The 60,948-nt window shown below is 33.6% G+C and overlaps 2 protein-coding genes across 5 annotated transcripts in view; both read left to right on the top strand.

Annotated features, from left to right (window-relative positions):
- The first annotated feature begins 2,459 nt into the window (after window positions 1-2,459).
- LOC105322065 (uncharacterized) lies at window positions 2,460-35,022 on the top strand. Of its 4 annotated transcripts, none has more exons than XM_034467376.2 (20): window positions 2,460-2,619; window positions 4,999-5,175; window positions 7,001-7,108; window positions 10,242-10,361; window positions 16,887-16,967; window positions 17,083-17,628; window positions 17,714-17,971; window positions 18,057-18,168; window positions 18,407-19,547; window positions 20,526-21,690; window positions 22,904-24,285; window positions 24,590-25,265; window positions 25,342-25,458; window positions 25,544-25,863; window positions 26,010-26,117; window positions 26,394-26,547; window positions 27,296-27,473; window positions 29,946-32,749; window positions 33,025-33,546; window positions 34,266-35,022. In XM_034467376.2, the coding sequence occupies exons 1-20, from the start codon at window positions 2,568-2,570 to the stop codon at window positions 34,532-34,534; spliced, it is 10,290 nt and encodes a 3,429-aa protein (XP_034323267.1). In that variant the 5' UTR covers window positions 2,460-2,567; the 3' UTR covers window positions 34,535-35,022. The 4 variants fall into 4 exon arrangements, with proteins under 4 accessions (XP_034323267.1, XP_034323265.1, XP_034323266.1 ...); XM_034467374.2 differs by lacking the exons at window positions 2,460-2,619; window positions 4,999-5,175; window positions 7,001-7,108; window positions 10,242-10,361 and adding exons at window positions 12,738-12,949; window positions 14,621-14,791; window positions 15,078-15,185; window positions 16,291-16,410; XM_034467375.2 differs by lacking the exons at window positions 2,460-2,619; window positions 4,999-5,175; window positions 7,001-7,108; window positions 10,242-10,361 and adding exons at window positions 13,454-13,587; window positions 14,621-14,791; window positions 15,078-15,185; window positions 16,291-16,410.
- A 6,648-nt stretch (window positions 35,023-41,670) lies between these two features.
- Window positions 41,671-60,948, top strand: part of LOC105322068 (uncharacterized) — a 20,801-nt gene continuing 1,523 nt past the window's right edge. The window contains exons 1-19 of the mRNA XM_034467380.2: window positions 41,671-42,001; window positions 44,691-44,833; window positions 44,949-45,063; window positions 45,554-45,667; window positions 46,276-46,365; window positions 46,703-47,248; window positions 47,551-47,808; window positions 47,897-48,008; window positions 48,887-50,027; window positions 50,143-51,304; window positions 51,625-53,006; window positions 53,100-53,775; window positions 53,863-53,979; window positions 54,058-54,377; window positions 54,733-54,840; window positions 56,451-56,604; window positions 56,759-56,936; window positions 57,824-60,627; window positions 60,781-60,948. The exon at window positions 60,781-60,948 is cut by the window's right edge and continues 354 nt beyond it. Of these exons, the coding sequence (XP_034323271.2) occupies window positions 41,932-42,001; window positions 44,691-44,833; window positions 44,949-45,063; window positions 45,554-45,667; window positions 46,276-46,365; window positions 46,703-47,248; window positions 47,551-47,808; window positions 47,897-48,008; window positions 48,887-50,027; window positions 50,143-51,304; window positions 51,625-53,006; window positions 53,100-53,775; window positions 53,863-53,979; window positions 54,058-54,377; window positions 54,733-54,840; window positions 56,451-56,604; window positions 56,759-56,936; window positions 57,824-60,627; window positions 60,781-60,948 (9,658 nt within the window). The 5' untranslated portion in view covers window positions 41,671-41,931. The remainder of the gene's footprint in view (window positions 42,002-44,690; window positions 44,834-44,948; window positions 45,064-45,553; window positions 45,668-46,275; window positions 46,366-46,702; window positions 47,249-47,550; window positions 47,809-47,896; window positions 48,009-48,886; window positions 50,028-50,142; window positions 51,305-51,624; window positions 53,007-53,099; window positions 53,776-53,862; window positions 53,980-54,057; window positions 54,378-54,732; window positions 54,841-56,450; window positions 56,605-56,758; window positions 56,937-57,823; window positions 60,628-60,780) is intronic.

Here is a 60,948-nt window from a genome sequence, read left to right as displayed (position 1 = left end):
CGGGGGGGGGGGGGGTCCCGACCCCCCCCTGGAAAATGAAAATTTATTAAATTTACATAGTAAAATTATCGCGAAAATATGCCTCGGACCCCCCCTGGCAAACACAATTATCCTTCGGACCCCCCCCCCCCCTGGAAAAATTTTCTGGATCCGCGCATGTGCCTACACCATTTTACTCGGACCTACTCTACGCGGTCTTCTGCATATGGTAGTAACAGTCATATACATACTGTTTCTTCCATTTTCATATCGGTAACAAAACGCTAGAAAGGGGAAGATGGACAATGTATTCAAATGAAATAAAAAACGTCCTCCACCGTTTTTACTTGTTTAACGAACGTCGCATTACTGTGGAATCATTAGATTTCGTGGTGGCTCAATTTTTGTGGAATTCGTGGTTGCCTCTCATCCACGAATTAACATTCTCCACGAATTATTGAATATGGGTTATAAAGTCATATATCCTTTTGTAGGTATAATATAATACACGAAATTACGTCCCCACTAACCTGTAAAACTTGAGCAATCAACGAAAATTGGCCCCCACGAAATTAATGATTCCACAGTATTCGAATATTATCCGGTAAATCTAGAAGCGCTCTTGAATGAAATAACCAGTATCGAAGTAAACCAAATATTACGGATACTATCGGATTGTAACCAAGTTAAAAACGTAAAGAAATAAATTTAACAAACAACAAGCTTTGGACTGTCCACGTGTTGATATTCACTACCAAAACATCATGTAATGTCATTGGTCAATGCGTTTCTGGGTTCTGTGTTTGATATGCAAATTAGCATTTACATCCATGAAATCGAACAACCAATCGGTGAATAATATAATAATCTGCATACAAAATTTTAGCACGGATCGACAAGCAAACTGGCACGCTGTTAGTAAAACGATAATAGCATTGTGACGTATGCCTGTCATTCATCCGTGCACGGCTCTTTGAAATCAACACGGTTTGTCTAGCTACGCAATCGATGTTTATTTCGCTTGAAACCACAGTCATTTTTTACTTGTTTTGATGCAAGAAATAGATATAGTTACATCCTACCGAAAGTCCAAGGCCTTGTCAAAATGGTTCTGTATTGTATTTGACCTGATGTTTTTGCTTTATTGACCTAGTTGGCTGGAAAAAAGCATCCTCAAGCTATTTAACGCAGTTAATTGTTTGCATCGGCAAAACCCCCACTGAATGGAAACAGGACTATTAATCCCCATGTACAAAGGGGGAGGCCAACCAGCGCATGCTTGCAAGAGTTACAGACCAGTGGGTTTGCTGCCATGCATCTTCAAGATTTTTGAAAAAAATAATAAAATAAAATAAAATAAATAAAATAATACTGTCACGCATAACAGAGCATATCTTACATTATGCATATTTTCCAAATTCTCAACAACAAGGCTTTCAGAAAAATCTCGGTTGCTAAACTGCATCCTTTGATCAGCAAGAAACAACATTTCATAATCTTTAACAGAACACTATACAGACACATATTCCATTGACCTTGATCTTTGCATATGTGCAGAACTGAGCGGGCTTTCCGAACACGATTTATACATGACTCTACTCCATTCACTTTTCAACTTTTATTAGCGGGTTATGTAATTTTTTTCTGCAATGGTCGCTATACCTTCATGACCCGCATGAATCACCAAAGAAAGCAGTTTATTGTTTATATTAACATCTTTTTAAAAACTAATTAATAAATTGATTACGAAAAGTAAGTAAAATTCACTATATTACTGTTAATGTACATAATTACGTTAGCTAAAAGAAATATCCAAATCGTCTCCTGTGAGACTTTGAATATGACATCATGATGATTTCGTGCAGTCCGTTATTTTTCCTAGGTCACTGTTGGTTTCGACCAATCGATAAACAGGACGTGTCAATATCAGTAAGTAAGTTTCAGCCGCTGTAGATTTCGATCAATCGATAAACGGGGCGTGTAGATTTCAGTCTGGCTGTTTCAATAGAGCTATGAATTAACTATAAGTTTCCGTAAGAAATAGAGGAAATAATACTTGGTAGATGTAAATATTTATTAATAATAGTAAATATTAGTTGATTTATATGAATATGTAACTGAAAATGATGATAAAAATTAACATTGGTACAATATACCATTAACATATATTTTAAACTAAATATGGTAATGTACTTTTGTGAATTTAGTGGATACCCCTTACGGACGAAGAACAGAAATTCATAAAATGGCATTCACGTATTAAAATTGTTGCCCAGTACTCCATTTGGATTCTTGAGAAAGCGTTCTTTTCAATCAGCTAAAAGTTCTGTTCTATTTTTTACTTCAGGTAAACAAGATTTCAATGTAGATAGAGAAGAATGAAAAGAACAACGAGAAATTACCTCGTGAAAGACATTTACACTCGACTTAATTTATGGCACGTAAGTTTACATTTAAGAGAGGCCTAAAACAAGTCTAGATCTATCAGGAAGTGAAATTGAACCAATACATATCTTCAATATAATTGAAGAATTTGTTGCGTATGTGACAAGAAGCAAAATGTTCGTTCTGAGAGTGTAAGTCCAAAGATGAAATCACTACGACATCCGTATGGAATCATCATTTTAGCATTTCTTAGAGGTGAGATTCTGAAATTTTATCAAGACTTATCCCTATGTCTGTTAAACTGTTATTTTTTGTTTTGTTTCATAAATAAAGCGCGTTCAATTATTGCTCACAAATACAAATCGGAATTGTTTTTTGATTGTTCGATAAACATGATCTGTATTCTCAGCTTTCAGCTGTACTTAAATGTGAATCTGCTTTGTGAATGTGCATATGATTCACTTTTAAATTTCAAAAGAAATTTCATTGGGCACTCTAAGCCAAGATTCGTTGAACATAAGATTAGCATTTCTGTACCTATATTTTACCCCGGAGGACTGGGAAAATAGTGAGACTTTTCCCGAAAGGCTGGCTATATAGTCCGAGGACTGGCTTAATATTAAGACTTAATTTCCCCCGAGGACTGGATATATTGTGAGACTTTCCCCCGAGGACTGGATATATTGTGAGACTTTCCCCCGAGGACTGGCTATATTGTGAGACTTTCCCCCGAGGACTGGCTATATAGTGAGACTTTCCCCCGAGGACTGACTATATAGTGAGACTTTCCCCCGAGGACTGGCTATATTGTGAGACTTTCCCCCGAGGACTGGATATATAGTGAGACTTTCCCCCGAGGACTGGATATATAGTGAGACTTTCCCCCGAGGACTGGATATATTGTGAGACTTTCCCCCGAGGACTGGCTATATTGTGAGACTTTCCCCCGAGGACTGGCTATATAGTGAGACTTTCCCCCGAGGACTGGATATATTGTGAGACTTTCCCCCGAGGACTGGATATATTGTGAGACTTTCCCCCGAGGACTGGCTATATAGTGAGACTTTCCCCCGAGGACTGGCTATATAGTGAGACTTTCCCCCGAGGACTGACTATATAGTGAGACTTTCCCCCGAGGACTGGCTATATTGTGAGACTTTCCCCCGAAGACTGGATATATAGTGAGACTTTCCCCCGAGGACTGGCTATATAGTGAGACTTTCCCCCGAGGACTGGATATATTGTGAGACTTTCCCCCGAGGACTGGCTATATAGTGAGACTTTCCCCCGAGGACTGGATATATTGTGAGACTTTCCCTCGAGGACTGGCTTTATTGGGAAACTTTCCCCCGAGGACTGAATTTATGGGGAAACTTTCCCCCGGATGACTGGCTTTATAAGGAGTATCCACAGGGATAAGGTTTACTAAATTGTGTGCACATACATGTATAGATGAAGAATCAGTAAATAGCCATTCTTTTTTCCTTTATCAGTTTATAAGCGAGACTTTCCCTATCAAGTTTATTTTCTAGAAATGTCTTGCTCGTGAAAACATTTCTTTTTCTGTACAGTGACCTAGTATATTAACAAGATAAAATAATGTGCTGTAATGTCTAAATAATTTATTGACTTTAGTATTATTGCCCGCTCCAGGTATATATAAGTAAACTCCACCAAAAATGACCATTTATTGTAATGTCAAGAAGGTATTAATTTGTGTAAGAAAGCTTTGAGAACAATACATTCCATTGCTGCGTACATCAAATGATTTACTATGCATTACTGCATGTATTCTGTTCAAGCTATTTCTATTTTCTAGACAATACTTGTAACTTGAACTGTTTTGTTGAGCAAGATCTTTTTTTAAAATTTGTATGAAAAAAGATGCTCCTAAAAAAATCCTTTTGAAATAATAAAACAATAATAAACCATTCATTCTAGTGCGTGCGTTTGCATGCGTGCTTGTATCAACGTGTATCAACGGATATGATTACTACTATATTGTTAATGTCGTGTAGACACGTTTTGAAAAAAAAGGGCCAAAAATTGTCAGGTAATTTATTGAATACAGATCTGTTTTAGGGATACATAGTTCTTAAAACACTACCATTTTTATTGCCTAATTGAGTTAAAAAACGTGACAGGCGTGCAGTCCGATTTTAAAAAATACACACATGTATTGTACATTGTCGATTTAAATAAAACCCAAACCACACACGGAGGTTGATGGTCAGAGAGAAAGGTGCCTATTTAAATAACCTTCCTAGGGAAGTGTCTTATTACAAAAACAGCCTACCTGTGTAAAGTCACCAAACAAGGCCGTGAAAAAATTGAATTGCCACCAAACTTGCTCATGGTGGTTTTCGTAAAGGAGGGGGGAGGGGCCTCTATAATAATGTAATATTGAAAACTATATCACAATGTGATAGATACACGCATATTGCTTAGTTAAATAAATACTCTGTTTGATAGTTATATTTTTATCCAGTAAGAGAATGGGAAAATTAACGACTGTAAACACTGCCGCTGCGTATACTTCCTTGATTTTTTGTATATGATTTTTTGCAAGACGTCGTACATACTCTTTGAGCACGCCTGCTTTTTTGTACGCTCTGATTTCCCTTTGAATTGCAGTTGTGATTGGTGTAACATTCTCCTGTGACTATGGCTGGTTGCTGTACCGATCCAGATGCTACTGGAGGTCCGTGGGGGAAATCTCAGGTAGCAATGCTAGAGGGGCTTGTAGGCTGCGTGGAGCTTTCCTCGCATCTGTAAAGGATTCCGGTGTTCAAGCTTTCCTGCAAAGCAGGGGTACGGTGAATTTTAATATTTTTGCAATGCAGTCAAATATATTGACATGTTTATTGTTACACACCAATAATGATCAAGTAGGATAAAAATAGATTTTAAGACATGTTGATATCCTCAAGATATTACTTTTTTATGAAAAAACTGTAAACTGGCTATAACGTTTAAGTTGTCGAGTGTAATCAATGCATTATACTTTTAAGAATACAATATAACAGTTTACAGTCTAAATAATAACTTACCTTTGGGATTATATGAGAAGAATTAACAAATTCTCCTTCTTATGACTTTTCCTTTGGGCATGGGTGTCTGCCAGCACTTAGAAATAATGTAATTTCTTTCCTTCATTCTACAAAAAGCCCAATTATAGCCTAAGGTGTAGAGGGCTTGTACACATAATCTGGGTTTCGCGGAATCCTTTGAGCATTCTGAATAGAAATAGAATCCAATGTACTGGAGGAATTAAAGTTATACTTCTGTTAAAACTATTTCCGAGTGTGTTGTCTACCATGGTTGCAGCTGACTCCAGAGGACACTAGAAAGTCTGGTCCTGAACTTTTCTATGGTATGTGCTTCTGTAACTTGCTCTGCTAGACGATTCCAGTCCCTTGCCGATCGCGGGAAGAAGGAATTTATGTAAACCTCTTTACTGGCGCGCTGCTGTCCGAGTCCGTGACTCCGTCTAGTTCGTTTGTTTCCGGGTGCGAAATAGTTCTCTGAGTTTATGTCCACAAGCTGGTTTCTAATCTTATAGCATAGGACTAGTACGTGAATGGTTCTCCTATGCTGGAGGGAATCCAATTCAAGTTGGTGCAGTAGTCTAATTACAATCCTGGGATAAGTATCACGATAGTATCACGATAGTTGTTGTATCCGAACCTGGCAGCTCTTCGTTGTACATGCTTAACTTGTCTGGTGAGAGTGGCTTGGTGGAGGTCCCACAAGGACGAAGTATACCGAATCGCTGGTCTGATCAGGGTACAGTATGCTCTTGCCTTTGCCGATGGTGTGCGTTGGCTAAGAAAGCCTAGCTTCCTTGTAGCTTTGCTTATGGTGGCATGGATGTGGTTTCTCCACTGAAGAACCTGGGAGATGGTAACATCGCATAACTGTGCACACCATATTGCTCCAGCTTCAGAAGCAGTCGTTGTTGGGGCACATTTTACAAACGTTTCAATTTATCACGAAGAAACTTTAATTACAGCACTGGGATTTTCTTTGTTTTTTTGTAACAATGCCATAAAACAACAAATTGTTCTTTCTTGACCTTTGCTCATAATATGCAAGCTAATTTTCAACTACTTCTAGTTTGTTTTCAAACTCATTAATTTTTTTACAGCCCCCCCCCCCCTGCCCTTTGTTCGACTCAAGTTCTGTAAATCTGTTATTTTAATTAAGTGAAGGTTTTTTTGTATCTCCATAAACTCGCCTTTGATGTCGCGAATCTTGAAAATATGTTGCTACTGTTGACATTCTCTGGATGATAGTATTCTCAAACTTCTCAAACAAAGACGCCATTATTTTTTTCAAGTCCGAATTTGCTCCTCGACATCGGGCGGGCTGTTTTTCCCCCAAGAATTAGTCCAGCGGTGCCTCCACTTCGCTGCTGCATTGCTTTGCTTCCCCTTAAGTCGACATGGTACGACTTTGTGACAGCTTTCCGTAGTTTTATTACGGGATTATAGTTGGAAAGAAGCAAAGCTGAGTCCCCTCTTTAAAAACTGCGTGCCTTGAGGCACATCACCAACAGCGGAAGTCCAAAAGTAGTTTTTTGTAAGTGAATGACTGTAGTTTTCTTCCAGTGTTTTAATGGTGCGTTTGCTTGTAGTGATGAGCGCTGGGGACGCCTGGATCGGAGGGACAGACGAGAGACACGAAGGAACTTGGATGTGGCTATTCGGCGATGATCCTTTTACATACAATAATTGGAATTCAGGTAAACCAAAAGAGATTTTTATTAGTTTCACAGTGTCATAAGTACAGTCAAGTACAAATATCAAGGGAAATAAAGTTCACAGGTTGTAAGTAATCGAATACTTTGCGTATCTTATAATCAAATATCTATAGCGAAAGAACTCTCTATCCATGTCCTCAAGATCTCCATAAAAGCAAACTTCATTTTTTTGACTAGTAATAAGCAATGGTGTCAATGTTTTAGATTAGTTTAGATTATTTCATTTTATTTCATTTTATTCAGGTAAATATATCACAGAATGCCATGATTACACACATCAAATACATCAAATAAAAAACAGACATTATCAGAATCAATTTGTCCAATATTGTTATCATATAGAATACATAACATACAAATGATAATTATTACCTAAGGATAGCACATAAAAGCCTTGTTAAAAAGCTTAAATTTAATGTGGTTAGGTTAACAACAAAAGTACAATACAAATTTACATAATGGAATTTAGGCATGATACTGAAAAGGAATATAACATAATGCTTTGAAAAATGACATGTTTCTTAATTATTTTTATATCTGAAAAGTAATAATAATAAATAAGTTAAAAATGTATTTGGACAAGCAGTCATATAGTATCTCTTGCATTAGTAGACTAGAAAGATTTTACGGCTTTCTCAAATTTTGTTTAGAATTAATTTTCTTGACCTCCAAAGGCAATGCATTCCAGTCGTTGATAGCATTGTATAAAAAGCATTAAGACTCTTTACTTTTTATCTTAGGTATAAGAAAATTCTTACTTGTTGTACTTCTTGTAATATTGTAATTCAATACAAGATGATCATTAAGATATGCTGGTGCATTGCCATGGTATATATTAAAACATGGTTGAGTTTTAATTGGACAATTCTACTATCTTCAACTCTTAACATACTTAAATAATCTAAGATGCTACAAGAGACACTGTCTCTGGGACCCAGGTTTAACGAATCTTGCAACTTTGTTCTGGGTAACTTGCAATCTATGCTTAAGTTGTTTGTTTATTCCACAATGCCAAGAAGAACAAGCATAGTAAAAAAAAAAAACATTGTATCAAGGCAGAGCATAGATTCTTTATGGACTGTGTAGTAAGACAAAAAGCATTTCTGTATAAAAATTTAAGTCTACCGTTTACTTTTTGAACAATGCTTAAAACAATATTTTCAAATGAGAGAAACTTGTCAGTACAGATTCCTAAGTATTTGACACTGTCAGAACCGTTAATAACATTGACCATTATACAGAATTTTAAAATCTGTAACATTTCTTAGTTTTCTTGGTGGACCAAATAAAATAGATTCCGTCTTGCCAAGATTAAGTTACAATGTGTTGTCCACTAACCATGAAGAACACTTTTCAAGAACACTGCCCAGTTTTTGTGCAATAATATCAGGATCTCTGTGTGCATAAAAAATAGCACTATCGTTAGCATACACAATAAGTTTACAGTACTCATCAACACTGGCGGCCATATCGTTTATATTTATGAAAAGTAAAAGAGGTCCTAAAATACTACCTTGGGGAACACCACAATTAATCAGACGAAAATCAGAGGAAATATTATTGACAGAAAGTTGTTGTTGTCTACATGACAGATAAGATTTAAACCATTCAGTGGATAAACACCTAAAAGTTCTAGTTTGTCACATAAAATTGTATGGTCAACAGTATCAAAAGCTTTTTGTTAATCTAACATTACCATGCCTGTAAAAAGCCCTTTAGAAGTATTATGATTACTTCTAATAAAATCTAACATGTGTATTGAACAAGTAATCCACATATATATCTTCAGCTACCTCTTGATTATAAGGGCCCCGCATAGATTTGCGGGTGCCCTATAGTAATCACTCTGTTCGTCCGTCCTTCTGTCTGTCCGTCTGTCACTCTTCCGTCCACAAATTTTCTGTTTTTTTTCTAATAACTTTTTTTACGGTTGCCCAATCAAGTTCAAATTTGGTATGGTAGTTCAGTAGGCAGAAATACATATTTTGATGCTACGTTTGGTTCTCTATGTCTTCTGGTTTGGAGCTGAGGTGGTGGGGTACATTCCTTAACTATGCATAAGAATGAATGGGCAAAGAGAGATAACTGCTGAGAATGTTACCATTGTATACTTGGAAGGCTGTGCAATATTTGTCTGTTGGGATTAATTAACCTTTCACAGGAAGAAAATCCTAAGCTTTATCTTTATCTGTCACATTGAGATTAATTACTGCACTGCCTGTCTCTGCAAATGAACTTTGTTTTGAAGTTAAGGTCAATTTTGAATGATGTGTAGTATTGTGTCAGTCTTTGAAATATGGATTTAAAATATAATATTCATACTTTATTTAAAATACCATACACAATGATTTATGATAATTTTATTGAATTCTAAAATCAAGATATATAGGGTATTAAGATATCCTTTTTCACTATTTTATTTTTTAATTATTTATTTTATTTTTTTCTGCCTTAATGCTGTTAATTTTAACAGGTAATCAGATAATAACCCCATTCTGTCATTTTTGAAAAAAAAAAATCTTATTGTAAATTTAGAAGAAAAGGATGAGAGAGCAGAACTTATCTCTATCTGTCATATGAAGATTAATGAACACCTTTGTCTGCAACTGATGTTTGTTTTGAAGTTGAGGTCAACCCTGGGTGATACAATGTATTTGCATTCACTGAAGGATTGCATTTTATAAAACACCTCTTTAAATTTTTTTAAATACACATTTAATTTAGTTTTTTTTATAAGACATGAGGTTATCCCTGTTTTATGCAGATACAAGGTTACTATTTAGAGTTTTTGGACATTTAGGAATTATCTTGAAATTTTAAAAATACAGTTGTTACTTATAATTTTCATATTTTTTTTACCACCTTATATATATTGCAGTTCTTTACATCTTATGCCGGGCATTTATTTTTCATCATTGTTAATATAAAGAGGATGGAATTCAAAGATTTTTTCACTTCTCTTTATTAATTGTCATAGCGGGGCCCTTCCTGACTGGTCAGTTTTCTAGTTCTTTTTAGAATTAAAGATGCATTGATGATCAGAACAATATTTTACCACATAGTGTCCCTTCAAAAGTGAATAATGACTTCACCTAAATATTTTACTTTTAAACAGGTGAACCTAACAATAAAAACAGCAATGAAGACTGTTTGCAATTCTACCACGACAAGGGGAACAAATGGAATGATCTACCATGCGACCACAAAATAAATGGATACATTTGCATGAAGGGAGGTCTGTATGTTTTTCTTAAACAAAACATTCTCAATGAATGAATCCATATGATATTACAGGATTATTAAATCTTTAAATAAAAAGAACATAATGAAACAAATTGTTTTAAATTTAATAGAACGCAGGTAAATGATACTTTATACCAGAACACGTATCACACTATTTTTCGGTAAAGAGTGATGTTTAAAGTTGTAAAATAAAATTGTACGTCCGTCAGCCCGCTCATGTTTTTATTCGGTCATTTGGTAATGCAGAATTTTACTGAATTAGGAAAGTTTATGAGTATGATTAGATATCTTAAGAGACAGTTCTTACGTGGAGAAAAAAAATTCTGACTGGCACAGAGTCTGTTAAAGATGCAGCAGAATTTGGCCGACCTATTACTGTAGCAGGCAAGGCAAATGTCTCAAAAGCCAGACAAATAATTTAAAAATGACGGCAGATACACGATTTGTGACATTGCCAAAGCTAATAACATATCTCGAATCGTGTATCTGCATTTCATTTTGAAACATATTTTAAAATAAGCAAGATTTCTGCCAGATGGATACCGCATATATTGGCAGATGACCAAATACGGGTACGAGTACAACCCGCTAAGCAATTGGTGGAAATGTTTTCTACATTCAATCAAGGACAATTTGCAAACATTGTTACTGATGACGAAACGTGGAAGTAACGCTAAAAAGCTGAAAGAATATCATAAATTACGCCCTAGCAGGATATAGGCATGTTCGTGATAATGCTCCGTCACATACATCTAAGCTTGTGAAGCAATTTTTAAAGTCGGAGAAGATTACCGTTTTGTCACACCACATTCTGCAGGTCTAGCACCATGCAACTTTTTTCCTTTTTCCAAAACTTCAGAAGTTCTTATCTAGGCGTTGTTACACGTCCCAACGCCCTCGGCTTGGGCATTAGTCACTTCCTTAGAGGCCTACCTAAGTCAGCGTACTGTGACGCATTTCAAAAATGGACTCAGCGATTGAAATTATGTATTTCAAACCGCGAGGAATACTTTGAAAGGATATAATGTTCATTTCACTTTTTGAGTCAAATACTTTTAAGATATCGTACATTACACATTACATATTGGAAAACCGCCGTTTGTTGCTGCTTTAAACACAGGGGATTGTTAAAGTGGCACGGTGACTCAAGATGGATGTTTTACTTTTGATTATGGCAACGGAAATAAAAAGAGCTACACAAGATTTCATCGTACGGAAGGTTTTCCGCATCATAAGTCATCACCAATTAATTTACAGGTCATTCAAACTCATCCGGAAATAGCACATGAAAACAAACCGAGTTGTTTTGGACATTGGTTAAGTGTCAAAAGATTGCGATTTCTGTCTAAAAATAGTAACAAGGGGATTGATATTTGCTGAATCATGGGTTTGTGCGTCACCATGTCCCTTAAAGCTTCTTAAAGCTGACTGACCACTAAGTGGACATAAACATTTAATGTGTTCCATCAGGAATCGTGAGCATCAACTTGTTTTGTAATTTAAGTAAAATTGACCAATTAGACTAAGAGGATACGTAAATTATTTAAAATAAGTCTGCCCGTAAATTATGTTGTCACAATTTCTATTTAAGTGAACAATTAAATATTTGTAAATCATTTCATCAACAAAATCTACGAAATTGGCATTCAGCGAATATTGATGTCACCACAGGTTACCTAATAATTTCAAGTTTTATTTAATCGAGAAGCACAAGATTATCTGGATTTGTTTTATTCCTATTATATATTATTACTTATTAGGTTTGTTACTGACTGTTTAAAGAAATTTGTGGGGTCGGTAAAGTCCATAGAAGGCGAGGCGGAGCCGAGCCTTCTATGGACTTTACCGACCCCACAAATTTCTTTAAACAGTCAGTAACAAACCTAATAAGTGTTTTGTTTTGTCGAGGACCTAAAGTTTGATATGTAAACAAACGTTTGTGTAGAAAATCAGTTCAAATAACGTTACGTCCGCCATGTTGCGCTATAAATTTTGACGCTTGCCTTTTAAAGAAATTTGTAAGGCAGCCACGTGACGCGTTTCATCCAATGACGTCGCGACATTCTAGTCCGAGGCAAAACAAAAGGAAATATGACGCTGCTAATCTATCCAGGGGCTTTGAAACAGTCTCATTAAAAAAAAAATATGTATATATATATATATATATATATATATATATATATATATATATATATATGTTAATATATATATATATATATATATATATATATATATATATTATATATATATATAATTCTTTGGTTGCCATAAAAAAAATAATGGTCTATGGTCCACTTTATATCTCTTTTGCACCCAGTTTTAATCAGCCTTGCTTGTGTTGCATACGTAGAACACATAGAATACATGTATTCTGCAATGACATTGGATCAGAGACGCAATGGTATTTTGAAATGTAACGGTAGAGCATGTACATATAATGAAAAATTCATTTTCTATGACGTGAAACTTTTCTCCAAACCGTCGTGGTGGGCGTCTCCACTTGACCCAGAGAATAGATGTCATATTGGAATTGGAAAGAAGGTGATGAAACTCTCACAAAAAGGAACTTTCACACATCAGGTAGGATATCAAATTTATTTTTATCTCTCAGTCGTATATGTTCTAAGTTTTGCAGTTGAAAAATCCTTAGTTCATTATCTTGAGATAAATGTTAATCATTATTTCTGCCTATCTGAAGTAACCGCTTCAAGTATAATTCCAGCGTAACGGTTACAATGTCATATACATATTGTCGATACAAAATTTACAATATGACAACATTATGAAGCGACTTAATACAAATGAATGCATGCAACAATTTTAGTTAACCATTCCCCAATTCCAACAGTTGTTTAATGATTTCTACTGTACTAATGAATAAATTGTACCAAAAATATAAATGGTTTTCACAATAAAACACCAAACAGAATACAGTATGCAACAAAGTGGTTAGAATTTTAAATCAACATTAAATAAAAAGATAATACTTTGCGGTTTACTTTGCCTTGTTCGATATATCAATTGAGATCTCTCAATTTGATTATATGAATAAAAACAATTGCTCTGATTGCATCAGAGTTTTAAATTGCACAGGGAAGTAAATTTACACGGAATTCAAAAAGCCTTTGGAAATACCGAGACCTTATCAACAACAAGAATGGCTGCAAGGACGTTTCATATAATTGCTTTTGGAATTTTCTCATTCCTTCAAATGACCGGTAAGAATAAAAATATCAAGATGTGTTAATTAAGACATCAACAGTGTGCAAAGTAAGGTTTGCACTATCAACTTTCCCACCCACCCAATCTGTTGAATTATTGAGTTACTTTAATATGTATTAAAACAATTGAAAAGAAGGGTTTTGTTAAAAAAACCTAGAAAGAATATTTGAATTTTACATCTTAAATATTTAGATTTTTCTTTTCTTAACTATATTTTATGGATAGATAAATTATTCCTAGTTTTTTTTAAGGTAGATCAGTTCCTAAGTCTTTCAGGTTTCAAAATGAAATTTTCTGATTCAAATGAAAGAAAAGAAAGTACATGTTGTCATGATGTTGTCATATTGTAAATTTTGTAACCTCACCCACCCAGTATTTTAAAAATTACAATGTGAAACTAGCGTCGCAAAATCTAAAACGAAAGCTGTTTAAATCTTTTTTAGAGAATTTTTAATTGGATGCAGACAAACCATTGGTTGTCTTATTCAATATTCTAAAAAAACTTTAAACAAAGCTATGGTCAAAGCATTAAACGCATACATAAAAGATGACTGCCGCTTCTCATGGCTCGTATCAGTATTGAGGTTTTTATTCTTTTTAATAGCAGATGATATAAGGAGTGTGAAAATAAAATTTAAGGTGATATTTTCGGTCGGGGCGTGATCAAATCTATCATAAAGCCCTTCCGGCTATTTTGAATTTGATCACGCTCCGACCAAAATTATTATAACCTCATAATATTAAAAGAACGATTCCTTAGTTTTTAAATGTTTCGACAATTCAGACGATAGACAGGATATTGAACATGTTTAAATACTAGCTCTTCCACTGTCTGTCTTGTTAATACTAAAAAAACACATTTCGAAAATGCAAACAAAACAAATTCATATTTTGTTTTAAAAATTTCGTGCACATGTATCTTTGCAGGATAGATGTGTAAATATATTGATGCTATAAACCCAATATATCCTGTAAAATGCTTATCCGTTCATAATTTTTATCTATATCGGTTTTCATTTTTTGTTACAGGTGTGTTTTGCAACCGATGCGAAAGCGGTTGGATGTATTATAACAACAGATGCTACACGATGTATCAAAAGTTTTACAATTTTAACAAAAGTCGAACTTACTGTAAAATTAAAGGCGGCGCTCTCGCTAGTATACCAGATGATTATGTTCAGACATTTTTACAGACTAACGGTAATTTACTGGGCAATAGGCATATTTGTATTTATAGTACTATTTTCTCTGTATAAATGGTTTGATATTTTATTATCATAAACATATATTCCTTATTCAGACTTTACCAAAATAATTGTTTCCATAAAGTTATCAATATTTTACCATTAATACTATACTTATTTTATCGTTTGCATCTGCTCCCGTTATAAATGTAGAAACAATCCTGAAATGATAAGGAATACGTTTTTAATTCCTTTGACCTTGTAAACGTGAAAGAATTTATTTAGTGTTGTACATTGTATAGTAATGGCAGGCGGTGACGCGTGGATAGGGGGATCGGACGGTGACGTTGAGGGATCGTGGGTATGGATGGATTCGGAAGATGGATTTAATATCAGGAAATGGTCACCAGGTAAGAAACCGGAACGTTATTACACATTTCACGTAGTTTCCAATCGATTATTTATACCATTTCATTGTGGAGAAATGTATAGAGAGAAATTATATTGTAGATCATTCAAATAAAACTGTAAGAAGGCTCGATTTAAAAAAGGAGAGTCCTCGAAAGTGCGTTATGAGCAGTAGGAAATTTTAGATAATTCGTATTCATATTTGAAACTTTTACATCTTTAAAAAATTACGTACGGTTCTTTAATACCCAGTATCACTGCGGTGAATATAAATTCTTAGTCCCCACAACTAAAAACACATTTTTTTTATCCGCGGCAAAGTTTTGCTCGATAATCTTCATTTTAACTAAAAGTTAAATCAAGCAAACAGAGTCAGACTCCCAACACTAACGTTTCGCTGAATCTACTTTTGAATAAACAGAACAGTCAGAAAACTGTTTGATGGTTGACGTCTTTTTCTATGATTGACAGAAAGCAGCTTAACATTGAAATAGGTGTTTTATTTTAAAATTTTAATCAATACAACATCACATTTTTGAAAGTTTGTTGAGGTTAACTCGTTACCTCACAGATCTGCAATGTTGTTAATCGCCAAAAGATCTTAAATGGTCTTTAACCTTATTAAGTTTATCTTCTTGTAATTGTAATGCTAAAACAATGTTGTAATTCATTTTAAATAAACGCTATTTATGTAAAGAAATACACACTTAAATCTAAAATAGAAGTACATAGCTTTGTATTTTATACACACACTAGTTCAACATGTAATGAGCGTATTTTCAATGATTTTAAGTAGCTTTAAAAGTTTATGGCAGGTAAACGATGTTTCTAGCATAATTGTTTGATGATGAACATAAATAAGCAATCTTAGCTAAGCATAAATCTAAATATTATTAAACAGGCTTGAGAAAAGACGATTTTTTTATCCCTAGATCTGATTTGTTACGTCGCTCTATGCATTCGGCATCTGATGACATTACACTCAAGAACTTTCCTGACACCTCGTGTCAACTTTTCTGTGATATCACCTTCAAAGCCATGTAACATGATTACGTATAATATACACTGTAGTGCTTTCTTTGCCTGATGAAATCATTTTGATTGTAGGTGAACCCAATAACAATAATAACGAAGACTGCTTGGCTTTATTGCATAAACAGGGAAATGATAATTGGAATGACCAAGGGTGCGATAAGACACAGTATGGTTTTATCTGCATGAAACCAGGTAGTTTTTCTTCTATAATGAGATAAATTTGGATAAGTATATAAATAGCGTAATAGGTTTTAAGTTTATCTTAAATCAAAGTCGTTTGGAAATTCAGAGAGAGAGAGAGAGAGAGAGAGAGAGAGAAAAGAGAGAGACAGAGAGATATTAAATGTTTTAAGTTTATCTATTTTTAATTTTTATTTTCAGATTAAATATGCAGAGATTAGGAACACACAAAAGAATTTGTTTTGTTATATAATACATATTTATGAAGCATTGTATATGTAGATTTTTAAATAAAATCAATTCAACTTTTTGTTTTTGATTAAAATTGTAGAATATGTAAAGGACGTAGTTAAAACTTGCCTTTAATTGCCATTTATTTGACAATGCCAACTCTAAAAACAATTTGAATCACAGAGCGTAGGTATTGCTATGTCAAATCATCGAGACTCACTTTATTTTAAATTAACATTCGCTTTTCTCTTCTGTAGCCGACATCAGACCTTCCCTTTCCTCTAGCTGTGCATGCAGTGGATTAAACTGCGTAATAGGATCAGTAGTCGACCAAAGAAGTATGAATCAATAAACAATTAAGATTCCAAAGTATTTATGAATAAGTATGTGTTCAATGTAAAATTACTTTTGACTTTTACTTTTAATTATTAATAGCTCATGCTATGATTTCAGAATGCACAAAAACGGATATCCTTTTTCTTATTGATGACTCTGCTAGTGTCTTCAATGCTGGTTTCACCTACGCAAAGAGTGTTGCTAAAAAACTGGTAGATTGCTTAACGATTGGTCAAAATGAAACTAGAGTTGCATTAATGACTTTCGGTTCAACTGTTTCCACACGATTTAACTTCGGTTCACACACTGACCAAGCGACTGTAAAGTCAGCCATCGCTGGAACTCAATTCAGAGGTGAAGGTAGAACGGATATTGCTAATGCTCTAAACGAAGCTCGAAATATGATGGGTTCAAATCCGACAGATACACTCGACATTGTTATAGTTCTCACCGATGGAAAATCAAATACTGCTGTATATAGTGCATCTGCTGCAATTCATACAGCTAATGTGTACGTCTTTGCAATGGGAATAGGAAATGACGAAGACTCGCCCAATCTTCAAACAATTGCAAGAAACCCGAATGCTGATTACCATGTGGTATCCAATGACTACTTTGATCTACATGCTAAAGTTTCAAAACTTATGACAGGTCTTTGTATAGGTAAGGACTAATCGAACTGATAGTCCTTTGGGCATAAATTTAACAAACACAGATAATTTAAAATAGTTTTTTTTACTTCTAATAGGTTATACTGTGCCTGAATTTGTTACCTGTGAAATGGAAATTAGAGACAGCAATGGAGAAAAAGCACAGTCTCCAACCATTGGATCGTCCCAATGCCTTAACCAACAAGATTTTTACGGAAAATATCAACCAGAACATATTGACACTCATTTAATGATTTCCGCCAAATACACAAAGTATAGTCCAAGCGCTTCTCATTCAGACTTTCATTTTGGTGTACTTACTGCTGGAGTTGAAATACTTAAACGAACAAAAACAGGTAATAAGTTTTAAAACTACATACTTTATTTCACTTTCTTTAACAACTGTATAAAGTAATTTTGTTGGTTTTATGTTTAAATTAGGTTTGGATGTTAACATACAGTATAGTCCTGTAAGAGTAACATCTAAATACGAACCTCATATAACAAAGGATGTTAAGCTGACGAATTCCGTAATACTTTTGGACAGTGAAAGGTATTTCTTTTTAATAAATATGAATTCGCAAGGTAGTCTGTTTCTTCTCGGCGTTAAAGGAATTACGATATATTAACTGTAGATGAATGTTTACATGTCCTTTGACTGCTATATTAATTGCATTTCGAAATAATGTGTATTTTGATTAATGATTAATTGATAAATTATGTGTTACCTTACCGGTAAATGAATTATTTTGAGCTAGTGTTCTTAAGAAAATTTGTATTCTTGTTTGAAGGCTTTGTTTGAAATACGACGCATATGCTGGTGGATACATTACTTTCGAGTCAAAGTCTTATCACTATGGAACAACAACGGCCCAGAGGACCCTTTGTTACTTCTATGACGACCAAGCTCCACGTCATTGTTCAGACTTTGGGACATGCACCTATTCTCCACTTCAACTTGCTGTCGAAATAACCAATGCTTCCACTTTATTTGTGTCTTTTCCAGGTTGGGAAGATGTCGATATTGCTGGAACAACTTCAATATTTGCTTCAGGGATAAGTCATTTGGAAATAACTCTTCATGAAATGGAATATAGCAATGGTACCCTAAACATGAAACATAACTCGAAAATCCCTAAAACTGTTTGCCACAACTGCAGTAACACTGTTATAGATATTCCACATACAAATGACCCTATTCTCTATGGCGTTGCAGTAGAAGTAGTGGACATCGCTCTTAACCCAAGACAGGCTCGAAGGTTTGTTCTCTATGACGCATCATCAAAAATAAAAGTACACAAAAATTATGTTTTGCAGGTAATATCAGCATCTGCAAAAACAAATTTTCTTTGGCAAACTAACCACGGCATCTTGTGCTATAACTGGACCAACAGATATTATAATGACAAATTTGTGCATTATAATCCGCTAAGTCCCATTGCCACTGGCGTACACAACCATTTTACTGGGGTGTACGAACAGACAACGGGAAAATTTCCAGTGACGGGAACATTAAATATTCACGGCATTACCAGTTTTCGTTATACGATACAAAAAGATCTGGTAGATATAATTAGTGACCAGTTAACACCAAATTTTCCCGAGGAAAATATTTGTGTTCCAATATCTGGTGTTAGCGATGGAAATACAATTACATTTAAAATCAGCGCCAATGATATTATAGGTCATCAAATAGAAGAAACCGTTGTTCATCACATTGATTCCTCCCCCCCGGAAATGAGCGATGCGTGGCTAGTACGTGACGGTACAAAAGAAATATTTGTTCATAACATGAAGGACCTATCTGCTATGACATTACAATTCAAGGCATTTGATGTTCACAGTGGGTTGGTCAGTGTGCATTGGTCCATACGAAATGAAGAAGACCATTCTGTATTTGGAAATGGGGCTCTTGGTGTTTACTCCATCGCGGTAAGTATCTACTTTTAATATTTTGTACGATAACGAACAGTCTGTCATGAAAGAGGCTTTATGGTGAACAAAGGACTGCGAACGATAGCATTGTCTAGCCGCCTAACTAAAAGTCATTTTTTGAAAGTTGTCTAATTAAAGTTAATTTTTATGATAATGTAAACATTTATGTATATTTTCATTTAATATAAATGATTTGGTCAAACAAAGAGAGATAACTTTGTATTTTGGGTTAAAATAGCTCATTTCATAATAGAAAATTACGGAAAACGGAAATTCCGTTTTGAGGGGTTTTAATTATTGTTATTTAGCATATTTTTACCGAAGGGTTTGTTGTTTCCCGCGGGGGGGGGGGGGGGGGGGCGGGCATATGTCTACAGACCGCAATACATTCCAAAAAAAGAATTTTGCCTTGTAAATTTTTGAAAACTAATTAACAGATATAAATTAATATGAAATTTTATTTTAATATAAATCGTAAATATGTTATTATTAAGTTTTTATGCACATATTGGCCGCTTAATAATATTTACCTCACTCAGAGAGACCGATTTCAATGATTTTTTTTAGACCCCGTGTTAGCAAAACTTTTGTTTAAAAATGAATAATTTGATTACAAATTTTATTTTGATATAAATTGATTAGGATTGATTATACTTTTTAGAAGAAAACTAAGTTTTTGAATATCTGACATGATTTCAGAAATATTTGGATGTAAAATGTAGGCGAGAAACGGGCGGTTGCGTTCGCAGTTCTTTTATATAATCATCAGATCTGCTTTAAGTTTAAAATATTTTTGGATGAACTATCATTAAGTAAAAAAACTAAATGTTTTAGCTAAGAATTTGAACATGTTCTTATATCTTTATATAGAACTTTTCGTCAAAAAGTTATAGCCTAAAAATGTCAACACCCATCCAGTCCTCAAATTATAACTTATTTAGTTCAAATTCTAATGGCAAGTGTTTTCTTTTTAAGAACTGCTCCATTGAACTTAACTGCTATTGTCCCTCGGTAGGAGAATGCCAGTTGATGAATTACACTCTTGTCATGAATTCCCTGGTTGTAAATGACACGCATATTGGAGATCATCATAGAAAATACGTAATCGAGTTAGAGGTAGTTAATCATGCTGCACTACGAACTACAGAAAGCGTTACCATTCTTGTTGACGAGTCAGCCCCAGAAACGGGCGTTGTTCGAGAAGGGAGTCAAGGTTCCTCTGATATCGATTACATTTCCGAACCAAACATTACCATTAATTGGGACGGATTTATAGACCATGAGAGTGGTATAAAATTTTATCGACTAGGACTTTCTAATTCATGTTTGAGTTTAGAAGAGTTATGGCATCCCAGTAGTTCTAACTTTGAGTATTACGACACGGAAGATCTGAGTATAAATGTATTAATAACATTTCAGAAAAAAATGTATTCTTCAGTAATTGCTTTTAACAATGCCATGGAACCTTCTAACGTAGGATGCAGCGATGGTTTCCTTGTGGACATAACTCCACCAGTTATTTCAAACCTTTCTGTTCGAAATTTAAAGACAATCCCTTCAATTGGTTGTATAAATAATTCCTTTTGGTATGTGAGCGAAGATTTAAGGCGCACACGAGTTACCTGCAATAAAACATGTTTTTTAAATCAAAGCACTCCACTGCTTCATGCACTACCGGAAACTCGAATGAAAAGTGTTCCTGGCGACATATGTGTGTTGCCTTCTTTAAGGAATGAGTATCTCTATCTTGGAAACGATTTTCTGGATATTTCTTGGAATATTAGTGATGCTGAGAGTCAGATTGAAGATGTTTTCGTTGGAATTGGTTCCTCAACTTCTTCTGTCGTATCTCCTGACGTTTCTGGCTATACCAAAACTCACCACAATGCGTTCTATCGTCTTAGGCATCCTGGATTAGCAGGAAGTAGCATTGTCTTTCTTTTCGTAAAAGCAGTTAACAAAGCGAGCAAAGAGACAGTGATGTCAGTAGGTCCAGTCATAATTGATGAAACTCCACCTTTGTGTATCAACAAACCTACCACAGAGCTAGCAAATGGTTTAGTCGTAGCATCTTGGTCTACTGATGACTTTGAAGACAATGAACAAATCGGAATCATTCGGAAAATATACTACAGACTTGGTAAAACACCAAAATAACTCATTTGTTTCTCACTTGTTGTAAATCAGTTGATCTATCTCTAGCCAGTCTATCTATTCTCATCGTCTCGTAAAGACTATGATACGAAAGTCGTGTCAAAGCAAATGGATTGGCTATCTAATCCAAGTAAAAACTAAATCAATTGCATGTAAAATTATCATTTCGTATCGTAGGCAAATGCATCTGCTATCTAAAACAAGTCAGTGAACTATGAAGGAAAGGGTAGCAAAAAAATACCCACCGAAAGTAATCACAATAATTCTTACGATACTCAACAGTTATCAAATTCGTTATAATTTTGATGGCAGTAAAACTGAGAAAAAAAATGGACAGTGAAGTTGATTTTACAGTAGTAATAATTTACTCTTACTAAAATTCCTTCATTTTCTCAAGGGCTATAACGCTTTTCACTCTGATAACATATAATCTCTAGCATTATTTAAGTAAACTATTTAAGGAAACCGAATCACTAAGTTTTTTTGTAATTCATTTCCTTCGTTCCTACGAATTGTTTGCCGATTCTAGCTGATATGTTTGTGACACAAATTTTATGAAAAACATGATCAACGAGTCACAAACTCTTGTATTCACGAATAAGTGAATTAAATTCAGTCGTTCTATTACAACAACCAATTTTTTGCTAATTCAAAGAAAAATAGAAAACGCGGATTTGGTAAGCAAACGGCCACCATTAAAGTTAATATAACAATACCTATATATCAAAAAGTCAAACGTCAAATGAGGTTGTCACGATCAAGTTGATTACGCTTTGTATGAACATGTTTCATTTCATTCTTAAGACAAATTGACGGCAGTTTGATAAGTTGTACATGTAAATTAATATAAAAACTATAGTATTTAAGAATAATACTTTATACAGGTAAATATTCGTCCCCGTTTTATTTTGGCTCATTCGCCCTCGTTGTCAGCGGTCAAATTTAAGACTGGGGGAATTCCAATGTTCCAAGCTATTTTTATTTAGTACACAAGCTAGTCTGTGGGCGATTTAAGACGGGGCAAAACCGTTTGCAAGTGTAGAAGGGCTAAAATAACAAGGCGCGAAAAGAACCCTTTATACAGTAATTCAAATAATTTTATAATCAACGAATGATTTTAATATCGTGTGTGAATAGTAAAAGTATGAAATCATCAAAATAAAAAATGCATTTGCTAACAAATCTCATTCTTTTTCCAGTTTCCAAAGATTCAAAAGTTATGACCGATTTTAAGGAATGGACAAATCGTAGTTTTTGTTCCATTGGACGCTATTGCATCACATTCCCTGTAATTGAAATTCAACACTTAGATAAGGGAAGTGGGCGTGTTTATGAAATTGAGTTTCACGCATTTAACAATGCAGGACATGTCTGCCATATCCGCTCTAATGAGTTTAGTCTTCCATCTCAATATCTTCCAACTCGAGGAACGGTGTATGATGTTGAAAATATCCCAAGTACACACGATGAGAATGTAGAGGATATAGATGTTTCTTTAACATTAGACTCCTATTGTGTATATTCAAGAGGCATACAACACATAGAATCTCTCACCTATGAGATAGGGGTTGGATTGAATCAGGAATCTGATGATGTTATATCGCTGCATTCTGTAAACGGGTCCTTTTCCAACAAAGGCGTGTTCATTTGTGAAAACACGTCAATCTTACAACCATATCAAAAATACTTTGTCTTATTGAAAGCGTCTAGTTCAGGAGGAAGTATTACTTTATCAAGTGATGGCTTTGTTAAAATAAACAAAAACGATTTCGACCATTTCATCAACATTTATGATGGCCCTGGGTGTACCTCTACAAATTTGGTCTCGCAAGAAAATCTTGTTCTAAATGGCACGAATTTTATCCTAAGCACATCACTACCTCTGGTTGTTGGATCAGTCTACACAGCATTTGTCGATGTATCAGACGACAGTTTTACAATCAATGAGGAAGAGGATTCAATTATTTCAAAATCTTACAATTCTTTCACATTTATGCCACGTAGTCATATGCCAGTGTTTACTATTTCTGTCAGTTTGACAGACTTAAAATCTAACGTTGTAGACTTATTCAGATGTGAGGAAGACGTGGATGTACAAGATAAGTTCACAGATATTGGTGCCAAATTGCTTATAAATTCAACTTTGGAACATCATATAAGCCATTACGAACTATCGTTATTGTCATGTGGAAATTCAATGAACGGAGTATGCAAATCAGTTATTACAAAACGCGTTGGAAAACAAAAACATTACGTGTTCACGGAAGTGCATAATATTCTAACAGAGGGATATTACAAAATTTTACTTCGTGTATGCTTCCGGAGAAAATGTATTCTTGGCAGATATTCAGACGGCTTCTACCTTGAATCGAATGACCCAGAGTTTGGATACTTTTCAGCTGAGCTCGATTCAAAAAGCGAAGAATGTGTTGATATTCAATTGCACTTTCAAAAGTTCCACTGTTCATATCCTTTGGATACCTTTGCAAAATTTTATAGATGGGCGATATTCACCGATGGGGACACAGATGGATCGATACAATTAACTGACTACAAAATACATGTCAACAACACAGGAGAAGTATTATTCCATTTTATTTCTGTTGAAACTACTGTGGTTTCATTAATATTCAAAGGTATCAATTTTCGTGGATGAAGTAAAAATCACAGTTTCAAGGATAGGTAAATTCGTGGCCAATGACCCTATCAATACAAAATGTTAATAGAAATTGCATTTCGATTAACATTTAATTTCATGGATCAACTAAACAACGAAATCCACGAAAATTGGTATTCAGCGAATATTGATGAAACCACAGTAATTGTTTTTTTTCCTCACTTTTATCAAAGTTCAGTTAAAATTACAAATCACTTTGTATTTTCAGATAAGATCCTGTACAAGCATTCCTGTTCATCCACATCGAGTCATGCGAGCCTGTTTGGAAGGTTACTGTAGGTCAGGAAGAGTATCTAAGACGTGTACTCCCATCAATGTTTTACAGAATCCGAACGTTTATAACAAGGGAGTTGTCTATGACCTAGATGCCCGGTCGGAATTTTTTTCAGTATTAGATATGTACAAATACACCAGAAATATCGGAAATAAACTAAAGGATCTCCATGCCAATGAAATTAATTATGTAGCACATTTTTTCAAGCCTGGCGCTTTTGTTGTCGGTTTGGGAAAAACGGAAAATGTTTGGAGCATTACCAAATCTGACCAAGTTCCTTTGCATTGTGAGAATGACGACAAGTGTTTAGTTTCAAAGAGAGAAACGGGTGGCTTAGTAGAAATTTCATCCAAATTACCCATGGAATATAACACATTATATTACATTTGTGTCAACATCACAGCTGATCGTAGTATGAGTAGATGCAGCAATGGCTTCATAATTGATCAGGATCTACCCTCAAAGGGAGAAGTTTATGTGAAAACAAAGAAGAATGGATTCATGACTGATAAAAACCGAATTGATATACACTGGCATGGGTTTACAGACAATAACCCTTTTATGAAATTGGGATATCCATCCAGTATTCAATTCTTCGAAATAGGAATAGGTAATATTTTTTAAATAAGTAAGCAAAATAGAATTTTCTGTTTGGTTTTCAATACAAGGTCATTTTTTCTATTTAGGCACAAAAAGGGAAAATGACGACGTATCGGTCTTTGAGAGTGTTGGATTGACATCGGCAGTATCATTGTTCAATTTATCGCTAATAGGAGGAACATCCTATTACTTCTCTATCAAAGGTTAGTGTATGTTTAGAAACTGGGTAATGAAATGTGTCTACTGAAGATACATTTATCAATTAAAATAATTTATTCTATTCCGTAGCTCATGACCATGCTGGCAATTTTATTGTTGGATCCACTAAACCCTATATCTTTGATGATACTCCACCAACCCTCGGAGATGTATACGTTGGTCATTACCTTAATCATAAATCCTATGTAAATCCGAGTACTCTTCTCGTAAACTGTATTGGCTCTTATGATTATGAAAGTGGACTTGAAAAGTTTGAGATAGGTGTTGGTAGCACAACTGAATCAGCGGATGTATATCCGTTGTTTGAACATCACTATACGAATACACCAATCAGAGTACCTGCACAAGAAACTTTATTTGACGGTCATGTGTATCACATCATAGTTCGGGTAAGGGGTTTTAGTTCAGATCGATTTATGGTGGTATAATGCTAGTTTCGTTAGCTCTTAAATATCCTTATTTTAAAAGAAATCATTCAGATATTAAAAATGTCTCGCTTAGAATTTTATATTTAAACGTTTCATTTTCTATTCAGGTTTGGAACTTTGCTGGTCTATATACGTCAGGTTTTTCTTACCCGTATGTCTTCGATAGTTCCCCTCCAGATGAAGGCATTGTGCGAGATGGACCTGCTGTTAGACAAGTATTCTAAAAATCTCATGTTATATGATTTTAAAATTATTTGTTTGAACGCTTAAACACTTTCTGACATCTATTTTAAAAAATGAAATTAACATTTTAAAATGACTGCAAGATATTTTCTAATGATAAAAAGAAACAGGTTCAGTCAAAAGTTTTAAGTTTATCATTTCATAATCATATTCAAAGTTAGAAAAATGAAGAAAAAAACTTTTCAAGTTATTGACACATAAACTAAAAAAAGTGGTTTTTTTAATATTGATTATCCCTTTGGAATCAGAATGACGAAGACTACACTACTGAGTCCACTATAAGCGTCCATTGGACCGAGTTTGTAGACAAGCATTCGCCCATAGACTTCTACAGAATTGGTCTTGGCTCCGGAGTAAAATTAACAGACATACATAGTTTTATTCTAATTGGAAAGAAGCGAGGTAAGTCAAAAAACAAAAACAAAACAACAAAAACAAAGAACTATATATGATATGAGTTAAATTTAGCCCCATAACTTGCCATTTTTTAAAGTGTTTCGGGTACAATAAAATGTTGTGTTATTGTTTAGAAGAGTTGATATAAAATATATTTGTCACCTATTTATTTGATTTATTTGCACTCACTGGCAGTATATGACGTCAGAAGTGACGTTTTTTCTATAATTAAGTCAAAATCAGTCAAAAATTGACATTTTTCTTATCTTTTTACGAATGGGAAATGTAGAGCGCATGCTTGAACAAGAAACATTTTTCTGTCAGTGTTTAGTCTTGGCTAGATACATCTCTGATTAAAATATTTTGTTTGTTCAAGGATGCGCTCAATGTTTTCTGAAAGAAAAACTGCTTGAACACAAGCTGTTTTATGCTAAAAATGCAAAAAGGGCGGGAAAAGGTTGTCTTTACGATGTCATATTTCTAAATTGTGGGCACTTGAATTAAAATGAAATTATGTAGAAACATCACATATATATCTGTACAAAGAAAACAAAGAATTACAGTAAAATGATAATGTTCATTTTAGGGGGCCATTTTAGGCCCATTTCATATATATAGTCCTTTCTTCAAAACATCTCTGAAGAAGGGTCGGTATGATAAATAATTATCTCAGTACAATAGTCTATGATGAATCATAAGTATTCTTTCAGTGTATGTTTTATGTACTTGATATCACACAATGTGTATATTTTAGAGTGGACATGGACATTACCTCTTATCCCAGGAAAACGATATTTCTCGACCGTGGAGAGTTGTAACATGGCTGGATTGTGTAGCCAGTCTTCTTCCAATGGAATCGTCATTGACCCTTCTCCCCCTGCTCCAGGCTCTGTTTCTATTGGAGCTGAAAATGTCAAATACATCCCACAAAGGTTAAGTAATATCTATTTGAATATATCTAGGATCGTGTTTTTGTTAGGAATTATTGATTTAAAGAAAATAAATATTAAATTTCATAGTAACAATATGTGTTTTAAACAATGAAAAATTTAGTTACATTTTAAGTTTAAATGAAAATTTTGAATAATTAATTCAAATATAATAAAATTAAGACATTGATGGGCGTAAAAAAACGTACCCTATATTATCAAGGATAGAAAAATTTACAGTTAATTAAAGGGTACCTGCAGTGCCGGTCAATTTTTTATATAATGGAGATCTATGTGTAAAAACATCATCCTGAAAATTTTACAGCGATCGCATAAGTAGTTTTCGAGATATTTGGGGAAAACCCGATTTCACACCTGAACGAGTTTTGAATCAAGCCGATTTGGCGCGAGATGAACTGTGACGTCACGGGGTCAACGCCGCTGTATGAGAAAAAGGAATATCGTATGAAAACCCTTCGTTTTCTTGCATTGTTTTATCGATATATGAACAATTTTTTCTGTTATTTTATTTCCTTATCAACCCTGGATGACTAATTATACTGTCGTTTGAGTTTAACCCGTATTTTATCGAACAAAAATGCCGAATTCGGACAATTGTTTGCTTCATGAATTTCGTCAAATGTGTAACACATTTTACATATAAATGCACACCATATGTAGCAAAATGACAATTAATCAAAGCATTATTGTTATAAGAAACATATTTTGTTAATATTGTCATTCTTTCGAATGATTTCTCAGTGACATTATTAACTGATTAATAATATTGATAATACATAATGATATTTCGTAAAAGGTAACTCTGGGTCTATTCCTCGTATAAGGCATAACATTACAAATGATGTCGCCCGATTATTCAATAATATTGATATCGGACCAATAACAATCAAAATAGTATGCATTCTTTAACAAACAAACACGGGATTATAAACGGATCAAGGCGAAAGTCCAAGATGGCTGCATGCATGATTATGTCTGTCTCGTATTCTTTTAAAAATACGATAATGGAATTTAATTTTACATTTATTTACATCCTTTGTCAAAATGTTCCAGTTTATTTAGATTTCATAATGATTCGTTGTCAGTATTACAATTTAAGCTATACGGAGTTATAAAGCGTTTAATTGCTGACCATAGCGCTCGAAAGAAAGTTGCACTTTATTAAATAAGAAATTATAAATCCAAAATAATTACTTGATCACATAAAAAAGGCTTCAATTGCAGAATTGTAAATTTTTGTCATTATTTAAGTGATAAGATAAGTAACAATAAGGCATTTTCTTCGAACATTAGTTTTACTATTTAATAGTATCATGCATGATTCTTTATTCACTGATTGACGGACTATACACATGTTTTAGCTGACGAATGCTTGATTTTACACAGTCTAATTTATTTTTCTGTTTTTATCTTTAACAATTGAGAAGCTAATTATACACAAATCAATTTACCAGTCTAGAGGTGTGAAACCCTCTCTTTGTTCACCAGACTCGTGTACCTTGTGTATACATACCCCAGATACACGTGTATCTGGAGCAGTGCCTTCGTTAGTTTACCTGTTTATCTGTGTCATTATCTCGGATCACTCGTGTGTGAAAGGATATTATGTAATCAATAAAATGAATAATGAACATAAATTTGCCCATGTAAGCGTTTTAAGATATCGTATTCATCGGTAAAAAGGCGACGAGAATAACAAATTTTAACATCCTTTAAAAAGAAATCTGATTGTAATAAAATAATAACGGATCTACAATACTTAAATTAACAAGATACGTCAAAACATCAGACCTATATCAATCATTTTGGATGAAAATCGAATTTAATTTGTATAGCTTTGTAAGGAAATTTCCCTCGTGTTGACCCCGTCACGTCACTTCCGCTGAAGCCTCGTTATCGCCTAATTCTGTTTTCTCTTGATTAGATTTCCCAAAGCAGGTAAAAATAGCCACTTTGAAGAGGCGTAACTCCGTTATTTTTGCACCGATTTCGATGCGGTTTTTTGCATTAAATTTTGGTAAATAAACTCTTTAACATATGTTTCACATCGGCTGGGCTGCAGGTACCCTTTAAGTTTAAAATATTCTTAAGAGTTGAAGGAAAATTATATTATGGGGTATAAATTTACCTTGTTTGTGTCTTATGTACAATGCTTATTTAATTTTGCTTTGATCAAAATTGTATACATGAACTTTCACTTCTTTTATTTAAATGAAGATTTTCCGCCAGATAAAAAAAAATAAACAAACATTGACGTTTCCACAGTTTCTTATATTGCATGAATATGTAAATGATAAGTTGATTTTATCATGTAAACGTTGTTGAATAATAACAGAAGAGCATTGAAAATACTAAATTTCGTGAAAGTTTAGTTTAAAAACATCAAATTTTACGGAAATATTGACTTACGTATTATCCACTCATAGTGTCATGACACATGTATTACTATTATAGGTCATTTCTGTCTCTAGAGTGGGGAAATTTTGCCGATGTTCAATCTGGTATTGTGCATTACGAGATTTGTGTCGGAACAAGTAAACTAAATTGCAACATATTCCAGTGGAAAAATGTCCGCTTACAACAGTCTACCTTATTACTGAACTTATCTTTACCAACTAACAAAGACTTGTATGCCGTCGTAAAAGCCACGAATAGAGTTGGTCTTTCAACTCGTCAATCATCTCATAGTTTTAGAGTAGATGATACTCCACCTAAAGTTACCAAATCACCGAGATTTATAAGCAGTGAGGAAGCTCCTTCAATATATGATTCATCGGTTATACACGTGGAGTGGGGATTTGATGATAAAGAAAGCCCAATTAAGATGACTCTGCTTTCTCTTAAGCTTCAAGGCGGGGCTCATACTGAATTAGATAACATTATTGTAAAGAGTAATGGTACATTTGTAAAGTCACTAAGTTCAAAGGAGTGGTTAAAAGACGGTGACAGTTATTATATTGCCGTGACGTCCTGTAACATGGCCGAATTGTGCGAGTCGATCAAAAGTGAACCCGTTGTGTTTGATGGAACACCGCCAATACATGGACATGTGCATGGTGATGGTACATGGTCTAATATTGACTCTGCTCTAACACTAAAGTGGGAAAACTTTCGTGATCCTGAATCTGGTATAAAATCGTATTTTATAACTATTGGAAAAACACACAGTGACATGGAATTCAGCAGAGGAATAGTGAATATATTACACGGTGGCGATGAAAATTCAACACAAACTGGTGTCTTTAATATCACTGGATTGATAACAAATGGAGACAAAATAATTTTTTCTATATGGGCAAGAAATAATGCCAACTTAAATGGAACAATGAGAAGATTAACATTTATTGCAGTTTCAAACAACAAAAACAACACAAGTGGTAATCTTGTTATTGAGAAGCATTCTTGTAGTGTATCATATTGTACGAAAGAATGCACGTGCGCAATTCTTGGCGGAAAATGTCTTCATATTCGAAACACACTTGGATGCACGCAGACAAACAATACATATATGCTGAATAATTCTTCGATTAGATTGCGTATTTTTGGACATCATTCAGATAAATGGACTTCTTCAACTCGTTGTTTAGGTATTGAGTGGCAATCAGAAAATATAAATGTATTGAGGTATGAATGGAGCATAGGTATAAAAAACATGCCTTATGGCTATGGAATATTTAAAACCACCACAGAGCAAGTTTGGCAAGATGTGAGTTTACAAAATCGGGTTGTTCATTGCTTACCGTGGAAACGACAACTTGTACATGAACGAGAATATGTTGCGTACCTTAAGACTTGGGTTTCAGAAACGGAATATATTCTAGCACAATCTAAACCAATTATTATTGACACAACACCACCAGGTATACGAAGGGGAAAGTTCATCATGGATTCAGACACGATTTGTACACATGACAAAGAATTCATCAAAACAAAAAACATTACCACATGTTGGAAAAGCGTTTTTTCTGACGCACAAAGTGGAGTCAAAGAGTACAGAATAATGATTGGTGTATCCCCTGGGGGACATGAAATCTCTGGAATTCAAAGTGTAGGACTGGCAACAAATTTTTCTTGGAATTTTCCTGATTTAGAGCCAGGAGTAAGATATTATTCTTCGGTTGAAGCTGTTAATTTCGTTGGTCAGTCCACTAAACTTACTTCAGACGGTATCACCATTGACTCTTCCCCTCCGGACGCTGGAATTGTGTTTACAACTAATTTTTTTCATGATGACAGATGGCTAAAGGAAGCGTCAACGATAAGTGCCTCTTGGGAAGGATTTTCTGATTTCGAATCATCTATAGATCGTTACATTCTTTCAGTCATAGATGCTGACCAAAATGTTATTGTACAAGATCTGAATGTAGGGTTTTTAAACAAATACACTATAACAGATCTTTCTCTCGTCCATGGAATGAGCTACTTCATAAATGTGAGAGCAGTTGATAAGGCGGGTTACAGTAGTGACATTTCTAGGTCCGAACCCATCACTTTAGACAAAACCATGCCGGAAGGATTGAAATGCAATAAGTTTTCAGAAGTTTCAATTGTAACAACAAAACTATTAACAAATGAAAAACAAGTGATTAAAGATGTGTTTCGTTTGATTAACTCTACAATGTATAAAATTGTTATTGATGGAGATGTAGATATCAAAACTCAAAATGTGGAAATCGACATTAATGGAAATCTTTATGACGTGGCTTTAAACGAACACTCGTCTGAAATATCATTTATGCCTCAAACATTAACATCTGACATAGGTGTCTTCGTTAGTTCCCCACAAAACCAGAATGTATCGGTAAGAATTACTCTGTACACATGTGAGATTTTGGAGATTGATGATTCTAAGGCATTAGTTGTGCGACAAATCTCTCCAAACTTTTTGACAATTGCTGCAAATATTATCGATAAAGAAAGTGGAATACGAAATGTAGAAATGTATTTTGGAACTCACTTAAGGGGACGGCAGCTAAAAACAATCAAAGCAACGTCTCCATTTACAATTCACAAAGTGTTAATGCCGATTTCTCACAGAACAACTTTGCACATATCCGTAATGGCAGAAAACAATGCAGGATTAGGAAAATATTTTTACTCTAATTCCATTGTATGGGATCATACACCCCCAAAGATACACATCGAGAATGTTTCTATCAGTTATATTGAAAAAAACGGCGATACTTTGTCGTCAATAACCATTGATTTGACTCTGGAAGAAAACGAAAGTGAAGTTGCTTACTGTCAATGTGCTTTTGGTAAGATGCTAATGAAGTCTTTAAGATATAAGCCAAAATGCATCCTTTGCACAAAAAAAAAGAAAAATATCAATAGTTACAGAATATCAAAAAACGATAAAAATTGATCGGGACATTATACACGTGTAATTTATAAACTGCTAACTAGGGAAATATAATCTTTTGTAATATTCTCTGAATTTTGATAATATTTCCTTTTATAATATTATTTCTTCTCCACGATATCTTGCTTTAGATATTATACATGTACTGTGAAATTCTGATTTTTTAAATAGGTAACGTGGTTGGCTCACAAAATATTCAAAGTTGGAAAACGTCTAGGAATTTGTATTCTTGTCAGTCGACGTTAAATATTTCACATGGGTCAAACGTATTCCCTTCGGTGCAATGTTTTAACAAAGTTGGTCTGCAAACGGAAGTAAACAGGAAATCACCGCTGGTTGTCTCATTTGATTCACCTCGCCCAGTGTCTGATGAAGTGCAGTTTGTTGTAAACAGTGCCACAGTTCAAAACTCAGTCAACATCCAACGGGTTTCCACGTCCCTTTATTTCCACTGGCAGGCATTTAGGGACACTTCCGGAATGGCGACGTACAAAGTTTGTATAAAGTCCGACAACTTGATAGTTTACGATTGGCATAGTATTGGAACGCACAATTACTTCTCAGCCGACGAAATATTGCTCACCACGATGAAGAACTATACGGTGCTTGTATCAGGGACTAACGTTGGAGGGAGAACAAGTGATCCGATAAATGGTTCAATATCTGTTGTAGATATTATTCCTATACAAACCGGTAAGAAATTATGCTGTCCTATAAATATGCATCTGTGCCAAAAAGATAAAAACCCAAAACAACCGAATGTGTAGCTTCTTGAGCTTAGTGGCTTATGAACTCTTTTTGTCGTTATCCATTATCTGTCAACATTGCCATTTTAATTTTTATTATTTTTTTATCCTTATCTGAACGAATATATTTAGTACAATTTGGTGCGGGATATGCTTGGAAACGAAATGTGAACTTGGTCAAATGAATTCAACATACTGTGGAGATAATATAGTAATAGCAATTTTTTAATGGTAAAGTTCAAAGTCATGTAAGGTTAGAATACTGCGCTATAGAAAAAAACCCCTTAAAAGATTAGTTGTAAATTCAGGTTTGTTTAATCATAACCCCCAGGGTTCAGCTTAGCCAAAACAGAGTATCACGTTCTAGATTTAAAATATAATAATATCTTCCTATTAAAGGATAAAAACGTTAAATTATATATATTGGAAAAACACTGCACCATTAGCCACTTCAATACAGTTAAAAGAAATATTCATAGCAATATGATACGTATACACAATCTAATAATGAAATGTTGGAAAAGTTTCTCAAAATTCGATAATTCCAGGAAGCATGGTTAATTTTTTTTTTCTCTCTAAGACGAGGAACGTGGATTTATAAATGATGCAAAATTCGAATTTCTTATACGATTCCTTATATTGGTTTATGTTTGATATTTTTTCTAGGAAACTCTTGTGTTGCTTATGCTGAAAAGGATGGGAAAATATTGGTATCTTGGACAGATGTATTCAACTTAAATTTTGAAATGGACCCTACTTTTGTAGTTTACATTGGATCCGACGTAGGATTTGCAGATCTTCTTCATCATTTTAAAACGAGGAACACTGATTATTGGTTATCGTCTGAAACCAGACTCTTATATGTCGTTATAACTGCAAAGTATGTCACAGGATCAGAGTCTATCTATCGAGAGTTGATCAAGGTCGAAAATTAGACATGTTTTATATTTGACTCGTATTAATCGACCGATCTGACGTTAGTGTGTTCATTATAATTGTTCATCAGGTTTGAGTTAATATCGCGTACGCTTTGTATAACGATAAACTATCATTAAGGTTTGTTTTAATTTGTGGTACAAAAATATCTTGGTTACAATTATCAATGATCAATAGGTAAAAGTCTTTCAAAAATGCAATCTATTGCTTAAAACATTTTTCTTATTAGTTACAGGATGATTTCAATACAATCTTAATAATAATAAATCCCTTGCAATAAAGAAGACCTTGTCACTTACGCAAAATTATATTTTTGGTAAATTTCGTTAAAAAATTGCTAATAAAAATCGATTTTGTATGACTAATTATCTTCTCTGGTCTTTTATTATTTACTTCTGTAGGAAAATCGTTGCAGGCCAGGAGTAAAATGTCACATTTCTTTGTTAACAATCGTTTAGCTATCCTAAAATAAAACTATCTTTCAAAACTTCACTGTGTTCTTCTTTGATTGTTGATGGATAAAACTGCAGAAAATTAAATAATAAGAAATAAATTCAAATGCTTCGAAATTTAAACCCATATAAACTGGGTTGGAACAGTTTATACGTTTTAAGTCACCGCGTCTACACATACAAACTTGGTTAAGAGATTTTTGTTACGTTATTCTTTGTTCCTTTTGTTTTTTTATACAAATAAAATACTTCTAAATATGAAAACAATTCAATAAGTCACTAAGTCTTGTAGATTTCCATTTTTAAAAGTAATGGATAAAAAAAATGTCCAGTCTCTGTCCATATTTAGAAATAATGGACAGAGACAGGTAAAACTGTTAACTTAGTGGATGGCTACAGATAAGTTGGAAACAACAATAAAGGCATCACATTTGCAAATAAAGAAACATATTTAACGTTTAACACCTTGAGAAAGAAATAGGTATTAGCATGATACAGCGGAGAAACACTCATCCTTGATCATCCGGACTACATTTTCCTGAAAAAAAAATCATAAAACAAAACCTTGACCGTCAACCTCCTTTAATCCCCTAATATTTTACATATGAGCCGGTCAATCTCAATCGGTTAATCTTTTCATTATATGATTTTTTGAAACATATCAAAATGTGGCACAGCATTCCTAATCCAGAATGCCATTTAGAATAGTGTCAATATACATGTATGCAGTACCTCTTACATCCTTTAATATTGTGTTGAATAGGTAATTCTCTCTCCAAAAGAGAATGAGATGGTGTTGCTTAGCAGAAAAGTGAATATATATATATATATATATATATATATATATATATATATATATATATATATATATATAAAGCACTGAATAGATTCAACAACACTAGGCATCTTTACGTGTCGGATCTAATATATAGATACTAAGACAGTAATCTGAATATATAAAGCACTAAACATGGCAAACGACACGAATAATTTATATTGTCAATTTTTTAGGACAACCAGTCCCTTTTGTCTATAGGACACAAGAAATAAATTACATGGGTAAAAACAACGAAAATAAAATTTAGCACAACAACTAATACTACTTAATAAACTACAAAATGATCAACTACTCTCCTAACTGTCACCGTCTTTTTAACTATGCATGAATGATAATGAAATCGCAATTGAAAACATGAATTTACATTTTTTTTGTCGCCGTTTCGTCATTCCTGGACTCCAGTGTCACTAAACATGCTGTCTCCAAAAACAACGCAAGCACAGCGATTTTTCAAGAAAAAACTAGATGGCAATCCCGTAAAATGCATATTCTGCTCAATTGCAAATTGAGTGCGTTTTACCTTCAAAATGATAATCTGTTTAAAATTCAAACGTAACATCATGTGAATTAGTATGTTTTTGACGTTGGTGCATTTTGACGTGTCTTGTGACGTGCAAACCTGGTTATACAAAGGACTATTTATGACATGGGCCTAAAATGGCCCCTAAAATGAACATCATCATTTTACTTTAATTCTTTGTTTTCTTTCAGATATATATGTGATGTTTTTACATAATGTTCATTTTGATTTAACTGCCCACAGTGAAGAAATATGACATCGTAAAGACAATATTTTCCCGCCATTTTTGCATTTTTATCATAAAACAGCTTGTTTTCAAGCAGTTTTTCTTTCAGAAAAGATAGAGTGCATGCTTGAACAAACAAAATATTTTAATCAGAGATGTATCCAGCCAAGGCTAATAAGTGACAAACAATTTTCTTGTTCAAGAATGTGCTCTATATTTCCCATTCATAAAAAGATAGGAAAAATGTCAATTCTTGGCTGATTTTGATTGATTTATAGAAATAGCGTCACTTCTGACGTCATATTCTGCCAGTGAGTGCAAATAAATAAAATAAATAGGTGAAAAATAATTTTACATCAACTCTTCTTAAATATAACATAACATTTTATTGTACCAGAAACACTTGAAAAATGTCGAATTATTGGGACCAATTGCAAATTTAAATCATATCATATATAGTTCTTTATTTAATTTTTTTATCCAATCAAATGCCGCGTTAAAGCCAAAATTTAGTTATATGTCGTTAAATATATAGTGAAATAAAATCAAACACGATTAAACAATCTATATCTATATCAAACTATTAACGAAGGTTTTAGTGACTTTATAAAATGTTTTTTCTTTTTCCCTTCGTTCATTTGGGTTGTTGGTATAAAGTTTATAAAACGGAAAAGCTGAAAATTGTCCGTGCCACAAATATCAAGATGTTTACTAAGTTATTATTTTCTCTACTCGGGTTAATTGAAGTGTTGTGTGTGTATACGAATACGGGTGCGAAGAGTTGTTCCAGTTTCTCCTATTTAAAATTTGTTGCATACGCTACACGTAATGTTGTTTATAACATTTGTAGAGGCACAAGACATGTTCGCATTAAAAATAAAGTCCTTGTTCCCAGACTCAAACGAATTCCCGAATACAACTAACTTTAGTCAATAAACTTATGATTCATTTTATGCCGTATTTGATATAAATATACATGTAGCAAGTATTACACAAAGAACGTGAACGCATCATGTGTTTCTAATAAAAGTCCATTTCGCATTCAAATTTTCTACTTTACATTTATTCGAGCCCATACTATACCCATAATTAATTGTTTAGAGAGTTGTTACCTCGACAAATTTTATCAAGTTTTACGACAATCATCTAATGAAAATCAATGAGTTTAAATGGGCACATAAGTAAACATTCAAATTAAAAATCAGTTTATTATTCCTTCAAAATTTGTCAGGATGTTTCACTTTCAATATATGTCATAAGACTATAAATCTCTTTTTTGTACTATCCATTAAATCGGCCGAGCAGTTTTAAAATTGAATGCATGCCTAAGATTTTTTCAATCATAAATGTTTGATAGGTTTATACGTACGAATTATTTTTAAAAATAAAGATAACTTCGACTGCAGAGGGTAATTTGTTTGAATATCCGTAATTTGAAAAAAATCATACACGTTGTATTTTACCTGTATATTTCTGATCCAAAACATGTATTATTTCTTATATATGACAATATCTCAATTTTTTTTCAATACATGGCAATGTTTAAATATGCACTCTTTAGTGTTTTAAAGGAATATGCTTTATTAACAATTTGTGATCCTCATGGTACTTTTAAAATCGTTCTTTGAAAACTTCTGGGAACAGACCCTTGTTTTTGTGATCATGTTATCTCATACATTAATTATGATATCCTAAGAAATTAAAATCCGACTTACGTGGAGTAAGATACCCTACACACTTCTGTAAAATGCAATCAATACCGTTCCTAAACTGAAAAGCACTACCTTTATAACTGTAAAACAAACATTTTATTATGCGCTAAGAGCATCTGAATTGCTTGTATCAGCACAATTTGAACTCTAATTATAATAACTTACCAAAACAGAATTTTTATTACTAGTACATTTTTAAAGGGATGATTTAGTTATGAAGATAATCCATGTTCCAAAGGACTTCCTGATAACTTACACGTAGAATAAAGTTCTGGCTCTATGAATTGAAATGAAATATGAGGTATCCTCGTTTCTATTCTATTAATTAACAGTAAGAAAACTAATTTCGTATCCTCGAATTCATGGCATTTTTGAATAATATAAGGTTTTAATTATGATTACAATAATGTATAGTTATCATTGAATAAGCATGAACTCCTTTTTAATATCATGGCACGTGATAAAAATAATCAAAAGATTTTTTCCTTGTCCTGAACATGTCCCTGCAACTTTTTTCGAATTCGGTAAACACTGTTCCAACAAAAACCCAAGGCCGTAACTAGACCTATTATTTTAGTGAGGCGAGGGGTCTGGGGACCGCCTAGGTCCGGATCCCAGCGGGTCCAGGGCAGCGCCCTGGTGGGGAGACCAAGGGGGCTCAGCCCCCCTCCCCCCGGGAAGCTCCTGGGTTTTCGCAAAAATAAAGATTTTCTGAGTTTATTTTTCAAATTGTTTTTTACGTGATGTTCGATAACCAGTTATAAAAATTTTACATGATGTATAATTTTTATTACTGGTTATCGAACTGTAGCTGACCAATTTTTCTATGTCCAGTTTCATCAAACCTCTTGAGAATATAAAAAATACGATCAGTATTTTACACCTGGAGAAAAACTAAACGCCTAGGCTAAAGGCCAAGTTCAATTACGCAATATGTTAGACCTAATTGACACAATGACATATGTATTAAGTATAACATGTTGATCTATCTAGGTATCCGTTGACTCATTGGTATCATTAATATCAACACCAACCTTTTTCTGGAACAGAATCACTTGACTTTTTACAAGATCCTGTTTTCAACCACAGATCCATATGTTCATTACGTCATTATACAGTATGCATAAATGACGAAATGATCAAACACACCAACAGTGGAGTGTTCGATTTCCGGAAATGGGAACTAATGCTTGAAATAATTCATTAATTAAAAGTACAAATTAAAAAAAAAATGAAACTTCAAAGGCCTTTTAACATACTAAAAAGAAATAAATCTCAAAATTTTCAGTGAGGCATTTGCCTCACTTGCCTCAATGGTAGTTACGGCCTTGAAACCAATATTACTGTTATGTCTTTTTTGAAGTTTTTACATGTTAATTAGCTGGTTAGTATGTAGTTTGTATGTTTAAATGAATATCGTCAAATTAATTAGTTTCCTTTGTATTAGAACTATATATGAAAGTCTTTTGATATACATTGATGTACATTTGATATACATTGATGTACATTCTTATATATGCTGGTTAATCTACATGTAGCTCAGTTTTGCTTACGATCTCAACACTCGCTATTAAATGCATTGACTTATTCATATTTAATCAATCTGTCAACAGAAAAAAATATTACGTTATTTTTTTCATTAGGCATCAATTGCAGGACAGAACACATTGAGTGAAATAATATGAATATAAACACAAACAAAAGAATAAAAGCAAACAAAAATTATAACATGCACACCAACTTATAAATGATAACTCTAAATTTAAAGATTTTCCAATATGTGATTATATTATACCCAAGCAAGAGCATGGACATAATACTAAGCATGTACATGTACATACTTTTATTTATGAGACAGAAGAAGGGGAAAAGAAAAAAACTGATGAAGCAATGGTTGCTTTGCGGCATAGCTGTTTATCAGGGTTTGCTTATTTAAAAGATTAATTATTTAAAAAAAACCATCATACATTATTTTAACAAACAGTTGGGGATAGAGTCTGTCTCTCGAATTTTTCAAATTAACAGTTCTTCAAAAGTAAATATTGTTTCACAAGAATGCCTATATCAAACAGGTCAATGGTGCAACCCAAACCATGCAAAACTTTTCAAAAATATACTTTCCTTGTTAATCTTCACCCTTGGGTTATACCATATGTGTTCATAAAGTAAATAGGTGTTTTTGGAGATTATCTCGCTTATTTTTATGTAACTTAGGTACACCTCTGATCAAAATTTGTTACCTATACTTTTACCGTGTTTAAGTACAACCCAAACTTTTTAAAGAAATGTTACTTTATACTTTATATTTAAATCTTGGGTTGATATAGCTGGTAAATAGAACATCTATTTTTAAAGGAATAAAAAAGTTTGCAAAGCAGAAATAATATATGTTCTAATAATGTCCTTTTTAAACCTTGCTTATAATTACTCTAGATTAGATACGAACCCGTAACGTTTACTATCATTAAAAAATTCTGAAATTTTATATTGCAAAATTATGTTGTTCTATTTATATACCTAACTTAATTAGAATGCAAATGTGTATATATATATATATATATATATATATATATATATATATATATATATATATATATATATATATATATATATATATATATATATATATATAAATGCTTAAAGCTGCTTGGTCCGTTTTTTTTGTAATTACAGTATCAACATTTTTTTTCATACAAATCATTTATCGTAGAAAGTTATGGACTTTCTCCTATTTACACCAGCAGAATCAGTCTCCTTTCAAAGTAAGAAATGTTCAAAGTAAATAAAAATAATTTCTCTTTAGGCAAACGAAAAAACCCCCCAAAATGCATCACAGGAATGTTTAGAAAAGGAAACCGCTTGGTTTCGTCCCCCGAATGATTGGGGTTATTCAATCCGCATGCTATGCATCGATTGTAAAGAAAGCAGACTTTAGAAATATTAGCGAACAAAACGTACACATGTTTATTTGTAATTTGTCTGATCATTTCGACCTTTATTTAAAGCGATGTCAAATTCGTAATACAACTATACCCGTCTCGTCGTCAGGAGTGAAATTTAACACGAGGCGAAATAACGAGGTACCTTTTAATGTCGTTTGTTTTGTTAGCAAATTTTGTACGTATTTATCTTCATTGAAATTTGGCATAATTGACGGGTAAAACTACTGCATTGTCTATTATTATACATATACTAAGCATAGCCATCGTTTAAAAGCGTGCATAAAATTTGATATAAAATCGGACCAAGCAGCTTTAACATTGAAAAGAAGTAAAATCAATAGCGTTGAGACCAGTCTTTTGATTCTGAGAACTGTATCAACTTTTCGTTTCGACGAAACCGAAAGTACTTGTACTTGTTAAACATTAGATGAAATCGCGTTCACTGCGCATTTTTGGTGGCATGCATAATCTTGTTCTTTTTTTTTTTAAACGCAACTGTTTTTTTTTTAAACGCAACTGTTTGCAATTTGATTTATGATAATGACTGAATGTTTTATGACAGGGTATTGAAATTCAATTTGAAATTTAAACGAGAAGAGCTTTTTGTACATGTATCATTTTATTTGACATACTGTAGTAGGATAAAAGTCGGGCTACGTAATGAATATTCTTGAATATATTGAGGAATGAAGCAGATTTGAAAACAATGATTTTGAAAGGATTCCTAATTTTTCTTTACCCGCTGATGTATTTGACCACCTACTCGTGTGTTGAAGGTAAGAATTTTTATTTAAATAGATTTGCCTTTCTAACTTTAGGGGAAATAATGCATTTTTTAAAAGTACATTGAAAACCACGCAGTTATAAAATAAATCTGCATTGATATTCATGTAATTGGTGAATTTTATCCACAATGTGATTTGGTGAATGAGCAACTCGAAAGAAATATCATTGCTATTACACACCTGCACAGAATGCAAGAAGTAGCTACTCTTCTGCTGTATAAAAACGATGATTTATTCCTATTTATTAAAAGTAGTGTAGATATAACGGTTTAATAGCCGTAAACATTATGTTACCAGAAAGCTGGTGTAAAGCAGAATAATGACCCCCGTAGAATATTGACCGTTAATGTTAAATTATACCTACTAGATGAATCAATGTAGTTGAAAAAAAGATTTAATCATATGATTTGCTGAAAATATCACCAGAATGGAAGTAAGAACTGGGATGCCGAAATCGAAGTTATTATGTTCAACACCTCAACAACAATATAATTAACATTAAGTTAGGATAAATAGTTCATTTGTTTTGGTCAAGCAGAACGTTGGCTAGGCACTTGACTCAGAAGACAATAGCCACGGAGCTAATGTCACATAAATACATAGAAATCATGCCGAATATGAAGTATTGATCGTTTATAACGCTAATAGAATTATTAAGGATATACCAGCTGGACAGACCTAATCTGAAATAGTTTTCTTTTTGTGCACATAAACATATATAAGCCCATGTTAATAGATGCTGGGTGTTTCAAGAACAGTCAGTCTTTCGTGTAGTCAAAGAGATCGGGAATTGAATTCGTAGAGAGTTTGAAAGTTGTTTTGTAAAATGTATACGATCACGCTTTAATAAATTATTGTTCCACACCAAACCGGACATTTCTGGAATGGACAAGAATTAGAATCGATCCTTAATTCTTACAATTGTTTCCATGATGCAAAGTATTATTTTGAGGACATCAAGAGTTGAAATATATAATTTATATCGTTTCTTCTTCAAGCATTTGGGATTTTTTAAAAAGGTCTAGACAATTCAGGGCATTCAGATAGTATTTACTTTCGTTGTTAGGTATTTCATTGTTCCTGTATTTGGATTGATCAAGATTAAATAACTTTCTATTTGCCAAAAAGGTGAAGTTCACAGTTTGACTAGAAAAGAATATCGATTATAAGCAATTATTTGTTGCATGTATTTTCGATTTGATAAAGATCCTTTTTAGCTTCAGAAGGATGCATGCACAATGATTTAAATTTCTAGGGCGTAAGGGTTGAATTTCTCGGTCTAATTGTGTGTAATTGTATTGATAAGTATCAAGGGTAGGTTTAAACCGACGTTACCTCGATTTTTCCTGAGTTCTGAATTCAATCATTTCAAAAGGAATTTCAGGTCACATTCATCCATATGTCAATTACATATTCAGAGAATAATATATCTGATATCTTCAACAAGACTCCTTTGTCCATTAAAAAAATGGTACCCTCCCAAGACTTTTAATTAGATAAATTACTTTAAACTAAACTTATGCAGCCCTACAGATACTCTTTTGAGGAGCTCTTTATGTACAGCATAAAGGAACTAAAAATCAATTCAATTCAAAACTAAATATTGTCACATTGTATAATTTTAATACCGAGAAATGTCGCAAAAATTGATCAATATAAAAACATATTTCTATACTTAATACCATGTCATGTTCTTTTTATGCGCACTTTAATACAAACCATAACAACAATATCATGGCTTCGTAAACGTCCAGTTTAATTGTCTACGGTCCCCCCCCCCCCGATTACGACCAAGAGCACACGGCGGGTGTGACCGGTCAGCAGAGGATGCTCACTTCTCCTGGGCACCTGATCCTACCTTTATCTTTTTGAGGTCCGTGTTGCTCTGCTTTGAATTTGTTTTTCGTTTTATGGATTTTTGAGATGGTTGAGGGTTGGTACTGTCATTTTGTCGTAATCGTGCAGTTTAGTATTCGTTCAAAAATTATAACGTTCGAGTGGATTTTTATGGACGGAATAGGTTGCAGTTTCAATTTTTTTCCCTTAGATGTAGCTGTCAAACTGAAAATGATTGAATATAAGGAACAGAAAAAAATTGTATCGTTTCTTCGTTTCTAATGTAAAATCATATATGCAAACTTTTTACCGGATTTTGATACATGTATATCCATGAAGCTAAAAATAGGTAATCGTCGTTTTTTTTTTATTAAAAAACTGCATTTTTGAAACCAAATTGACTGAGTGATAACCTTTCAAATTTCCAGAGTGTTACTCTTTGATTTTTTTGTTTCAAAGATGTACAAAGATAGAATATATATTTAATGTTTAAATTGTCAGAACAATATGCTGAAAGCCACCCAGTCTATCATGTCGAGATTAGTGAATGAGCTATTCAAAAGGCGAACCTTTTAAATACTGCAAATGTTTTACTTGTTTAAGTTAAAATCTTTTGTTACATGTTTGTTGTAAAAAGTTTTTGTGTTTTATATATTTAACAAAACGAAGAGAGATTTGATCAAAGTACTGAAAGTACAGAAAAGCGGTTTGCAAGCTTGTTTTCATGCTGTTGGGAATATATTTCACTTTGGGGCACTATTGAAATACATTTCATGTTTCACCATGAAGCTTGATGCTTTAACTGGAAGTTGTGGTTAACCAGAAACAATAACATTTATTGCAGATATAAATAAACCATTTTTATCGAAAGAAAAAGCAACATCATACCTACGCTCAAGACGGGTAAAACGCGATATAAATGAAGAATGCAGTGAAACAGAAGGCTGTTGGCACGAAGAAATTAGAGAAATCGGAGTCAGTGATGTGGTAAATATAATTACAAATATAAATTACAATAAAGAGGAGTTGAAGTGTAACTGTTAAACCTATGATAAAGATATTACCGGAACATGAATTTAGTCGAACCATTCCAATGTTGTAGTGTACGTGGATGAAAAACAGGTTGTGTAGCCAGCTCAACTGTGCAGCTGGATATGCTTGCATCACCACAGTTGCGAACTGTGATAATTTAGACTATTACAAAGTAGAATGTCAGGGTAAGGCTTTATACTTAACATTACTTTATCATATCCTCACAAATCTACATCAGCAATGCAGGCACGTTGTGTCATCCTAACATCTTTACAAGCAAACAATAAATAAATGAAAACAATTGGGAACACCAATGTGGGGGCGGGGGAAGAGAAAGGAGTTGATATGAATCATTTTAGTGATTCAGAAGGTTAAACTTTTTATCTGTAAATCTTAGTTGTCATTTACCAAAAAAAAAATGAAGGGACAGTCCCTCTGGCTCAACTGTTTCTACGTGCCTGCAATGAAGACGATAATTCTAAAGAGAAACTATGTTTTAAATGAGTTTAACATCAGTCTTTGAGTTATAAAAAATTTGAGTTTTAGTGATCAAATTTACATGTTATGATTGTTTTAATATGTAAGAGTCGTATTTTTCAACTCTCTGCTAAATTCAACATTGACCAAACAAATTCAGATAAATTTTCTCCCTTGCCTGTGATAACATTTTTACAGATATCGATGAGTGTGCCAGCAATCCTTGTCAAAATGGGGGAACATGTTCAAATAATATCAACAGCTTTTATTGTTCCTGTCCCGAACACGTACATGGGACTATGTGTGAATACGGTAAAATTTTTATTAAATTTTTTTTTATAGTAGTGCAATCTCTTTTGAACATGTGATATCCTTGTCATTGTTATCGTTGCTTATAAATTGTTGATCTTTATGAGTTAATTTCTCAAAGAAAAAATATACGTTCACGTTATATTTAAGGTTCCCCCTATACATAATGAAGCATGTTCTGCAGAGCGAGTGCTCGAGATCAATTGCAAAAAATTTGTTGCGAGTATAGGGAATATTGATGAGCGCTCGCGAGCATCCGCTCTATCGAACACGCCTCTGTTCCAATGCGTTTGTTAATAAAAAAACAACAACAAAGAGATAGATTGAACTTTATTTTTACGGAAAAATAAATCATTAATAACATTAACATTGATATACAGATCTATGCATTTCTTAATCATGGCGTTTTCATTTTTTTCCACGCGGCATCTACAGATAACCAACTTGCACTTTTATAATCTGATCTAGACATCATGTAAAAAGGACACCAAACCTTTAAAATGATATCAAAGAATGTTTGATAAGCGCACCCCCCCCCCCCCCCCCCACATCAATGTTGTACGATAATGGTTGTTTTACAGTGTTATGGATTTTTTTTTATTTCTATACAGAGTATACAAAGCTTTCTCTTAACCCGCTTACGTCAACCTGTACATGTAATGGAGGAAATTGTGGTATTGGCTCAATAACTGGACAGCAAAGTAAGTACAGCATGGACGAAAAATGAAGTCACACATTGCTACTAAAGGAAAGTTAGTCAATAAATAACTGTACCATTTGATACTATGATTTGCCATGACATAAAGAATTGATTTTCTTCTATAGGCTGTAAGAAAATATTTCATATATACTATTGTAATACATGTATAAGACTGTTCACTGTTTTGTTAATGTCTTAGAAAAACCAGTGCCTTTTAAACAGTTGCATTTTTTATAAGTTTAAAAAATATATCAACATTTATCAATGTAACATTAAATGTATTGCTTACGTCCTAAACAATTAAAACCTTATAATTATAATTTCACATATCTTTACAGTTTGTACAAAAGTTGACATCCTTTTCTTGATTGATGACTCTAGCAGTATATCTAGTTCAGGATTCGCTTATGCTAAAAGTGTTGCAGCAAAATTAGTAGACTGTCTTACGATAGGATCCGAAGACGTGAGAGTTGGAATGATGACCTTTGGATCATCTGTTTCGTCAAAACTTGTTTTCAGTCAGTTTACGGATAAAAACCAGATAAAGTCTACAATCGTTGGATCACCATATCGAGGTGAAATAAGAACATACACAAATATACCTCTACAGAATGCTTTACCTTCGATGACGTCAAACTCACCAGACACACTTGATATTGTGATCGTTTTAACTGATGGAAAATCCAATAGCAATGTCATGTATGCATCGCAAGCACTTCATTCGGCCGGTGTATATACGTTTGCAATGGGAATCGGAGCAGTTATAGACTCGAACAATCTACAGACGATTGCAAGAAACCCAAATACTGACTACCATGTAGCAACAAACGATTACACTGATCTTCACAGAAAGGTTTCAAAACTAATCAACGGTCTTTGTACTGGTAATTATTATCTTTTTCAAGATATAGACCCTAATATACCCAAAACCCATTTTGGAATTTACACTAAATCAGATGAAAAAGAACATGAACAAAATATCAGAAGTAATAATTTGGTCGTTTTTAGCCCCATATTTGAAAGTAATATGATGAAATTTAAAGGATGAAATGTAATTATTTCAAAAAGAGGCTTAAAAATAAAAACCATCATAAAAACGGTTTTTTGGCAATCAGTCTTTACACAAAGTGAAATGAAATTATACTTTTTAACTTCTGTTCTTTTTCTTATAATCAAACTGTCGCAGGCTACACCCTGCCGGAAATACTCACTTGCGAAATGGAAATCCAAGACAGTTTTGGTGAAAAACTTCATTCTCCAACCATTGGTTCATCGCACTGCCATAACCAACAGCATTTTTACGGAAAATTTCAGCCCGAATTTATATTTACCGACGTAATGATAGACGGTGAAAATAAAGGATTTCGACCAACGCTACCCCATTCAGATTTTCACTTTGGTGTCGCTACCGCTCATGTAGACTTGCTTAAAAAGATTAAATCAGGTACATCCAATCGCTAGCAAATGGTAATGCAATAATAATTTTGTAATTTATCTAAACCATCTTCACTGAAAGATCTTTTGTTTCACAGGTGCCGACATAGCTATAAGCAGATATGTTCTAAAAAGTTCAAGTGATTATCAACGCCTTGTCTCCAGATTGGTCAACCTAACAAATTCTGTCAAGTTTTCTGATAGTGAAAGGTAGTGTATGTCAACTAAGACTATATTTTCCAATACATAAGACCCACGAATACACCCCACAATAATTCATTATATGAGAAATGATAGGCAATTTAGAAATGTTTTCCTAATTTTGAAGACACTGAGGAATAAAAATATTTTTATGATGAAATAATATATTTTCAAACGAATATAACTGGAAACAAACCATCAAACCCTACATTAATTTCCGTTTGGTTTAATCAGTTTCATGTAGTTTTGTACAACATAAATAATTTGTTTACATGTACTATGCAATATTTAGTTAACATTTTTGATAGACAGTTGGTGATTTGAAATTTTTCACGCACCTTTTCAAACTACAAATACATCTAAGACAAATGTTTGCTTGTCCAAATAGTAATACAGATACTAATGATGAATTTCAAGTCCGTAAATTAATTAATGTATTTTTTGGTTGTTTTAAAATCACAAACGATTCGGGAAAGTAACCATCAAATTAGAGATATTTGGTAAAATTTGTGAAAGGTAAAAAGGTAAAAAATCACAGACATAATCGAGTTTTTTTTTTTTTTTAACATTAAAAGTTTATGTGCTAAATGTTCATCTTTAGCTTAAAATGGATATATTTTTAGTAAGCTTGACTAAATAGTAGGCTATTTTTTACACATAATTTGAGCAATTATCGTAAATGATGCCACACAAAGTAAATCGCAACTAAATATTTTTATCTTATAAATATAGTTAAAAGAAAAGTTTTTTAAAATATAGAAAATTGCATTTGGGTATCTATATTTATTATTATAATGTCACTTTTTTGTGCAATATACTTATTTTATTAATATATTGCTTAACATTTTGAAAAACTCTTTTGTCAAAGCTAATATACGTTGAAATAGGTTGTGTTTGAAGCTTGATGCCAAAGTTGGTGGACAAATAACGTTTGAGTCAAAGTCTTATCCCTATGGAAGAACATCAGCCCAGAGGACCCTTTGTTACTTCTATGACGACCAAGCTCCACGTCATTGTTCAGACTTGAGGACATGCACCTATTCTCCACTTCAACTTTCTGCTGATATAATCAATGCTTCAACTTTATCAGTGTCATTTACTGGTTGGTCAGATGTAGATATTGATGGAACATCTTCAATATTCGCTTCAGGAATAAGTCATTTGGAAATAACTCTTCATGAAATGGAATATAGCAATGGTATCCTTAAAATGAAACATGCCTCGAAAATCCCTACGACTGTTTGCCACAATTGTAGTAATTTTGTTATAAATATTACACAAACAGATGACCCTATTCTCTATGGCGTTGTAGTAGAAGTAGTGGACGTCGCTCTTAACCCAAGACAGGCTCGAAGATTTGTTCTATATGATGCATCATCTCAAATGAAAATACACAAACATTATGACTTGCGTGTAACATCAGCATCTGCAAAAACAAATTTTCTCTGGCAAACTGAGCACGGCAGCTTATGCTATAACTGGACCAACAGATATTATAATGATAAATTTGTGCATTACGATCCTCTCAGTCCCATTGATGCTGGCGTACACAACCATTTTACTGGGGTGTATGAACAGACAACAGGAAAATTCCCAGTGACGGGAACAGCAAATATTCACGGCATTACCAGCTTTCGTTATACGATACAAAAAGATCTGGTAGATATGATTAGTGACCAGTTAACACCAAATTTTCCAGAGGAAAATATTTGTGTCCCAGTTTCTGGTGTAAATGATGGGAACACGATCACTTTTAGAATTAGCGCCAATGACATTATTGGTCATGAAATTAAGGAAAGTGTTGTTCATCACATTGATTCCTCCCCACCAGAAATAAGCAATGCGTGGTTAATACGTGACGGTACAAGAGAAATATTTGTTCATAATATGAAAGACCTATCTGCTATGACATTACAATTCAAGGCATTTGATGTTCACAGTGGGTTAGTCAGTGTGCATTGGTCCATACGAAATGAAGACGACAATACTGTATTTGGAAATGGGGCTCTTGGCGTATATTCCATTGCAGTAAGTATTTACAACCAATTTTCTTTTTATAGTGATTTCTTTTACTGTAAGTAATTATTTGAAAAAAGATACATCACGTTTTATCCGTAATAATGCAATTCCCATTTTTTCATAGAATTGTGCCATCAGTAAACACTGCTATTGTCCCTCAATAGGGGAGTGCCAATTAATGAATTACACTCTTGTCATGAATTCCCTGGTTGTAAATGACACGCATATTGGAGAACATCATAGAAAATACATGATCGAGTTAGAGGTAGTAAATCATGCTGCACTACGAACTACAGAAAGCGTTACCATTCTTGTTGACGAGTCAGCCCCAGAAACAGGTGTTGTTCGAGAAGGGAGTCAAGGTTCCTCTGATATCGATTATATTTCCGAACCAAACATTACAATTTCTTGGAGAGGATTTATAGACCATGAGAGTGGTATAAAATTTTATCGACTAGGACTTTCAAATTCTTGTCTGAGCTTAGAGGAGTTATGGTACCCCAATAGTTCAAACTTTGAGTACTATGACACAGAGGAATTGAGTATGCATGTGTTAATATCATCAGAGGAAAAAATGTATTCGTCAGTAATTGCTTTCAATAACGCTATGGAACCCTCCAAAGTAGGATGTAGCGATGGTATACTTGTGGACAGGACTCCACCAATTATTTCAAATGTTTCGATTAAAAATCTAAGAATAAACCCATCCATTGGTTGTGCAGACGGTTCATTTTGGTATGTGAACGAGGATTTTATAAAGACAAAAGTAGCATGCAATAGCACATGCAGTTCAAATGACCCACTGATAAATGTCTTACCAGAAAACCCAATGAAAAGTAAAACTACTAAAGACGTATGTTTGTTGCCTGCCTTCACAAATGAGTATCTTTATATTGGAAACGATTTGTTGGATATTTCATGGAATATAAGTGATATTGAAAGTCAAATTCAAGAAGTTTTTATTGGAATTGGTTCTTCACAATTTTCTATTTTATCACCTGATATTTCCGGATATTCCAAAACTCACCACAATACGTTCTATCGTCTTCGACATTCTGGATTAGGTGGAAATGGCATTGTATTTGTTTTCATCAAAGCCGTTAATAAAGCTAATAAAGAGACGGTTGTGGCGATTGGGCCAATTATTGTTGACGAAACTCCGCCGTTATGCCTCAATAAACCAACAACAGGTTTAACAAAGGACTTGATAATTGTATCTTGGTCTACTGAAGACTTTGAAGATAATCAACAAATTGGAAACCTAAAGACAATCTACTACAGGCTTGGTAAATTTTACATACAACTTGTACCAGTCAAGTCCTTATTATGATATTTTATGATTTCTTCTTAGTCACCACCCGTTAACATTAAAACATGTACGTTTTTTAAGTAGTTTTTTCATAGCATTAAAATTTGAATATTTACGTTTTGTATTACATATTCCGAATAACCTTTATCAATTATCAAAATCCACACAAAACGATATGATATTTAAAAATATGAAAAATTTATACTCTTTACCGTAGATGGACTCAAAAAACTTTAATTGACTAATGCTAAAATTGTGAAAATTAAATGATTTTTTAAATGAAATACACTCTTTCAGTTTCCAAAGGTTCAATGGTGAGGACCGACTTTGCAAAATGGACAAACCATAGTTTATGCTCTAATGGACGCTATTGCGTCACGTTCCCCTTATCTGAGATCCAGCATATCGATATGGGAAGTGGGCGGGTTTATCAAGTTGAGTTTCACGCCTACAACGATGCAGGACATTTCTGCGAGATCCTCTCTCAGAATATTATTCTTCCTTCTCCTTTTCTTCCAACTCGAGGAATGGTATATGATGTTGATGTTGTTACAAGTGAGGAAGATGCTTATGTAGAGGATATTGATGCTTCTTTTACTTTGGATTCCTTCTGTGTATACTTGAAAGGCATACATCACTTGGAATCTCTTATTTATGAGCTAGGAGTTGGACTTAGTAAAGCATCTGATGATGTAATATCATTGCATCATGTAAATGGGTCATTCTTCAACAATGGTGCATATTTTTGTGAAAACACTTCAAAGTTAAAACCATATCAGAAATATTTTGTCTTATTGAAAGCGTCTAGTTCCGGAGGAAGTATTACTTTATCAAGTGATGGCTTTGTAAAAATAAACAAAAAAGATTTCGATAATTTCCTCAAAATTAATGATGGTCCAGGGTGTACATCAACAAATCTGGTCTTGCAAGAAAATCTTGTTCTAAGTGGCACAAATTTTATCCTAAATACATCATTGCCCCTCGTTGTTGGATCTGTCTATACGGCATTTGTAAATGCATCAGCTGATATAATTTCAATAAAAGGAGAAGAGGCTTCCATCATTTCAAAATCGTACAACTCATTCACATTTATGCCACTTAGTCATTTGCCAGTGTTTACTATTTCTGTCAGTTTGACAGACTTAAAATCTAACGTTGTTGACTTATTCAGATGTGAGGAAGACGTGGATATACAAGATCAGTTTACAGATATTGGTGCCAATCTGTTTATAAATTCAACTTTGGACCATCATATAAGCCGTTACGAACTATCGTTAATGTCATGTGGAAGTTCAATAAACGGAGTATGCAATTCAGTTATTTCAAAACGCGTTGGAAAACAAAAACATTACATGTTCACGGAAGTGCATAATATTCTTACAGAGGGATATTACAAAATTTTGCTTCGTGTATGCTTCCGGAGCAAATGTATTCCTGGTGGATATTCAGACGGGTTTTATTTTGAAACGAATGACCCAGAGTTTGGAAGCTTTTCAGCTGAGCTCGATTCAAAAAGCGAAGAATGTGTTGATATTCAATTGCACTTCCAAGAGTTTCGTTGTTCATATCCTTTGGATACCTTTACAAAGTTTTATAGATGGGCGATATTCACCGATGGCGACACAGATGGATCGAAACAATTAACTGACTACAAAATACATGTCAACAACACAGGAGAAGTATTAAATGTTAATTAAATTGATACTTAATTATTTTTTCCACTTTTATCAATATTTAGAAATATTTTCTATTGATTTTCTTTGCAATTTTAGATAAGAACATGTATAAGCATGCCTGGTCATCCACATCGAACCTTGCGTGCCTGTTTGGAAGGTTACTGTAGGTCAGGAAAAGTATCTAAGACGTGTACTTTTATCAACGTTATACAGAATCCGAACTATTATAACAAAGGGGTTGTTTATGACCTGGATGCCCGGTCGGAATTTTTTTCTGCCTTGGATACGTATAAATATACCAGAAATATCGGATACAAGCTAAAAGAATTGCACACCAACGAAATAAATTATAGAGCACAGTTCTTCCGACCAGGTGCCTTTATTATCGGTGTAGGGAAAACGATAAATGCTTGGTGTATCTCCAAATCTGCCCGTGTTCCTATGCGATGTGAGGAGGACGACTCGTGTTTAGAATTAAAGAGAGAAACAGGTGGCCTAGTGAAATTTTCGTCCAAATTACCCATGGAATATAATACTATGTATTACATTTGTGTCAACATTACATCTAATGTAAGTAGCAGTCAGTGCAGCAATGGCTTCATAATTGATCGAGATCCACCCTCAAAGGGAGAAGTATATATTAAAACAAAAAAGAACGGATACATAACAGATGATTCTCGACTTGATATACACTGGCATGGGTTTACCGACGACAACAAATTCAGAAATCTGGGATATCCATCAAGCATTCAATTCTACGAAATTGCAATTGGTAAATATTTTTTTTTCGTAAGCAAAAGTGATATCAAAGGGTTTGTTTATTCAACTTAAATGTTGATGTGTTTTTAATTTCTTAAAGGTACCAAGAAGGAAACTGGTGACGTATTAACATTTCAGAACGTTGGATTGTTATCGGCAATATCAATTTCAAACACATCTTTGGTTGGAGGGACCTCTTATTACTTTTCCGTTAAAGGTAAGTTTACGATAAATTAACTAGATCTGTGATGTAAACACTAGCCAAACAACTTTTTAATGACTTCTCCCATTTCAGCTCACGACCATGCTGGCAATTACTTGACTGGGTCGTCAAAACCATATATTTTTGATAAAACGCCACCGACCCATGGAGATGTTTACGTTGGTTATTACCTTAATCATAAATCCTATGTAAAACCAAGTAGACTTTTAGTTCAATGTATTGGTTTTCTTGATCATGAAAGTGGCATTGAAAAGTTTGAGATCGGAGTAGGAAGCACAAAAGAGTCGGCTGACGTATTTCCGTTGTTTGACCATCACTACACGAATACACCAATTGAAGTACCAGCACATAATATTTTATTTGACGGTCATGTATATTACATCATAGTTGTGGTAAGAATTCATTTTTTTTCCAGTCGTTTCAAAAGCAGCATAGTTTTTTAAATTAAATTAATTTTATACAATGATATAGATATCGCTAAACATTAAAGTATTTTTTAAAATAATTTCTTACTTTACGCGAGTACTTAATTCCGCGATTCTACCGTTTTTCATCAAATCGCATGAACATATAATCGCGAATGCCGAATTTTTATCATAATTTCATGTAGTTTACATATATATATAAAAAAAAAGCGAGATATTAAAATTCGTGGATGTGGTTTTTGCGATTTTACGCGGATATTATTCCTCGCGTTTAATTAGGAATTTACAGTAATCATTGAATTCATGCTACGCTTTTTTGCAGGTGTGGAATTATGCTGGTTTATCTACGTCTGGGTTTTCTAACCCATTTATTTTCGATAGTTCACCACCAGAAAAAGGCGTCGTAAGAGAGGGGCATGCTCACAATCAGGTAATTTCATTTCAAACAAATTGTTTATAAATCACATATCAGGATATATTTTTTAAGCTTGATCGTAAGAAATTAAGAGCTAATAGTTTTTATCAGATTTAACGCTAATTTCTTAAAATTTTGATAATCAGTCGAAAAACTTGTGCATTTCCTCGCAGCAGAACGGTCTACAAAATAGTCTGTATGTAATGAATGGCTTATAGCGTCGGAAACCAAATAATATATTACAGCTATATGAGGCTTGAAAGTGTAACTATACAGACATACAGATAGCTTTACATACAAACAAACAGATCTGCTTGGTGTTTAAGTAACAATAATAGCAGTACCTTTTGACAATTTTTATTTCTGATGCTTCAAAAATGTTCCACGTCATTTCAGTATTTCTACCATATAAAATAATTATGCCAACATATAAACACAGAAGCGCATTTCAAAGCTTAATTTGAAGACTTCATGCATATGGTTAAAATTTGAGTAATCATACTAATGGACTGTTAATAACATACAAGAAAAAATACATATTTTTTCTTATGCCAACGTTTCAATATTTTATGAATGGCCCTTGTATGACCACTGATTATCAAAAGATTTTTAAATACGATACCCGCAAAGTTATTTTACAATCCTATCCAAAAGTGTAATAATAGTGTTTATTTGAGCATGAACATCTTTCATCGTGCATTAATCCTATCGGTTTTCCGTTTATCCCAACGTGTCAATCGTATCATGCCTTATTAAGAGCTATCTCTATCCAGCATTCTATCAATTTAAAAAAAATTATGTTATACGTATTCCATTTCCTAAGACCAAATACATTTAAAAAAACAAAATTAATCAAATCTGTAAGCAATAAACGATTATTAAATGTACAATCGAAATTCTTAGGAACAAAGTAACAGATTGAATTGTCTGTATGAAATATCAATAAATAATGCTTGCCTTTTGTTTATCAATCCTATCGTATCGTGCGTGTATTCTGTAAATCCTATCCTATCGTTTAGAACCATTATAACAGGAGCTTGGACTTTGGGTAGTTGTGTCAAACAGCAATGTGACGTATGCCTGTCTATTTCATTGCTGACCACTCATTGAAATCAACACGATTTGTCTTGCTTTTGAGCTAAGACTACGCAATCGGTGCATATTTCACTTGAACCCAGCGTAATTTTTAACATGTTTTGACGCAAGAAATGGTAGCTACGTCCTACGGAAAGTCCAAGGCCTTGTTAAAAAGGTTCTATTTTGTACAAAATAACGATGCGGGTATTGTATAATTTGGCAGGAAAAAAAATAAAATTGTTACGAAGCTTTATCAAAACAAATCAAACAGAATTTTGTTTACTGGATGATATCATAAAATTATTATGATGAATTCATAAAACTTTTATTTAAACATATAATGACAATTTATCAAACCTGCTAGTACTTTTACATATGATTAAGTATTCACTGAAGGTATCTTATCTAAAGACAAATTATCATGTTTTAAAACAAAGATTTATGAAGGACTTTTATGTATACATTTACTACTGAAAGATAACAAATTATTTGATACATAACTGGAAAATTAGTCTCCTTATATTCATTTTTTGAATTTCATGAAACAGAGAGACGAAGATTACACAACCGATTCAACAGTACATATTCATTGGACGGAATTTGTAGACAAGCATTCACCAATAGACTACTACAGAATCGGTCTTGGCTCCGGAGTTGGTCTATTAGATATACATAATTTTATCTATATCGGTAAAAAACAAGGTAAACAAATAGATGAAAAACTGTCAAAATGACAAATGGTCCTTTATATAATAGAATAGCAATGTTGAATCACCATTTTATATTCCTTTTTGCATCTTTGTGTCCTTTTTGTTTAACTAAAAATGTTTACATCAGTTCAAATCGCGATTTTTAGAGTGGACATGGACATTGTCTTTTATCCCGGGAAAACGATATTTCTCGACAGTGGAAGGTTGTAACATGGCTGGATTGTGTAGCCAGACTTCTTCCAATGGAATTGTTATTGACTCTTCTCCCCCTGTTCCGGGCTTCGTTTCTATTGGAGCCGAAAATGTCAAATACATCCCACAAAGGTGAGATTCGATTTTAGAAATGGAGAAAACAAAAGAAAACAATGAAAGATTGGTAGCTAGTTAAAAATAATTTATAAAGCGTACACTGCCCCAAGTTATGTTATATCGTATGACATAGGTAGAAATTAAATTTATTCCTTATTATTTAATTTTCTACTATTTAAATTAGACAATAAGGCCCATTAAACAGTTAAAATATGTAAATTTGTACAAAATTTAAACGTAACGTCAAGCGGATTAATACTTTTCACACGCGAGTCTCATTGTGACGTAGGCAAGTTATGTTATACGATATATATGAATTTGTTTAGCCAATCAAATGAGGCCTTACAATCAAAATTAAATTATTAAGTAATAACTAGTTAATTATCATACCACTAAAGTTTGTGTTAGGTATTGTCTTTGTTACTATGACGTTATACAATACATTACTTTGTGTGTAACGTGTTTGAATAAACTATTAGAAGTAACGGAAATCGTAAAGCTTGATAAAGCTGATATTTCATTTCATTAATTAGCTTCTGTAAAAAACAGCATCTGCAAACTTCTAGTATAGTTCTTTGTGAATCGCAATTTTTATAGAATAACCCATATTTCTAAATTAGATAATAACTCGAAATAATTTTTAAGTTTGTTTAAAAAAAATGTTCTCTCATTAATTACCGTTATATTACAGTTTTTGAAAATTTTAAAAAACATACTGTTTTTTAAAAGTTCCTAAAACAATAATTTAAAATGAAACGCTTTATCGTTACTCACGCTTTTCATTTTGAATTTACATATCATTTATTTTTAATAAATTTCAAAACGTATTTCCCTCATAAACATATTTAAAAATTGTTTTTCAAAATGAATGTTTGAATATTCTATTGTCATAATTTACATAGATCATCCTTGTCTCTGGAATGGGGAAATTTTGCCGACATTCAATCTGGAATAGTGCATTATGAGATTTGTGTCGGAACTAGTAAACTTAATTGCAACATACTGCGGTGGAAAAATGTCCGACTAGAACAGACTGCTTTGTTGTTGAACTTAGCTTTACCAACTAACCAAGACTTATACGCCGTCGTAAAAGCCACGAATAGGGTTGGCCTTTCAACGCGACAAACTTCTCACAGTTTTAGAGTGGATGATACTCCACCTACAGTTACTAAATTACCGAGATTCATCAGCAGTGAAGATGCTTCATCAATATATGATTCATCTGTTGTACGAGTTGAGTGGGGATTTGATGATAAAGAAAGTCCGATTAAGATGACTCTGCTTTCCCTAAGGCTTCAAGACGGAGCTCATTCTGAAATCGATAACATAGTTGTAAACAGTAAGGACATGTTTGTAAAGTCCCTTAGTTCGAAGGAGTGGTTAAAGGACGGGGACAGTTATTATGTTGTTGTAACTTCCTGTAACATGGCCGGGTTGTGCGAGTCGATCAAAAGTGAAACTGTTGTGTTTGATGGAACACCGCCAATACATGGACATGTGCTTGAAGGAGGAATGTGGTCAAATGCAAACTCTACAATAATATTAAAGTGGAAAAGTTATGATGATCCCGAATCTGGAATCAGTTCGTATTTCATAACTATTGGGAAAACCCACAATGGCATGGAGATCAGTAGCGGTATAGTCAATGTAGTACACAATGGCGATGAAAATTCAATACAAACTGGTGTCTTCAACATTTCGGAGTTGATTAAATCTGGAGACAAAATTGTTTTTTCTATATGGGCAAGAAATAAGGCGAGTTTGAACGGAACAATAAGGAGACTAACTTTTATCGCAGTTTCCAATGATCAAAACAACACTGGTGGTAACCTTATAGTTGAAAGACATTCGTGTAGTGTATCTTATTGTACGAATGAATGCACATGCACAATACTTGGTGGAAAATGCAATCATATTCAAAATACACACGAATGCATAAAATCAAACAATTCACAGATGTCGGTCAACTCTAAAATAGCATTACGTATCTTGGGATCACCTTCTGATGACTGGACATCTTCAACTCGCTGTTTGGATGTTGAATGGCATTCGCAAAATATAACTGTATTAAGGTACGAATGGAGCATTGGTTTAAATCATATGCCTTATGGTTATGGAATATTTGATACCACAATCGAGCAAATTTGGCATGATATCAGCTTACAAACTCGCGTTGTCCACTGCTTACCAAAAAAGAGACAACTTTTAAACGGAAGACAGTATGTTGCATACCTAAGGACTTGGGTTACGGAAAATGAATATATTTTAACACAATCAAAACCAATTATAATCGACACAACACGGCCAAGCATTCGTAGGGGAAGGTTTATAATTGATTCAGACGCAGAGTGTATACGTGACAAGGAATTTACAAACAATAAAGCCTTAAAAACATGTTGGAAAGGCGTTTTTGCTGATGAACAGTCAGGAATAAAAGAATTCAGAATGATGATTGGTGTGTCTCCCGGAGGACATGAAATCTCTGGAATTCAAAGTGTAGGACTGGCAACAAATTTTTCCTGGAATTTTCCTGATCTAGAGCCAGGAGTAAGATATTATTCTTCGGTTGAAGCTGTTAATTCCGTTGGTCAGTCCACTACACTTACTTCAGACGGTATCACCATTGACTCTACCCCTCCGGACGCTGGAATTGTGTTTACAACTAAATTTTATCATAATGAAAGGTGGCTTAAGGAAATGTCAACGATAAGTGCCTCCTGGGAAGGGTTTACCGATTTCGAATCATCTATAGATCATTACATTCTTTCAGTTATAGACGCTGACCAAAATGTTATTGTACAAGACCTCAATGTTGGGTTTTTAAACAAATACACTATAACGGATCTTTTACTCGTTCATGGGATGAGCTACTTCATAAATGTGAGAGCAGTTGATATGGCAGGACACAGCAGTAATATTTCTAGATCTGAAGCCATCACTGTTGATAAGACCATGCCGGAAGGAATATTATGCAAAACGTTTTTGGAACACTCAAACGTAACGACAAAAATTTTAACAAATCAAAAACAAGTGATAAAAGATGTTTTTCGATTGAATCACTCTACACTGTATAAAGTTGTAATTGATGGAGATTTAGATATAGATATACAAGATATGGTAATAGATATTGACGGAAATCTATATGAGGTGGCTTTAAACGAACAATCCTCTGAAATATCATTTATGTCGAAAACATCAACATCAGACATTGGTGTCTACGTTAATTCTCCACAAAACCAGAGCTTATCATTAAGAATTACTATGTTGAAATGTAAAGTTTCAGAGATTGGTGATATTGAAGCATTAGTTGTTCGACAAATTTCTCCAAACTTTTTGACGATTGCCGCAAATGTTATGGATAAAGAAAGTGAAATACGACATGTAGAGATGTATTTTGGAACTCACTCAAGGGGACGACAGCTCAAAACAATAAAAGCAACCTCACCATTTACAATTCACAAAGTGTATATGCCAATTTCACACGGAACAACTTTGCATATATCCGCCATGGCCGAAAATAATGCAGGCTTTAAAAAGTATTTTTATTCCATTGCAATTGTATGGGATCACACACCACCAAATTTACATATTAAGAATGTTTCTGTCAGTTATGTTGACGAAAATGGCGATACCTTGACTTTGGTAAACGTTGACTGGAAATTAGATGAAAACGAAAGTGAAGTTGCATACTGCCAATGTGCCTTTGGTAAATAATAAATAAAAAGCAAATTATATATGAAAGACAACTAATTTATCCCAATTTTTTAAATGAATGAACAATTTTAAAATGCACGATTAATTCTCATTATTTTAAAAATGTTTTAATATATTGTAATTCAATCCTTTTTTTACCTTTTAGGGAATGAGGTAGCCTCACAAAATCTCCAAAGTTGGGAAATGTCTAGGGATTTATTTTCTTGTCAATCGAGGTTAAGTATTCCACATGGGTCAATCGTATTTCCTTCGGTGCAATGTTTTAACAGAGTTGGTTTGCAAACAGTAGTGAACAGGAATTTACCCGTGGTTG

Source organism: Magallana gigas, chromosome 6 (genome assembly GCF_963853765.1).
Source record: "Magallana gigas chromosome 6, xbMagGiga1.1, whole genome shotgun sequence".
Lineage (NCBI taxonomy): Eukaryota > Metazoa > Mollusca > Bivalvia > Ostreida > Ostreidae > Magallana > Magallana gigas.
Note: the sequence above shows the minus strand (reverse complement) of the source record. Positions and strands in the feature narration are given on the sequence as shown.

Bases quoted from the DNA above. Each gene is read 5' to 3' on its own strand.
- LOC105322065 (XM_034467374.2), top strand. From the start codon at position 12,886: ATGTCATATTGGAATTGGAAAGAAGGTGATGAAACTCTCACAAAAAGG. The intron at 12,950-14,620 runs GTAGGATATCAA...TTTTTGTTACAG, and splicing joins AAGGAACTTTCACACATCAG to GTGTGTTTTGCAACCGATGC. The intron at 25,266-25,341 runs GTAATATTTTTT...TTTTCTATTTAG, and splicing joins ATTCTTCGAAATAGGAATAG to GCACAAAAAGGGAAAATGAC.